Here is a 72089-nt window from a genome sequence, read left to right as displayed (position 1 = left end):
CCCAAATAGCCGTGTTTTAGAAACTCAATTTACCGAAACAGTGTTTTCATCATTGTCTCAGTTTAGTACTCACAAAATATATTGCCTAATCAGCAAATCATATAAAAACTAGTATTTGTCTACCACATATCTAGCAGCCTCACAGTATCCTCCATCAACCTAAGTTTATAAACCAAAACTTCCTATATATCATCTGCCCTCACACAACCCAAAGAACATAGACTAAAGCCAAGTGATAACTGAGCCAAAAAATATTTCTACTCTATGACTTTTAGTGAACACTAGTTTTATACACACATGTGCATGTATGTGTACAGATACATAAGAAATCCATATAAACCAAAGACTAAAAGACTAAAGCAAAAACTATTATGTATTCTATGTTATACACAATGATCTAACAAAACACCCCTTCAGCTGCCCAATTATTTACTCAGAGATAATCTGACAATCATTAGGGAAATTTTTCACTCTATGTATAGGTTTTTACAAAAGACGCACAAATAGTTCCTATGCTTTAAAAAATAGTATCTATTATATACACATAATACAAAAACATTCCTTTGATCAGCCACTATTTAATGAACTCAGGGCTGATATACCACTGCTAACACCCCCCCCATAAAAATGTATTAATTGCCTATGTCAACTAGAAAAAAGTATTTTAAAACAATTCATCAGTTTCATTAAAAGCTAACTTCCACTGGCAAATGAAAAATTTTCTAACACATGCTATTTTACCGCATGTAGAGATTTCTCTAAGTTACCCAAAAAGCTGCATTCTATTTGCATAAATTCACGTGAAAACCATAAACAAAGGCAGCTCAGTGGTGTTTCCACCATGATGAATCCTGTCACAAAATGACGATATATTTATCTTAGATACTATACAATATATTTCTCAAAATCTAAAAATTGAGGCTAATGATCCAATTAACATGCTGAAAGTCCAGATGGAACATCTTTGGCAAACATAAATATCGCTATCCTACTAGGTTGGCATGTACTTACAAGGATGTTTATATATGTAGAAAATTAGAGGTTAAACAAAAAATAGAATGTATAAAAATTTCCACCAGAAATGAGTTAATATTGAGAGGCAACTTAACAGTTCCACTGGAAAAAGAAAAGAATGTCTACCTCTGTTTAACACTAGAATATGTATAAAACATATGTAGATTCCAAACATCTGAGCATGGAGTAAAGCCTGCAGGATGTTCAAAAACTGTCTCTGCATATGCATAGACACACACAACCCTCCAAACTCCCTATTCTTTATCTCCTAAATTCAGCTTTTATTTGCCTAATACGAAGAGGTCCAGAAACTCCTCAGTGACCAACATTATATTCTAATAATTGAAAACTGAAATGCCCAAAATGTCAGTCATCTCTATGCTTGATAGGATGGTGTAACACAGTAGTTTTTCTATTATATAAAAAGCAATTTAAAAAAGCCCATTCAACCCTGAACATGCAAGTGTTCAGAGGTTGGTCTCTTGTGCAAAAATCCCATCATGATAAGGCAATCTCGTACTATACAAATTTTAACATAAAGAAACATTTACAAGATAAGACCTACATCTACCTAGAGCAGCCTAAATTAAAATTTCTTATGACAGCTGTATACAGAACAATCTCCTCCCTTCAAAAAGACCACAGCAATAATCCAATCAAATGATTTCAAATGTACATCATTTTCAGAGGTATTCTCAATTGTTTTCTATAACCATGTATTAAAAATAATTCTTCTACATATTTTAGCAAACTATTTGTTAGCATTTGCCAACACACTAATGTCACAAAGCAATTATATTTGGTTATTTCATACAGTATTCTCAAAATGCATTTAAACAATAACAGTGCCTTCTTTGCCTTTCTTATTGATGTTTTAAACATTCTGTGTCCATCTCTTTTCTGCTATTTGTAGACAATACCGAATTGTGTAAAGTTTACAAAATGTCCTCTGTCCTCAGAATTCCTTTCTAAGTTTCCCAGAAGACAACTTTCCCAAACATATTTTTAGAAACTTCTTTAGGAAATCAGTTCTATTATCACAACACTCATCTTTAACAGTTATCTAAGAATAGTATTTTTAAAAAAATAAACCTAGGCTTCTTTACTTGAGTGGTAGATTCCAAAACATTAAGCAAAGAATACAAAACAATAAAATTATTACATTTTGAATTTCATTCTCTTCATCTCCTAACATCCAATGAGTAGTTCACGCATATTTATCATTCACTGAGTATTTTACATTTACATTTCAGTACCACTACCCAAACACAATTTTCCTATGTATTTAAATAAATGTGTAAGCTACATATGTCCAGTAAATTAGTTAATAGGATTAGATTCTGAGTTGTTTTAAAATGTTCAAGGAAGGATAAAATCTGTTTTATCACATATGCATACAAATACCATACATATAGGGCTTTTACTGGTAAATCTTTTGAAGACCAGTTGATATTCCACAGCAAAGAAATTATTTTTTTCCTCCAAAATTCAAAGATTGCCAATGAAATGTAAACATTTGAAAGTCAAGAAGTTTAGGCCAGTATAAATCTGTATTTTGTCTGTAATTCTGTAGCTGGTGAAGCTTCTAGCTGAATTCAAGATGTGTTTTCCTTCCCTTTCTATCCACACATTCCTGTACGGTTGGGCTCATGTTTACCTGAACTCATCCACACTAGCCCAATACTTCAAGCTTTATCCAGCTGAAGTAATTTTTTCAATTCAGTAGATACCCTTCGCACACTTGCATTTGGGGGAGAAATCTGGAATGAGATGCTGTTGGACCAGGTGTGAATGAATTCTTAGTAAAAGATCTAAAGATTGTCTCTACAGGAGAGCCTTGGCCAAAGACCCATTAAACTGGCATGAAGTGGACACGTCCATGGCAGTCCATTAGCAAAACTGCTCAGGATATTCCAGAAACATCTGTGTATCTATGTTAATAGAAAAAAGGTTTGCAAAACTACCCTAAATCGTCCTGCATTGCTGTCACATTGTATCTTGCTGTGCAAATTTCTTGAGATTCTTACAGATCAAAAGGGTAAAGGAATGTCTGAAATTTATGAATCCACAAGTGCAGTGACTAAATTTCCAATTCTGACAGCAGCAAAAGATGCTCTGAGTATCAACAGTTTGTATCATCTTTGTCCTCTTCTCTGATTATTGCTTATTTCTAACACGTTAACAACACGTCAACTGTAGATTTATGGAGAACGTGATGCTGGTTGGCCATCTTTCCCAAAGACTGCTCTGGTAGACAGATGAATTCGAGACTCTGAAGCTGGAAGTAAGGGGACTGGTTAGATGTTTCATTATGAAAGGTAGATGCACACAGCCATCTAATGGAGTCTGATCAGTATCTTATTGTGTAAAACAGATTTTGCTTCTGGATGAAATACTTGTCCTTGTCCATCTTTCTTAGGCTCCATTCATGTCCATGAATGACAGCCATTTCCTCACCTTCTAGTTGGCATCATGTTTCAAATCTCTAGAAAACTGATAGTCAAATATATATTTATTATACAATGATTTAAAAAGGATGTTTATGAATTAATTTTAAAGATTTTATGCTTACTTGCCATTATCTTCTTTGAATTATCTGTACATGCATTTGTCATTTTAAAGACAATTGTTCAAAATCATTTCTTTTACAATGAATTGTAGAAAGATGTTTATAGTACATTAAAAAAAAACCCAAGTAGTAACTTATGGTGAAAAATATGAAAACAAATATATGTATGATGAAGCTTTATGTTGCACACCAGAAACTGACATACCGTAAACTTACTATACTTCAATAAAATATGTATATACAAAAAAATCCCAAAAGAAAAATAACCAATATATTTTGTCAACCTAAATAGTATCATAGATGCATTTTCATGTGCCCAAAACCCTGTCAGCCATAAACAAGTAAACTCTGTCATATGGGTCTCAATAACCATGCCCTCTGGATTTCTACGAGATTCACTCTTGGAGTAAGTTCAAATACACTTTTTTTTTTTAATATGGAAGATTTATTCTCCAGAGAACTAGAATCAAACAGGTAGAGGCATCCAGGTAAGAACAGACAACCTTAAGGGACACCCATTCTCTTTCCACCAAAGCCTCAGATTGAAATTTGGAACTCTCACTCCCTTAAGTAGCACCCAACTCCATGCACCCACATCGTGGCACAGTAACCTTCCTTGTGTCTTGATTCAAACCCTTACCAAAAAAAATCAGAAAACAGAGGGTTAAACTGGAAGCCAAATTTTGCCTACACTGTAAGGCAAATTTCTTGTACCTTTTATTCATTCACATACTGATTCTACCAGTAACTGTGACAACAATCAAACAGTGTAACAAAAAATTACTCCCTATCCATCAAACATCTAGTAGATGTCAATTTTCATGGTGAGCCTTGGACAGAGAATAGTTAACAGTGACACCAGGGCATCTGGTGAACCATTAACGTTTCATTCCCCTAATAAAGTCTCTCTCTCTCTCTATATATATATATATATATTTATGTGTAACTGAAAAATTGTGCTCTACACTGGAATTTGACACATTGTAAAATGATTATAAATCATTAAAGAATGTTAAAAAAAATTTTAAAAAAAAGTCCATGTATCCTTGTAACCATTTTCCCCAAAATCTGCCACGTTATAATCTTAGACAAACAAAGATATTATTCAGTAACTTAAGGCTCTACAAAAGCTTCTTTATTGTGACTTCAGCAATTTTGGGGGGAGGTATTAATATTCCATTGTTACTTTGACAACACTTAGTGCCATTAATTTACTCAGTCAAGAAAACATCCAGTCTACCTAAAATTCAAAGCCAGTGTCCAGTCAAGTTCACTAGAGAAGGTTGCACAGTATGCAAAAGATAATCAGAAAAATGTAATGCCAGAATCTTCTGACATCCTACAAGAATAAGAAAAATCAGTATCCTTGTTATAACTTATTCTCATAATAATTATGTCACAATTTTTTAAAATACTCTGATTTCTTATTTTATTCAGTTCAAGTCACAGGAAAGAAGTCTCTCTGTTTCAAGTCTGGGTTCAGTCTTCAGTTGCTACAGCATGGGGAGTGATTGTTTTGACTTACATGTTTATATTCTTCAGCACTCACAAAACTGGAGGAATCCCAACTGATGTGATTAATTTTCAGAGTTCATAAGTAAAAGTGGATAGTCCATTATAACACTCACTCTAGAGAACCATCATTAGACAGGACTAGATTTTGATAACCAATACGCCAGAGTATTTATTTACTGCCAAGCTGTAACATATTTGATGGATTTCCCCAGAAAACAGGATTTTCTAAACTTAAAACACCCAAAAATCTGTTTGTATTGCCAGTTTATGACTCACTTAAAATGACCCAGAAGTGGATGCTTAAAAAAAAAACCATATAGGCCAAAATGCAAAGTTATTCAAGTTATGCATAGGTCAGTGACTAAAACAGAACATAAACTGTATAAAACATACCCTGAAAGTAATAGGTAGAAATTACCATGTCTAGGAAATCAACACATTATTCACTAAGATCACATCTAATCTTAAAATCTGTTTAAAACATCTATTTCCTGGGAACTTTTGTTTATTGTTCATTTTTATCCAAAGTTAATGAAAACTTGCATAGTTGATTCATTATTAGGAAAATTATCAAAAATACATGTGTTGCCTCAAAATGAGAAACACAATTTAAATGTATATTGGCAATCTGTTCTTATAAGATATATGAATTCATATTCTCAAAGAATTACAGGCATGCTTCTGTCCCCAACACATTAGATCCCAATGATTACCACTCACTTCTACTTTGTTAAAACCTGGCAAGAAAAAATACAGTATTCTGCAATGATTATTATATAAGATAACCACTTTTTTCAAAATTCCCCGCTCATTTCCGTATTTGTAAACATTCTGTAACATTGTATTTCATCATGTTACCCATATACACTAGCAGTCACATAACAGCACTTTCAGAAAATGAGTATTTTCATTTTCGACAAAACCCAACCATCCTCTATGTGTGGTGCCTAAACCAGCAGCTTCTGCCAACTTCTCAGACACAGACCTACTAAATCAGAAACACTGACTCGTACTCCAGGAGATCCTGACGTGTACCTAAGTTTGAGAGAGTTTATTTAAGTTACTTAGAAATATATAACTCTCTACCCATTCCAATAACCACAGCAGGAACAGACAGCTGATCAGTACATCTTGCCAGTCACAATAATCTCAAGACAATATGGCCTAAATAGTTGTCTCAGGACAGGGCAAAAAACTCACAATGGCAAACCTGGCTGAGACCCACACACTGAAGTTAAAAGTAGCAGGTAAATGGTAATTCTGACTCCTAACCTACCCGCACTGTTTTAATATTCAAACAGGACAGCTTTCAGATCACGAACAACTGAAACAGTCCAGACAATGTGGTCAATTTACATATCCCCCTTCACACTTCGGCAACACAAGGACATGTTACAATCACTTTATACCCTGTCTTTTTCATTGTATCTTCCTTTCATCCACCACTGCACTCGCCATCTACTGCTAACTAATTCCTTCCACTACTCTTCTCACCAAATTGATCCCATTGTAAGCTCGCTTGGCTGGACCTTGGATTCTGCTCACAGGAATAAAGCTGTCATCAGGTTCAAGAAATAATGAGTCTGATCATCAAGCCAACCCTCCCACCTTCAAAACAAAAACAAAACCCCCAAAACCTGATTGTCTTCCAGGGATTTATATTTACAAGGAATTTTCTTGAGGTCATCTATAAAGAAGCATCACTTCAAGAATAAGGACTATTTGGATGGGGCTGAACCAGTAACTACCCCTGCATCTTTTCACCCTGTAATAACTGACAACGCTCAGTTGCACCAAACATCCAAGGTGAAATGGTCCTCAGTCAGCACTACACCTCAACAGACCCCAAACTCATTCTTTCCCTTTCTCACTCAGCTATGCTTCTAATCTAATTAAGTCTGTAGGAAAGGTAGCTCATTCCTCTCAATTCACACAGCATATTCCATCCCTACAAGCCAGGATCAGGACACCAAGGGAAACCAATCTGAGGTTATAAATCTACTAAAATTTCTGGCAGGGAATCAGGGACTTGATAAGGGAGGAAACTTTAAAGGGACTTGTCTACCTCACTTTAAGAAGAATGTAAATTAATTATTTTGAATCCCAACAGCCTTTCACTACAAACTATTCACCTGCCACAGTGTCAACACCCACATCATTTATTCATACACACATACCCTCAACAAATTAACAAATTAAGATGACTGTTAACAGATAAGATCTTGGTATATTCAACTGTCCACAGTACCTCTTTTGTATAGTTATTTTTTTCTACGTTACTTGTTAAATTACTACTCAACCCGCATTATAGCTACTATAAACAAAGCACATGGACCTAATCACAGATAACGGAAGATTCATTAATCATAAAGTAAATATAAATATCAAAGAATAATGACATTAAAAGTGATTAAATGCATTGTTTAGTAAATCAGCTCCTCTCTAGGGCCCAGCATCAGCAACTGCAAAAGGCCAAGTTCATTTCCTTGAATTACGAGGGTCAGAACTTAGAAATTTCCATCTGTGTCTTTCCAAGATACAGAAAGTGGTAATTTATTGGGAAGAATTGGAATAACTAAACTAAACAAGAGAGGTACTCTCACCCCTATGAACTCAAACAACACTTTTTTATTTTCAGTTTTGACCAATAATGACTAAAATGTGTCCCTATAAATACCTGTAGACCTCATGATAAGGCATTTAGCTTCCCTAAAACAAGCCCTGGTGTACATGAAATAGCTATTCCTACGTAGGGGCCAAGCTCACTACGGTAAAGTATTAAGAGTATGAAATTAAACAGCCTTAGTTCTAATCACAGACATTCCACTAAAAGAAGTAACTGTAAAGTATCTAATATCATTAAAAAAAAAATCAGCAACGCCCTATTTTTTTAACCATCCCCCTGGTATTGCCGTACTTCTTAAACATCACTGTGTGATAGGTTCTATACCCACTGATCAACTGCAGACAACTAAGGAAAAAAATTGTCCTTAAACACCAACAGTGTCTGTGAGGACACTTACCACACTCACTGTGCTTCATAAAGTACGTTCCCATTCTTTCTGGACATCACTCAGACACATACAACTGTGTCACTCAACGTTTGATCCAAGATGTGGCAGTCCCCTTCACACACATCCTTGTTTCCATCTCACCACCTGTGTGCCTTCTGAGATCCAAGCCAGAGCTTCCGTTGTAGGGTTGAACAGTGTGTGTGTGAGTACACACACACACACACACACACACACACACATACACACATATTTATATAGAGAGAAAGAGTAAAACAGAAAGAAAAAAATTAGCTCACAAAATCTATGGAAAAAAACAAAGAAAACTGGAGGAACTGGCAAAGTGTACTACCACACCTGCCATTTCTAACTACTCAGTTTTCACAGATCAAGCCAACATATTCAGTCAAGAATGTTCTCTGAAAAGTATAGTGAGGCACATTGACTGGATTTCAGTGTCATTTCAAGCTCCAACTTTGAAATCAGCATGTTCAGACAAGGTCCCGTGTCATCATAAACCTAGCCAAGGCCTCTGTAATACACTATTATTTTCTTTTTCTTACAAGGTTTTACTTTTACCTTGAGTAGTTTGTTTGTCTTAATTGCAGCTAATACGATTTTCCGCCTCCTGGCAACACTACTGGTAGAATCCACACTGACATTTCAGAAAATCCAGTGATCAAATTCTCTCTTCCTTTCAGAGTCATCAACTATGTGGGCAAAAATGCATTGCGTAAGACTGATAAAATTTCAAGACAGAAAAACAACATGCATCGCTTTACTTAAGAAAATTCAAATACTGAGCATTATTACATGTGTGACCAGTTCCAAGGGAATGAGCAAAACAGAATCTGGTAATGATTTATAAACTGAGTAACATATATCTGAAAATTTCATGATGGATCAGAAACTTGGAACTGACTACTTGCCAAAATCAGTAAAAGATTTTTTTTAAATTTTCAAATTTTTATTTATTTTTAGGAGGAGTAATTAGGTTTTTATTTATTTATTTTTATTGGAGGTACTGGGGATTGAACCCAGGACCTTGTGTATGTTAAGCATGCACTCTACCACTGAGCTATACCCTCCTCCCCAGTAAAATATTTATTTGAAATCAACACAATTGTGTTTTTATTCTCATCTTTGAAACAAGATTTTGAAAACTCTAGACAAGTATTACCATTTTCACATAATTCCATAAATTACTTCTACAAGCAAAGACCCAGAAGAAACAAAACATCAGTTCTGTTTACAAAAGACTGAAGACTTCTGATTTCAGTTTTATGTGGAATCTAAAAAGCCTGAACTCATAGATACAGAACAGAATGGGGGTTGTTGCCAGGGGGGAGGGGGGAGGGTATGGGAAAATGGGGAGATGCTGATTTAAGGGTATAAACTTTCAATTACAAGATTAGTAAGTTCTAAGGATCTAACGTACTATAGTTAACAATATACTGTACACTTAATATCTGCTAAGACAGTAGATTTTTAAATATTTTCACCACATTAAAAAAACAAATGGGGGTGAACGGTATAGCTCAAGTGGTAGAATGCATGCTTAGCATGCATGGGGTACTGGGTTCAATCCCCAGTACTTCCTCCAAATATAATAAATACATCTAATTACCTCCCCCTCATAAAACAAACAAACAAAACAAATGATAACTCCATAAAGTGATGGACACGTCAACTAACCTTATCGTGGTAACCTTTTCACAATACACACACCTGACATCATGTTGTACATCTTAAAATTAAACAATGTTATTTATCACTTACATACCAATGAACATGGAAAAATTACAGGGCTTCTAAAATTTGATGTGATTACATGATTAACCACCAGCGAGTTTATGAGGGCAGGGAGCTACGACATGCTTTTATACCAAGCCCAGTTTACCAATCACATAAACACAGAATACCACAAACAACTCAAAACTGTAAGTGCTTATTTAAGGTAGCACAACTATTAAATCCCAGAATTCTACCTTCAATTAAAAAAACCATAAAGAAAATGTATGCTACTAAGTAATATGGATGTATTTATGGAGTCATAGTTAAGAAGTGTGACCAGGAAACCAGGAAGTTCTTCAACCATGCTTTAGATGAAACACGTATTCATTTGAATACAGGAATGTAGGAAAAATTCTTAGGTAAGTATTTCTATGAATGTCTGAAAACTGACATGTCGGTATGTGTCCCAAATGGAACTCCATAAAAGCTCAGATCTAGCAATCCATAACAAAATAGCCACACATTATCTTACACCCTTCTACACACACCTTATACCTTACATGCCATTATATGAATTATTTGTCCCAAGTTGTCTGTGTTCCACAATTAGAGTTCTCAAAAACTTCAAGGAAGTCCTAGGCAGAGAAAAATAGTATCATCACCAATGAAAAATAGCCATTAGAAAAAAGCATTCTGCAGAATCTTAAAGTTGTTGCCACTCACCTTTAACTTGCAAAGAGGCCATCTTTACTTATGAAAATATTAGAGAACAAGCCTTCTTCAAATATGCTGCATAACCATTCATGACAAATCTGAAGGCCATCCTAACCAGCAGATCGCATTTCCCTCCAAAAGCAGAAGTACCACGAATTATTCTCAGTTGATCCAGATAGCACACTGCTCAGAAAATAAGGCTACTTACATATCCATCTCCGCTTTTAGAGAAAAAGTATCCATTATCTATCAGAGTCAGTTTTACCCTAACAGAATGTCTTTGCCTGTAGACCTCACATAAAGGACTTTCCCTGGGGCTCTGGTAACTACAAAGTTTCATTCACAAACTCTGAACAGAAGTATCACATCAGCATTATAAAAATCTCCCAAACCAAGGAAGCCTTGGCTGCTGCATGTCCCTTACCAGACAGTGGTCGTTAAGCTTAGAAACTACTTTGGCGTAAACCCTGTCAAGTCAGTGCCAGGAACTGTAGTCATTCTGAAGGCCCCTTTGCTTTGGGAGGCTATTACTTGAAAGGTCATGATTTGAAAACTGGACAAAGTGACAGGCACACCTCTGCTGATAAAGTCACAGGAGAAGACACCATCTACCAGCTTTAAGTTATTAAGGAGCTATCACCAGTCCAACTGTGGTACTTTACAAGGTAGCTCCTACAACCAATTTAAGGACTCGGTTACTGTCTAGTTGATGCCTTAGCCATTTAACCTAAAGCCTCCTCCCTCTTCCTTTTAAAAATGATTTCATCCTCCCATAACTAATTGAAACTGGACTTAGACACATGGGCATCCCTTAACTGGGAGAGATTGTCTACTCCTCCGAACACTACCAGTCCATCACTAAGTGATGCTGTTGGACATAATCACAATTTGTATGTAAGAGTGTCAACTATATTTAAGAATGTTGTTATCTTTAAGTAACTCAAATTGTCTCAAATATGCAATTACCCCCATCTCCCAGGACCCAGGCTGTGCCATTCATTCAAAAATGTGTAACACTTACTCATTGGTAGGGGACGATGAGTATTCCAGGGTCGCACCATCTCTGATCACACAGACACAAGGGCACTGTAAAAAGCTGATCAACTGAGGTAACCTTGGAAGGAAAAGGAGCACCCTCCTATTGAAAATGCTTTGATTTAATGAACAAAGTGATTCAGTACCTGTTTCCTTCTATAGGTGGCCTTACAAGGTCATTCATCACAACCCCACTTTCTTTCGAGTATGTGTGGCATAGTAGAGGGGCCACGTGTGAGTCTCAGATCAACCACTCAACCCCCATGACCTGGTCAGAAGTTTCCTGATGTGTAAAGTTTATTAACTGACATGAGTCAGGGCGCAAAGTCAATGTTAGGAAGCTGAAACAAGTATCACAACCATTTATCCTAAGAATTAAAGAGAATTATTAGATGAGCTGCTTAACAGGATTTACTTCATCCACAGTAACTTCAAGACCAGAAAAATCCCAGTCTTAACTCTGACCTCAAAAATATCAGTAGGCAAAAAAAAATGTACAACAGTACCCTCACAGTTTAATTGCTCTATGCATTTATTAGCTAATATTAATGCAGCAAAGAGGGGACAAAAGCTCACGAACACTGCACACATTTCACAAGACGCATTGCAGGAAAAAAGTGACTTAAGAAGGATCAACAGTATCCTAGGGCCTTGGTGGACGCATTCCTGGGGGAGGTGGACCTGGAAAAGAAAAAGCAAAATTCCATAAGGCCATAGAGGGGGAAAAAAAAACATGTAACTATTCAGGGCCTTGGTTAGCACCATTGGGAACACATGTACCCACTCACCTCTAATTCCTGGTGGAGGGGGTCTCATCCCTGGAGGGGGCATGCCTATTGGTGTCCCTCGACTAGGGGGAAGCCCAATTGGTGGGCCCATGGGTGGTCTCATACCAGGTGGAGGAGCCATAATTCCTAGAAAGGTAAATGGCAGAAACAAGGCCTCATAAATCAGCTCAGCTATGATGGTAGCATTAAACATGGTAGTATTTTAAAAAATAAGCCCAGCAGAGAGTTGAAAATCTTCTCCTTGATCACTGACATGTAGGTCATCCTGAACTCAAAAAAAAAAAAAAAAAAGTCCACAGTGTTTCATTAAATCAGTGTCTAAAGTGAAAAACATACTGAGTTCCTAGTTAGACAGTTAGGCTGAGTCTTAATTCATCTTAATTCAATCTTCTTAAGAGTAATTTTAGTCATTACTTCCTATAGATGATGCGATTCCTTCATAGACCCACAACTATATCTAAGATTCAACCCTTTACCTCTAGTTCATCAATCCCTTACCTGGAGGTGGGGTTGCTCGACCAACAGGAGTGGGTGGGGTCCCCCGCCCCGGCGGGTACTGAGTCGGGGCTCCAGCAATGCTGGCCGTAGCAGCAACAGCAGCAGCAGCCACAGTGCCTCTTCCTTGTGGGGTCATCACCTGGGAGGGAAGGGTCAGACCACGGGAGAGGTAAGGCATGCCCTCACCTCCCCAAATACAGAAAGTAAAAGGTGGATCATGGCCTATTAAACACAAAATAATTAAAGCAATTCTGCGCTTCTGCCATTATTCTCATTTAAAAAGAAATTCAGCACTCTTGCATTCCCCTTTAAACGGAATATGCCCCCACCTTTAAACCTAGTAAGCCCCTCTGCGTTTCCTCAACTCTAGTTTTTCCATCCACCTTTCTCTTCACTCACCAGTGGTGGTGAGTTACTCTTACCTTGGTGGCTTTAATCTGTTCCCTTCCTAGTGGACACCTGTCCCTCATGTCCCTCTACAGCATATGCTACTTACACAGAAAAGGATGTACACCCAGGTTTTTAAATCTCCTCAGCCTCAGGCTCTAGGCACTTTCTCCCAACAATACAGAGTCTTCTCCTGGTTCCTCACCTGTTGGGATGGCCCCCCAACCCCTCGGACAGGGCCTGCTAAGCCGGCAGGAGCCTGGGGAATTGGAACACCAGCGGGTACACCTCTGCCAGCTGCCCTGCCAACCCCAGGGCCTCCTGCAGCTCCGGCAAGTGGTACCCGGGCAATGCCAGTCTGAAAGAAGAAAAATTATAGCTTGAAATAAATGATCCAACGTTACCAATAACCCTATTCCTAAAAGTAGATTACCCCTTCCCACCAACTTCCCACATCACCTATCTTGTATTAGTTCTGAATGCCAAAGAATAAAGGGACCAGTGCACCACAGAGGCATCCTGCAAATTAAATGTACATTTGTCAAACAGTGAGTGCGTGTGTCTTCATGACCCTACCAAGAGAAAATAAATCAGCAATCCCTTCCCTCATCTAGGTGTACTCAGAACATGGCATAACCCAACACGAAACCCTTAACCTCTAAGTACAGACAAGCAAGAACTGACACCAAGGGCCGGGCACATCTCACTTGACAAAGGTATACTATCCTGTGCCTCTGGTGCACCCTGATTCAGCAAATCTCTCAAATAACGTGATGTCCTTCCACATCAGTGTTCCGCCCTGTCCTACACCTTCCTTACATCTTTGGGGGGTGGTCCCTCCACAGTCATGGAAACCAAGTTCTCCCCACGCAGCAACACCAGACCCAAAACCCGCTTTTCTTCACGCTCAGGCTGCTTTGCATTCTTTGGCCTATAAATTAGAAAAAAAAAATTAAGCTATGGCTCATTCACTCGCTAGAATATTACAGGACATTAAGTATCAATTAAGACAACAACTGATGCCAAGATGCTCTGTTCACACAGTTAATAGTCGTGACAAAAACAAAACTACATTTAGCTGTTGAAAGGGTGAAAGGCAAAGCTCTTTTCCAATCCTCAATCTGTCAGAACGTTTCCTTAATGTTATACTACAGCAAAACTAACTTCTCTCTGAAACACAGATACAAACAACATTGCTAAGAACTTTTTTTAAAATAGTACTGATTTTAAAGCTTGTATTTTTCCTCCCAGTTGTATTGAGATATAACAGACACACAGCACTATATACATTTTAGGTGGAAAGCATTATGATTTGACTTATATACTCATGATTATCACAATTAAGTTTAGTGGACATCCAACATGGCTTACAGATACAAAAGAAAAAGAAAAAAATGTTTTGCCATATAATGAAAACTCCCATGATTTAGTTTCTTAGCAACTTTTATATATAACATACAGGAGCATTTATCACGTTCATCCTGTTGTACATTACATCCCTAGTACCTTTTTCTCTTTTAACTGGAAGTTCATACCTTTGACCCTTTCATTCAACTCATCTTCCCCCACCTCGTGCCTCTGGAAGCCACAAATCTGATCTCTTTCTGTGAGTTTGTGTCTGAAGTGTAAGTGACCTACAACACTTTTAGTTGTGGGTGTACAATACTGATGCAGTATTTCTATACGTTATAAAATGATCACCACTGACTAAGACTCTGAAGACAGGCAAAACTGAAACCTCAAGTTTTCATGTTAAGATGGGATGTAAATCATTATTTAGGTTAAATTATCCTATTAACTTAGTGAAGAGTGAAGCAGAATTAAATATGCCTAAAGCTCTCATCATATGCCATTAGTATTCATCAACATCCTAAAGTTTTTTTATTCTTTTCAGAAATAGATGATATATACAAAAAAATAAGACTGAAGCATTCATCATCCTAGAATTTCTGAAATGATCCAAACTGGTATGCAGAAAGAAGACTAATAAAGGAAGAGGGAAGGACTATGTTATGAATTCTATTCAGATTTAAGAACAGACTTAAGACCATAGCAGACAGGAGAAGCTGCTTATCATCTTTCTCTTCATATTTGAAATCCCTAAGTGAAGCGTTCAAATTAAACTTCTGAACAGTAAAGCATTAACTGTGGTAAGAGAAGATATCAAGCCAAGAGTCAAGGGTGAAGCCTTGTAAATTCTGCTTCAAGGTAAGAGACTGAAGCAAAATCTTGAACCTCTAGAGAGATTACAAGCACCGATCTAAATACTCTTCTGAATGAAAAGTCATCTGAGTGGGAGCAGAACGCTACTAGGATCCACCAGCTGGTGTGTGCCCTTGCTGTGGGCAGTCCAACAGTGCCCTGCCAAAGGAAGCTCCCCAAAGTCAGGTAGATAGAGGGTGGCCGCATATGGGAAGGCACAACCACATGGGGTTATTCTGGAAGAAGGGCCAAGGGCAAGTCACAGAGAAATAAGCAAGGGAGGTTAGGGACTGATGCCAGATCAACACTGATCATGATGATTCACACACAAAACAAGAGGCATAACAGAGGCTGGCTGAACACATGCTAGACCTGGCCTGGAGAGTTCTATTCACATCCCAACTCCTAGACCATTAAGAGTAACTGTTATTCTTAAGAGTTCTTCAATCTGAAGGAATGTTACAGAAGCCAACCTATCAACATTTCTCAAGTTTTCCAAATAAATATAACTTGGTCTTTTGATCACACTATATACAGTTTTATTCCTAGTTAAGTTCATAACTGTATTTCCGAACATAAAACAGTAGTGTGAATACATAAGGTTGGGTGATCTGTCCTATTCAGAGATGAGGCCAGGTCATTAGACAAGAGGCCAGTCCTGGCTCATTTTCCCTACCTCCTTCAGTTACCCTCTGTAAACCATTACTGGTGGCCAGATGCTCCCTCATATCCTAGTACCCAAACCCAAAGTGGCCTCCTTACTTGATCTTCCTGAACTCATCACAGTCACAGAGGATCAAGTTCATATGCTTGTCAAAAGCCTTAAAGGTGCCGATGAAGATCCGGCCATCTTGCAGGATGCATCTCATCCTATAGTCAATGTGCTGCAGCATCTTGCTGCTCTTTCCCACCGTCTGGAAGGAGTAAGAGAAGACCCAGTCATTAGCCTTCCTGCAGCTACTTTCTAACCCTCTCTGGCTTCCTCACTCCTTTACCAATCCAAACCTTAACAAAAATAGCACGCCTCCCACCTGTTCTCCATCCCTTTAATACACCAGACCAGGACCACTTACAGTCCCCCTGTGGAACCCTCTACTTCTCAGAATCCACCCCCATACAGTTCCCCTAAATATATTTCTTCCCCAGAAGATCCCCAAACCCAGTTCTTCCTTTTAGTACTCCATCATTCTAATTCCTGCCTTTCCCAATTCTAATCCCAAATTCCACCCTCCTACAGAATACTTGACTGTAGACTGTTTCTTCTACCCCTGACATCTAGGCAAATGGTGGGCGATTCCTACTTCCATCCAAAAGTTTGCAACTCCACCAATACAATGCAAATACAGTGCACTATTTTTCAGTTCCCTAAAGGCCTCTGTCCCAGGTTCCACCACACCCCACATTCCGTATCGTTCAAAACTTGGATCAGTGTTTCCCAAACTTTTTCTATTTCATTTTTGTCCCACTAGGCACCCTTTCAAAAGATTTTCATTCTAATTTGCCCAGTCTTCTGACATTGTAACATGCAGAAATACAATATCTCTATTTACAGACACCCTTTGGAATACCACGAACCCATGGTAAGATTCTCCCTAACTTATCAAGAACTAACTTTTGCCCCCTTGGCATATCCTCCCACTGAGAATACACACTCTTGATCAGCTTAAATGTAAATGGAAACAAAAAACTGAGACGATGCCCTCTGTCCCTCACTACAGACTGCTTTCCTTTGTACTGATCAAACCCCAAAGCCCCAAAGCCCTGCATTTTTTAGGTAGATTTTTTGTCTACTAGAACCTGACCTCAGAGTCCCCCATCTACAGGATGGTCCCTTTCTACTCTAATGATGAACAACTCTCTTCTGTATTTCCTCACAAGATCTCTTTCCAAACCACATTCCCACTGCAGCAGGACGACAGACACAACACAGCTCTCCTCCAGTTACTATTTTCCATGCAGTAAGGTATCATTTCCATACATTAATTCTTTATTTCTAACATGAAGAGCCTCCAAACACCCCACATTCTGGCAATCCATTATACTGGGCCCTCACAGTAGCTTCTCATCCCTCTGCCCCAACACGCATCTTACCATGATTGCTGTTCCACCAAGTCCAATGTCCACAGGAAAAGTTTCAGGATCCTTAAGACCTAAGGGAAGGCTACAGATAAAGGTATGACGCAGGTTCTCCTACAAACAATGCAAGCTGGGGCAGAAGCTTCAGATAGCAGATGGAGCCTGCAGAGGAAAGCACGATCTACTAGCTGCACTGCAATCTACCACATTGTAAAACAGGCAGACAATTTTGCACGAAAATCACTGTAACAGATATTCAAAAACAGCCCCCCTCAAGCTCTCATACCCACCAAGTAAACACTAAGTTTCACTATTCCCTCATCTTAACCCCTGCTGTCTACATACCTATGGTTATGAGTTTGATGAATTTTATACAGAAATTATTAAACACGTCAAAAATAAGCTTTATTTTTCATTCCCAAAGTGTAGTATTTTCTCTTTCCATTCCTATTTAACATACATTGTGTTTCATTCTCTAGTCCTAAACTAATACCAAGTCATCTCAACTTCAACACTTTGGTATCCTTAAGTTTCTCCATCTGAATTACTCCTGAGTTAGTCCAAACTTTTGCCCCTTGGCTGAACCACATAAATGTTTTCAACCTCAATGTTCCCTTCCCCAAGCCAAAGTCCCTTCAAAATAATGCTAGGAAACTTTTCCTCGCCAAGAACCAAATACATTTTCATGTACCTGCTTAAGATGTCCTTTGTTAAAAGGGGACTTAAAACTACTGAATGCTTTTATAAATATAAGGTTTACTTTCTTAGTAAACAGTGGAATATGGATTAGAACAGTATTATCATTTTCTTGATGTAATTAAGAAAATGATTCTAACAAGTATATGAGAACCAAATCTAGCCAAGTCTGGCAAAGGGTCTCAAACTTCTAATTATATTCATTAAAAAGGAAACACAAATTATGTTACTTTTGAATGGGAATTTGGATTTACACATAAAAGTAACTCAGTATCATAAACAAAATGTGGTATGATTGCACTTTTAACAATGAAAATATTTCCACTAAGAATGTTCTCCACTATTTTCAGTGGAGAAAATTGCCAACAGTAAAATAAACTGGTCAGGTACATTTAAAATCATCTATTTTAGTATGCGAAAATGAACTCACTTGAATGATGGTTATGAACTAAAGCAAAATCAAAATGATAAAGTAAAAGAAACTACAGTCTTCTACATGGACCTGTAACACTAGATCAAAAGGTAACATAATTGTATAAAATAAACAGTTCAGTTAAGTGGGGGCATCATCTTGTCTAAAGAAATACACTCCTGATCGTTACTGTGAATGTCTTGTCTCCTAAGCTTTGTCTTCCATGTGCAAACTGCCACACATCCTTTGCGCAGTTTTCCATGGAGGACAACCTTCCCCCCATAAATACAGTTTCTAACCCAAACTCACGTGAGAAGTTTAAACCCTGTAATTCAGATGTTCTAAATTCTAACAGGATTCTCTATAAGGCAGAGTCTAAATTCAGGAATACTTGGTGTATGTTTGAATCATTAGTGATTTCCTTTTTTATAATAGTGTATCTAAGATTAAGGATCTTCAGCAATCCATAGCGATAGAAAGTAAATTAAGTGGCTGTCTGAAATAGGGTGGTGGAAATGGGGGATGAATTAAATGGGAATGAGGGAGCTTCCTCAGGTAATGGAAAATCCTAAGAGTACACATAGCAATGGCTGCAAAATTCTGTAAATTTACTAAAAATCACTGGTTTATAACTGGGTGAATTCTATGGTATATAAAGTATACACCAAAATAAAGCTGTTTTTAAAAAGAAAAATGTCAGGACCTTCAAATAATGTTCAAAGTTCATAATATAATTACTTTTTATATGGTCATTGGTGCCCCTCAAAACAAAAAGAAAGCTAAACATTCAACAAGACCCTATTATTGGAGAACGCTCCCTTACCAACAATGGAGACATGCTACCAATGAGCCAAAAAACAGTGATTACTAAGGGAAAAAAAGCAGGGCTGCATGCAGCTTTTCAAAATTTCATGTAAAGGAAAAAAGTGTAATCACAAAAAAAGTTTCCGATATAGATTAGCATAATGAGAACTAGGATTAAATGTGCATTAAAGGTGGGAATTTGTAGTCAGTCACCTCTGCAGTGAAAGTTTAAAATTCAGAGACAAAATTTTTCCTTTCAATTGTCAAAAAAGATTATTTAGGGTACAGAGTTCCCAGTCTGGCCTGTTTCAAATATTTTATTCCACGTGGCATTTCTGAACACATATCTTATCAGCCCTAGTTTAGAGTTTAGCTATTAAGAAACCAACAAGTTCAAACAAGATTTCCTGCTGTGGTGAATTAGAACAAAAAAGGAAGGCCAGTCAGTCCTGTGTCTGTCCATCCAACCTATCTGAGGTCCCAAACCCCTCCCACATCCACAATGTTGCTAATCCAGTTATCAAATATAAAAATGCACCTGGGGATTTGAGTCATGAGCTAAAGACCTGGAGATGTACAGAACTAGGGATATAAACATGTAATGTGTGTGTGTATGTTATGTATATGTGTATGTGTATATGTGTGTGTATATATGTGTATATATGTATGTGTACGTGTATATGTGTGTGTATATATATGTACACATATACACACACACACACACACACACACACATATAATCTAACAGACAATAAATACATTTCACTCAGAATTCAGAACAGGGGTTGACTGAAGAGGTTCGGAAAGGCTTTCCCTTAATGAGATGGATTTGAAATTTAGGAGTAATTATCTCTTCTCTCTAAATTTAGCACACCATCATCATTAACCCTTGTAAGGGAAAGGAGGCATCACTTTGTAGAAAGATCAAATGCATCTCTGCAGCAGAGAACAAAATGCTTGATGAAGAAGATGACAGCAGTAGCACATGTCACCCTGTACTAAGGAATCTCTTACCAAAATGCACATAAACCAATGGATGGCCCAGAGTCCAACTCAAACATCCTGGGATCCCTCACAGGAGGAACAGTTCTCAAACTACTGGAAAATGTAGACTTTCAAATTATTAAACTACATAAATACGCAAAGCATCTTTAAACAAGATACGATGGCCAGACTTGGCCAACGTACATATAAGGCACGAGAAGTCACAGAACGGTAATGTATTGGTGCTCATTCATACCTGATAAAGTACCAACCTTCAGGAAAAAAATGTGCAAAAAAGTTTAACAGGAAAAAACATGAGTAAGTGGAAAATATTTATCCACAAAGCAATGCCAGTTAAAACCAGAGGAAAACAATTTCCCCTTCTTGGAACTGTTTGTCAAAGGAAAAAACAGACCCCAAAAGGCGGTACTAAGAAACTGTCACTCTAGTTATTGTTCTTGAGGACAATCACCACTGCTTATGATGCTGTTAGCAACAGAACAAAACATTTATGAGTCACACTAATATTTGTACCCTGCAGCCCAAACTTGGATCCTTATCCTGATACATTTAAAGTACCAATTACATCTTAAAACTAATAGAACTAATATTCATAACAGCACAGCAAACTAGGGGAAAAAACACAAGTACAAGGGAAAAGTGCATCACGAATGGACCATCATTTATTCATTACAAATGATAACTGTGAGGACTGTGTAATAAAATGAAGAAACATTAACGATACACATTTAAGTTGAATAAAATTAAGTAACTTTAAAAGCATGATTACGACTGACTACATTTTCAAAAGAAAATGAAAGAAAATTCAACCTTATGCTATGATTTAAACATGAGTATCTGAAGTCTTTCATTTACTTTCCAATTTTTCTTGGTTATCACTCACATACTTTAGAGTATTATCATGAAAAAAACACCATTATCAATTGTTAAAGGACTTAGAAGAGTATGTGAACTGCACTGAAGAGCCAAAAAATTCTTGATTAAAAAAAATCAATTGTGTGCCCTTACGCATTTTAAAATGCCCTTAACTCAGGGGAACAGCTGAGGACAATGATCAGATTCCACTGTCTGAAATCAATTCCACTGTCTTGCAATCAATTCCAGGCAATTCCTGGACAATGCAGGGTAAAGGTCAGCAGGGGAGGATTTTTCCTGTTTTAAAATTCAAAATGCTGGCCATAAGCAGGTCTAGTTAATGTGAATTGAGGGTAATATTTCAAAACAGAAATCAAAAAAATCTCGATGAAAACTCATCTATAAACTCCCTTTCTCTCTTAGTTTCTAATAAGTACATATAAAATCCTTTGGATTAAAGTCCTTCTAAAATATAATAAAAGGAAAAATAAATTATTAAATCAAAATCAACTTAATAGCTTTTTCCTTAAAATGCAAGCAACCAACATAAAGACAGACTGTCAATAAATCTATGTCACATTGAAAAATAATGGATAATAGCTTTATTACATTGTCAGAGGATTCAAATACATTGGTAAAAAAGTGAGAAAAAGACAACAAAAAAGGAGTAATTAGTAAATAAGTATGGAGAAATATTAAGCTTCTCATTTGCTAATGGTGTGATGTGTATTTATAATTCAACAGACACAACTGATATGTAATTAAAATAACCAATGCAGATGGAAGTGTATTGTAACTGGCGATATATTTTTTCAAGGTGATAAAGACTGACTAATGTTTTGTAATTAAATTTAAAAAAATTCATATTCCTTGATTCAATTTTTACATTTGCATATCCAAGGAAATTATTCTATCTAATGTCTTATGTAAAGCAATTCACTGAAGCTTTATTTAAACCATCAGCAGAAGAAAATGAAATTTTTCACAATAGGGAATTAGAAAATATATTAGCAGGGTAACTCAACAGCCATTTATAATGAATTATTTTTTCATATATTAGGCTGAAAATTAGTACAAGTTAAGTATGAATAAAACTACCTAGAAAGCAAAGACTACAATGGCTGGAAATACATGACAAGTGTCATCAGGATAAAAGCATTAAGGTCCTGCTTTTACTTTTTTAAACTTTCTGCAATGTGTTTATTTGTATGGAGCCTTTAAGGAAAAAAAAAATCTTTCAACATATCCCAAATAATTACGTGACCTCCAAACACCCTCCTCTTTCACTAGTTCTTTATTCTTGATCATGAATGCATCAGCTCTAACCTGTTATTTCTTTCTGCTTGCAATCAGCTACCTGGCTGCTCCAACACTGGCTTTAACCACCTCTTGGCGTCTCAGCTAAGAATGCCTGTCTCAGCTCCGCCTGGAAGTCCACCACAGGCACTTGCTGGGGCTGCTGCTGCTGTGACCGCCTCGGGTACAGGTGACACCTACGACAAGAGCATGGTACGTAAAACGGAAAGACATTTTGCCCATATAGACAATAATTTATGGAATAAAATGTACAGACTCTTTTGCTTAAGATCGTCATTGAGGGTCAGAGTACACCACTGCCTCATGAAGAAACTACAAAACAAGGAGCCTCTCTGCACACAGGGATGTGCAAGGAACTGGGCCATACTTACCCAAGCTGGGGATACTACCAAGGAATCATTTAAAAAAAAAAAAAAAAAAAAAAAAAAAGCTCTTTTGGCTTAAAATGTCCTGCGAAAGTACCATCAGTACAATATCCATTACTTACTTTCCAATCTGGAAACAATTCTTTAACCCCTAGGGAGGGAGGTGGGCATTTTTAAGGCATTTCCAGTGAGATACTAAGGCTGTGAACCATGCTGTCCTCCCAAGAAATCACTACCTAAAACAAACAACTTCCAGCATACATACACTCAACACTATGTAACTCGACCATCTTTCAGTTAGAAGGGAATTCTGGAGAAAAGCATTCAACACGTCCCTACATGTCAGTCACCTGGCTCTGAATCTGATCCTGAGGATAAGGAAGAGATACAGCAAGTTACACAGGTTACTGGCTAACAAGATAAGTGTGAAAATTCTGCCCTGTATACATACATAAGAATATTCAACAGCAGTTGGATTTTAAAATGGGTCTTTGTTAAGAGGTTTTTCCAGTATTTTCTGTAGTTTCTAAGTAACATTTTTCAACATTCTGTTATATAATAATGAATTATGCTGGACTTTGTCCATGGTTCCTAGGAGGTAACCTCTAGTCCTTTGCATTTAATAAGTGGTAGAAGTGTCTCTGTTTTTCATGGTGGGCCCCCTGGATCACACCAGAGTTAACTCTAACAGGATGTCTCAGGACAGGGGCTGGGCAGGCCTCATGTAGACCAATCACGTGATTAGAGGGGTGGGGCTTTGAGCCTGACCTCCTGGGAAGGATGGGAGCTGGAAACTGAAACTGAGGTCAATTACATGGCATTGATTCATCAACCATGCCTATTTAATGAAATCCTAATCATTAAAATCTAGACACCTAAAGCTGTGGTGTGCTTCCTGGCTGGTGATATACACTGATGTACTGAGACTAAAATATCCTGAGGACATAGAAGCTTCAGGTCTTGTCCTATCGAGTCCCTCCATGTGGCTTAAAGTATAGTGTTTTTGAGTTCAGAGTCATTCTAACAAATTATGGAACTCGAGGGAGTAGTGGAAACCCTCAATCTGTATCCAGCTATTAAGAAACTACAGGTGGCCCACAAATTCTAGAGCGTGCAGCTGGTATCTCGGTAGAGGGTCATCTTATGGAGGGCCTGTGCCCTTACCCTGTCAGAATCTGCACTAATCCAAGGAGTAAGGATCAGAACTACACTGCTCACACCTCTAAGTTTCCCCATTTCAATCACAGAATAATTAAACCTTTATTTGGGCATTCTCAGTTTCAATCCTTTCATTACCAAACAGCAACTAAGTCTTGACCTAACAAGATTCTAACTCATTTTTAAGCCAAAAAGAAAAAAAAAAAAAAACCTTTTTGTTTTTTGCTTCTTGCAACTCCTACTGTAGTGTTCCTCCTGGGTTTAATGTAAGACTAAGGTAAGAAAAAGAAAATAAGATGCAGTACATACAATATGTGCTTCATAAATGCAAAATATAAATTCAGGAATAATGAATTCAGAAGACTCTCTAGCCCCAATCTCTAATTTCTCTCAAACTCACAATACATCAAGAAATAGGGAAGACATGTACCAGCCCCAAAGAACTAGTTGATTTGGTGACGTATCTATTAGAAGACAGAACAACCATCAATTCTAGGAGTGTAAATCAGTGACATTCTATTAATACTTACTGTTGGTTAGTGGGACGGTGTGTGCATCGTGTTTTGGTTTTTATTCAATTTTGTTTTGTATCTGTTGGATGGAATACTAACAATAATCCTTTACTGATCTTTACAATTGGTATCCACACAATTCCTCAGGAATACTGACTCTCAGTACTTGTGGTTTGGGAAAAGGTGGAAGAGATTGATAGATTGTAATTAAAATGAACACTCAGACTACATCAAGTGTCCCAATCTTGAGAGAATCTTGAGTATATGTATCATTAAGCAGAGGTTAGAGTATCAATACTGCTTACCCATTCCTATAATCTACCTACTCTCAAAGAGGAAAAAGGTGGCTGGCGAAATTACACTGTTCCCCTAACTCAAAACTCCCCTCAGATTCTTCCCTTATTGCTGCACCCTATAATATTTATACATAATATATAAAACAGAGGTCCGGAAAATAGTTATTTCTTCTTTGAAAGCTACGAAATGTTTCTATTGATATGGACAAATTAATGACACCTAAAGCAGGTTTTTACAAGATTAGGATATGATCACCTGTTAAACTGGTCCACAATGATGCTGCATAAGATAAACACTCTAATAAAATATAGCAAATATGATAGAACCTTTACCCACTAATAAAGATCCTCCCCTAAAATATGCCCCCCTACCCATACTTCTACCACGTAGATGAAAAATGTTAACAAGTAATGTTTCGAGCCTATAGCCACTGCAGCTGCCCCAAACTGTGCACCCTGTGGGGATCAGGATGGAGAAAAGCAGGATACTGGCCCTAGATAGATAAGGTGCAGATCAAAGAAACGGTTTCACAGTAATGAGTTCAGTGAGCTCAGACACTTGCATCTTCCCATACATAGAAAAGCACTAAATTCATTAACTTGAGATGTCTGGCTTTCTTTAATTAACAGTAATCTTTTGACATTTTGTCTAACTGGTTTTTGTTACAAAACTTCTATGTATCCTGGCTCCTTCCCTACTTCTTTTGAGTAGTCCCTCAAGAGCTACCCGAGAGGCTGTCTTCCCAGCTTAAGTCCTCAGTTTTGTCTACTAAATAAAACATAATTCTCAACCTTTAGGTGGTACGTATTTTTTTCAGTTGACAATCACAATCTGTATACTATCTCAAGATATTTCTAGAGATTCTGGGGGAAAAAATGGCAATTTTGAAAATTCTCAAGTTACAAAAGACTAAAAGGGGAAAAATTATCATATAAAAGAAATTAATAGGCAAATACTTATTATAACAAATTATATAAAATATTCACTCATAAAATTATCCCTTTCAAAGTAATCTCCAAAATAAAAATGTAATAAAGAATAATGAACTCTGAATAAATAGTCTCACTAGTAATTAAAATGTGCAACTACATGGAAATTTTTCCACATATAAAATGAGCAAATAACAAAAATAAGACCCAAAATGCTACCTACTCCTTACAACTTTTTAAAGAAGGGTCTATTTATATATGGATATTTTTCCAGTAAACATATTGGAAACTTTTTTGGAGATTTGTGACAATTTGAAAAAACAACCTGCAGATAAACCAGAGAGACTAGAAATATGGGAAAAAATTAAGTTATATATAAAATATACGTAATATATATGTAATATAAAAATGTGTTAATTGACTATTGGTTATCAGTGAGGCTTCTGGTCAATACTAGGCTGTTTGCAGTTAAGTCTGGGGGCAGTTAAGTTATTAGGCGGTTTTTGCTGTCTGGGGGGTTGGTGCCCCAACACCCTCATTGCTCAAGGGGTAACTGTAATATTAGCTTCCAGACTGACTGCTTTTATCGTCATTGCGTAAGAAATGCAAACAACCTCAATATCCATGAGTAAGCTAATGCTAAGTTATACTGCAGCACCCATACTCTGTAATTTGTAAAATGAGGTAGATTTATAAGCACTGACATGGAAAGATTCCCTACAGCATATTGTTTCAAAATAAATCTCATGTATGTCAATAAACAAATCACAAATATGCCTCCCCTACCCCATATGGGTATACATGTGAATGCACAGGAAAAGGTCTAAAATGATAGCCATCCAAGTGCCTTAGGATTATCTCTGGGGAGGGAAGGGGAATGGACTAGTGGTATCTTAAAGTACATACCTGCTTTTTGAACTCAAAATAACACAAAATTAAATATGTAAATTAACATCCCTTCAATACACAGAACATTTTGCAAGTACAGAAGTGATTTAGCAACAACATAAGAAATAATTGTAATATAAACATTATTTACTTAATTACATATTATATATTATATAATTTATATGTAATTACATGTAATACATTATATTTGTTAAAAGTATGTATAAAAATACATAAAATAATATGAAAAATAAAGTAAAAGTAACTAATTATATGTAACATTTTATATATAGAAAATTCGTATAAATATGTTGAAAGATGTAGAGTTTTATGAAGATAACACCCACCTACATACATATGGAAAAAAAGGAAATACATTTATTAAAATTTTAATAAAAGTTAACTTAGGACATGGTTAAGGATGATTATTTGTTTTTTTTTTTACTTCATCTATAGAATATGCATATGCTTCTTGCATTAATTAAATTCAGGTCAATTCCCTGATCCCAGGATACTTTGCTCTCATCTGAAAATGGATTCTGCCCTAAAATGGTTCTCAACCCAGACTGTACTCACTCCTGGTTGCTCAGTGAGGCTGTCCTTCTGCGTTTGACTTGGACTTCCACCTCTGGTACGTGTTGTTCTGTAGTCCGTCTCAGGTGTAAGCGGTCCCTGAAGCAGAAAGAATATTTGTTTCATAGACTTCAATTTATTAAACAACTACTTATTTAAAGGTTATATTTAGAGCTAGATTTAATATGGAGTTTTTAAAGTGCTCATAATCTAACTAAAATAATGCCAACTATATCTCAATAAATCTGAGAATAAATAGTAGAAGTAAAATGTTAGAAGCTTTTTATCCTGAAGTAGTCAGAATCTATCCTAAAACTACTTTTTCCCTTTAGCATCTCCTTGACATCAGAAAATTTGGGGGGAAATACCAAAAAATTAAGCAAAAATGTGTATGTGTGTGTACTTACACTCAGATACAGATATAAATCTATACACTTACAGAGATGTATTTATACACAAACATATTATCCATATCTACATATCCTTGAAAAAATAGCAATGTTGAGTCTAAAAATAGTTTGAAAAAATCATTATGATAGATCCTTTTGTATAGTGGAATAAAGTATAAAACTTAAATTACGAAATGTCTATACAGGCAACCTCTTGTGCAGATGCTTTCCTAGGATTTGCAAAACAAGAAACAAAAAGAATGTTTAAGAATAATAAAAAAAACAATTACAACCATATTATAATCTTTGGAACAGCTCACAAAATGGCTGCTCAAGGGATGGGAACAGGAAGTCTACTTGGGTCATCAAGATTAGAAATGATAGGAATCACTCACAAAACTGAAAATTTAAAATGTCAAACTAGAAAGGAAAGAAAAAACAATATTCCACGTCATACAATGTAATGTTTCCAGAAGAGGCAGAATTCAAAGGACACATCCCAAAAGATAATTCCCTGAACTCTTGCTATTTTAAAATTCATGTTAGATTATGCAAAGTAACAACCAAAATAGCTTACTGATAACCCTGAATTGTTTTATTGTTTTAAAAACTTTAATGTGACTGGTATACATAAAATAAACAAGTTTATACTGTATAGCACATGGAAATGTATTCAATATCTTGTAGTAGCTAATGGTGAAAAATATGAAAATGCATATATGTATATTCATGTATGACTGAAGCATTATGCTGCACACCAGAAACTGAGACAATATTGTAAACTGACTATAACTCAATAAAATATACAGGAAAAAAACTTTAATGTTCTAATCAAGCAATAGAAAAGACCACTTAAAAATCACACACCAGATTTTTAAATGGTAAAAGTACTGTATATACTTTGCTAATCTCCTTGACCTTTGATTAGGCAATGGTTTCTTAGATATGACACCCAAAGTACCTAATGAGGGAAGAATCCATAAATAGGATTTCATCAAAAGTGAAACAGTCTTTGCTTCAAAAGGTATTAAGTGAAAGACAATTAATTCACAAAATGGGAGAAAACATATGCTAATCATAAAGCTGATAAAAGCCTTGTATACACAGTATCTTAACTCCTACAACTCAGTAATAAATAACAAAACTCAGTAAAATGGGTAAAGGATTTGAATAGATTGCTCTCCAAAGCTACACAATTTCCCCTTAAGCACAAGATGCTAAATAAGAGTCATCAGGAAAACACAAATCAAATCACAAACATACCACTTCACACCACAGGAGTAGGATGTGGAGAGACTGCTAGTAGAAATGTAAAGTGGTACAACCTCTGGCACGTCTTAAAAATGTTAACCACGTTGTTAACATGTGACCCAGTATTTCCACTACTAGCTGGAGTAAAATAAAAACACATGAACTTGAGCGTGAATGTTCTTAGCAACATTAACCCTTAGAATCAAAAAAGCAGAAACGACCTAACGTACAACTGAGGATGGATAAACAAAATATAGCATGGTATGGTATATTGGTACAATGAATGCCATTCAATTATAAAAAGGACTGACATACAGATGTATTAGACGGTGGCTTCACAAATAAATATATTTACTAACATATTAATACAATAAAACAGATTATCATGGACCTGTGCTTTGTCATAGTTCATCCATTATGATGGGTCTAATAGTATAATTCAGCACACCCCATAACCTCCCCCCAAAAATAATCTTCTGTTCCTTTATGTAACCTTCATCAGCTGCTCAGGTCTGATTTCAGCTGAGAAAAAAACCAGCATACAAAGATAATTTTTTCCATTTTTGACATCTTTTTTTAATTACATGCAAAATCTTCTATGAGCATCTTTTAAGTTTGTTCTAAACAAACATGTGCAATTATAATGTCCCTAACTGCATTCCCAAACCATAAACCAGTATTTCAGAAAATTTAAGCATTTAAGGGAAAGTTATTATATGTACACAATATTAACTTTTTGCTCCAAAATCACTTTCATTAAAAAGTAATAATAATCTAGAAATACACTAGAAAGCAAAATGTGATGAGATCACACAGTATTTTTCCTAACTGCCTAATATTCTATCAAATATTTAGGATGCCTTATACTAAATCCCAAAAAAACCTTATTAAAAACTCAATTACACCCACCAGTAAGCAAGGTATTTTCAGTTCCCTATGAAACCATTTATTCTAAATTGTCAAATCTTTCCCCATAGTTCTTTGAGATCATCACTACCCATGTTTTTCAAGCATATTTTTCTGAAAATAAAATGGTTCTGAATTTTAAAAAAAACCTCAATTACTAAGATCACAAGAGTGAAAAATAAAAATAAAAACCACAAAGATAATGTGAGGTAACCCTGTTTGTAATCTTCCCACAAACATAAGAAAATCAGTGTGTCCAAAAACAAAACCTATAGAATCATCAAAGAGAATTCTGAGCCAGCCTGTATTCAGGACCTAGAAAACAAAAGAAATTAACTCCCTTGTCCAATCTTTACTAGCGTGAAGGATGTTGCCTTAACCATCAACAACTCTTATGCAAAGCTCCTGGTCATGGGCCACCAAAGTGGAGGGGACAGACGGGACCAGCAATAAAGTTCTAACTTACAACGAAGAAAGATTACAAACCTCACTGTCCCTGTCATGTGGAGGCAGTACTCACACCGTTCTTACTTCAAGGGTTCTTCCTAAAAGCTAAGTAGCAGAGTGCAGTGTCAAAGAGTTAACTTACAGGCCTTAGCATCTTAAACAAAAAGAAGGGAAAAGGAGGAATAAAGATGTAACATATCCATATACAGGGGAAATACTTAAGCAATGAAACACTGGTCAGACTAGAGAAACCAATATAATAGAAAATAAAACTATGAATAAACGCAAACCTGACAGTACCTTGCCTTAGACAGCAACACAACAGTCCTTTGACTAAGTGCCCTTGCTCTAAACTTCAGGAAGGGCTCCTGTTCCTTCCCCAGTCTCAAAAAGCCTTGGTACTAAGCTAGATATTCATGGGACAGGACAGAGGCCTCCAAACTTGGGAGGTCTTTCCACAGGGCCTGCCACACTGAGATGCTGAGCCTGAGGGAAGGACCACAAAATGGCGACCAGGACGCTGCAGCTCATCTTGCAAAGGGCCAAAGGATCAGAAGTTCATGTTTGAAGCAGTATCTTCCTACAAGCAGGAAAAAATGTACAGATCGTAAGTATCACAAAATACCACACTCCTGCTATTTCTCAAACTACTCGAAAACAAACAATTCCAGAGCAGAGCTTTCCAAGCTCCTGAATTTATATTTTCCTTAATTACATTCCAACTCAGCACACAAGACAGACTGGCTATGACGGATGGGAAAAAGAAAAAAACAGGCAAGCACATCAAAATTCTGCAAAGAAAATACTTAAAAATGCTGCCCCCCATCAAGCTAGTGGAATATAGAATACAGAAATAGTTACTTTGTTAATTATCCTTTCTCACCAAATATTTACAGCAGCTCCAAATTTTTAAATGATAGATCAAAAGCATTAATTTAAAATCTGACTAAGGACAAGAATTCACTAATCCCATGTATACCCACAAATCTGTTTCTCTCCTCTGTTCCTCTCCTTAAACACAACTTATAGCCCTCAGTTTCTAGGAGCCCTAGAGGAGCCCCCAATTCCCCAACTTTAGAGAAATTATCCATAAAGATGGCATCACCAATGGAATATCCAGGGATTAAGAAATACTACACTTAAAGTTGAGATGCAGCTGTGCAGTTACATAATCTGGAAAACGGAAATCAAAGGTTATATGAAGGGAAGCTGTCTAAAGGGTTACTGGGTCCACTTGAACATGGCAAACAATTAAAATTACTCACAATACAACTTAGGGAGAATCTAAGAAATTAAAAAGCTCCAGGACCACTGCCGGAGGCTGTCTTAAGCAGCACAGGGGATCCTTGAATGTCCTCGCCTTCCTGAGCCTCCAGGCCCCCACCTCTCCCTTCTGCGTAAGAAAACCAAGGGCACAGCACAGGTGCCCTGCCATTCCAGGTAGACGGAGTGAACACATTGCCCCCAGTATGAATCTCTGGCCTCACCACCTTCCCCATCCCACTGCGGCACTGCGGGTAGGGGTCGAACGCAAGGCCGAGAGGCTGAGCAAACCCTTGTCCTTCCTCCTCCCTTCCCGCACTGCAGCCCAGCAGGGGAGGGTCAGTAACTGCGCAAACATGTGAAGAGGGTGGCTGGCAGTCCCACACAATGGAGACTGTGCAAACGCCCAGCCTCAGCCCCACTGCAGGTTGGAGGTGGTGTCATCTCTGCAGCACTTGAGCGCCCCAAACCCACACCTTCCTGACTGCGGCACTAGGGCAGGGGCAGCCGCCCACCCAGGCCTGCCTCCTCCCAGCAGCACTGCGCTCTGGGGAGGGAGGTGCCCATACTCCTGCTAGGCAGCAGCCGCAAGGCCGCCCCCTCCCCCACTGCGGCACTGGGGGAGGGGGCGGCCGCCCCCACCCCGCCGCGCCTGCGCAGACCCGCACCTCTGCGGCAGCAGCCATCTTTGTGGAGCTGCACAATGGCTGTGACGCGGCCGCCAGACCCCCGTGCACTCCCGAGCCGGCCTACAAAAATCTAATTACAAATGCAGAGGAAAATCAGTGCCAACAAGGGACGCCCCTAGACGTCGCATCCCAAAATGCGGCAGGTCTCTCACAAGATGCGTTAAGCAGGCTCAGGACATCACATCCCTAATCTTACACCCAAAGCCACAAGTGCGAGGGATTATAAAGAAGTTAAATGCGTAACGACCCTATACTCCTGCAGCCATCCCTTCGGCTGGGAGGTTCGCCACAACATGCAGACTCTAAGACCACTGTTGGTCACGGAATATTGAACGTTCTCCGCTTTCTGCAAAAATAGACGCGCCCCTCCCCCACCTGCCCGTCGCCTCCGCCCCCGCCCCTCCACCTCCCCCCGTCCGCCTCACAGCCACTCCGCCGAGACCCCCACCCCGTTACGGCCCCCTCTACCATCGCGCTATCCGCTCCCGTCACCGTCATCACGTACCACTCAGGCCCCCTGCCAGTCCCCCTGCCGCTCCTGTGAACCACGCCGCTGCGGTCACCACGCCGCTGCGGTCACCACGGTCACCCGCCTCCCCTCCACTCCGCCATAGTGACCCCCCTCCCCTCAACCACCCCTTCCCACCACAGCCACACCCGACCGCCTCCGCGCCTGTCGCCCACCCCACCGCTGCGGACACTCCTTTGACCCACCCAGTCTTCCTTCACCGCCCTACGCACCAGCTACCGTGCTGTCACCGTGCTCATGGCCTCAGATCCCAGGGACAAAGGGCCACCCAAAAAAGGATCTGATGGGGTACACAGGATGGTGCAGACGGACAAATGCGTCACAAAACGCAGACAGGATACCATCCGAGGGGGGTCAGCTAAGCCCCAAGCCTCCAAAAGGTGTCCCATCTGGTCATCCAGACAAAGAACTGGAACCCCCAGACCCCCACCAAATACTACAATACTCCGAGTTCCGCAACCTTCGACTATCAAAACAAGCAGAAATGTTCCCCACGCTGTCTCTGAGTGAAGACACCGCACCGCTGACCTGGCCCGCTCCATTGCGCCGCTGGCCGCTCCTCAGAACAGAACGTCACGCATCTCCAATGGCTGCTCCACTCTGCGCTGGACTCGCCGCGGCGGCACCAACTAATCGCGGCCGCTCGGCCTGCGCACGCGCGGCAATCTACCGCGCCGCCGCGCGCGCCCCCCAACCTGCCTTGGCCGCGCATGCGCATCCCCTTGCCGCAGTGCCGAGGTGATGCCACAATACCCGCGCCCCTCCAGACCTGAAAAACGGGGGGATGGTATCTACCGGACCCGCAGGGGTTAAGGCACCTGGGCTTTGGGATGGGGACTCCAGGGACCACCATCAGCCTGGGGCTAATGGCTCTTAGTATCACACTAAATAGTACTTGGTACTTCCCAGGGTAGTGGAAATTGGGTATTTTTGTTGTTGTTGTTGTTAACTTTAAAAAGTCCTTATTCAGATTTCCTGTTTTTCCCCTCAGTGTCCTTTTCCTCCTGCAAGATTGCACACATATTATATCAGTGATATGTCTCTTTAAAAATCTTGGCTATGGCAACTTAGATTTTTTTTTTTAAATGTTTACCATGTTTATTTTTTTAGTGATCATTAATTTTAGAATTAAAAAAATAAGTATTAAGATAAAATAATTGTACTTAATTCTAAATTCTAATGGACTTGACTGTCAGTTTCTTGACCCATCTTCCACTCTTTTCTAGCCTGCACTTTTTGACAACTCTGTCCACTCTCATAATTTCCTGGCTGCTCCACAGTATTAAAGAAGCTGGCTTTGGATACCGTAGAAGGCATGATTAAGGCTCCTTGAGACTTACAGACAGTCCACAGAGAGCAGCCATTTTGGCACACTAATCTAAAAGAGACAACATTTTAAATCAGTTTATAAGCCTGAATGAGCATATCCTGCAAATGGGAAGTGAATATACAGAAAGGGAGACTTCACCAGGAAACTACGCTGTAGGGACTTTGCTGCTAGAAACTGATATCTCCCAACCATTCCCTTTTTTCCAAAGTCTAGACTTACCCTCAAGTCAAACACTCAAGGGCTTAAAGGGCTTTAAATAAGCTTAAAGGACACCAAATCTGGACTAAAACAATTCTGTGTGTAACTGAAGCTGCAGAATTTGCAAATAAACTGATTTGAACTCCTACATCACACCATATACAAAAATCAACTCAAAATGGATCAAAGATCTACATGTAAGAGTTGAAAATGTAAATCTCTTAGGAGAAAACGTGGATATAAGCCTGTGTGACTTGCCTTAAGCAATACTTTCTTAGTTATGACACTGAATGCACAAGCAACCAAAAAATAAAAGGATAAATTGGACTTCATCACAATTGCTTAAGTTTTTACATCAAATATCACTATTAAGAAAATGAAAAGACAAGCAGCAGAACAGTGAAAAATACTTGTAAATCATATACTATAAAGAAAGTCTTACTTTTCAACAATAAAAAGACAAAAAAATTTAAAAGGGCAGAGGATTTGAATAGACAATTCACCAAAAAATGGCAGACAAATGGCCAATCAGCACATGAAAAGATGCCCAGCATCTTTAGTCATTAAGGAAATGCAAATGAATAGCTCAATGAGATGCCACTTCACACCCACTAATCAAAAAGACAATAACAAGAGTTATGGAGGATATGGAGAAAACGGAGCCTTCCTCCATTGCTTAAAGGAATGCAAAATAGTATAGTGATTTGGGAAAACAGTTTGGGAGTAGCTAAAAATTTAACAGTAAAGTTACCCTACAACCCCCTACAGTTCTGCTTCTAAAAAGTATGTAACACACAATAAATGAAACCATGCATCTATGCAAAGCAGCATTATCGTAACAGTCAAAAAGTGGAAACAACCCAAATGTCTATCAACTGATATGCGGATAAACAAAAATCGTGGTATGACATATCTGTACCATGGAGTAGCATTTAGCCTTAAAAATGAATGAAGTATTGATTCAAGATACAAAATGGACAAACTCTGAAAATATTACGCTACGTGAAAGGCCACATTTTGTATGAGTCCATTTATATGAATTGTTCAAAATAGGCAAATCCATAGAGTCAGAAGCTGATTAGTAATTGTCAGGGAATAGGGGAAAGGCAAATGGAGAGTGACTGCTAATGTGTACAGTGTTTCTTTATAGAATGATGAAATGTTCTGGAATTAGCAGGAATAGTTGTAAAACATTGTGAATATACTAAACAGCACTGATATGTGCAGTTTTTAAAAAGGTAGATTTTTCTGGTATATGCATTGTTAATCAATTTTTTTTAATCCAAATTGAGGGACATCCTATAAAATACCTGACAAATGATCCCCAAAACTGTCAAGTGCATCAAAAACAAAGTGAGCAACTTTCTAAGTCTTGTCACAACCAACAAAAGCCTTGGGACAGGAGTATTAAATGTAATATATTATCCTGAATGAGATCCTGGAACACAAAAGGGACATTATGGGGAAACTGAGGACATCTGAACAAAGTGTACACTTCTGTTAATAATGTACCAGTATTGGTTCATTAATTGTAACAGATGTACCATACTACGTGAGACATTAATAGGGGAATGTATGTACGAGGTATGGGTGGTTGAACCCAGATTCAAGCCCAGCACTCTGCTTCCCATGCCCCTGACCTTAACCAATATTGTATCTTTTGATGACTGTCTAGTATGGGCAATGACACTCTTTATTATAATTTTAATTCCACAGCGTGTGTGTACAAATCCGTATGTATGAGCCACAACCCAAGCAGAAAGCTGTGTGAAAAGACAAAATGGCGGAAAAGTCCCAAAACTGCCCCTGTAGGCTCCTTACTTAAGGCACTGGGTGGCAGTCTTTCACTACATGCACAGTTGGTTCAGAAGAAAGCTGAATAGGGGAGAGAAATCATTGCTGTAGGCTCCCTCCCCCACCCTGGGGCACAGCAGGAGGAAGATTCTCCTATTAGCAGTCTTCCTAGAAAATCCCAGGGCCAACTCAGGAAGAGGCCGAGCAGGGGAAGAAAGTACCCCCCTCCTCTTGAGAATGGTCATACAGGACGGACACAAGCTACAAAAAAGGCACTCCTCCACCCACAGTTTTAGCGCATTCTCTCTATGTTCCCAGGCTTTGGGGCAAGAATAGTCTAGGCTGTCAGACAACTATACCAAATCCCACCTACAGCCTGTGCATTTTTTTAAATGGTTGGGAGGTAATAAAAGGAAAGACTATTTTATGACACAAGAAAATTATATGAAATTAAAATTGCCATATCCATAAATTAAATATACTTAGAAAACAGCTGACTAGAAAAGCCCAGTTTTTCCCAACTGAGTGGGGAAAACTCCAGGTTGCTAACTTTTGTGTTTCTCCTTTAGCTTCACTCAATTACCACATTCATATAAAATACTTCTGACACTTTCGTCACCAAATGCGGGGGGAGGGAGTTCTCTACACCAAGCAATTATCCATGACACCAGCTGGTTGTCTTACAATTTAACTCAGTTCTAACACTATCTACGTGTATACAGCATCAGATACCACAGGTCAAGGGCATATTCCCACAAGACTGCTCCCACCCCACCTCAGATGCCAAATGCAAGTAGTTAAGTCCCCAGGTTACCCACAACTTCTGTGGAGGAAAATGTCGCCTGCCATATCCGTAAACAAAGGAAGTTGAGGCCATCAAACCATCAGCCGCTGCAGCTGCCCCCAGCTATGCACCCTGAGGGGATTCAGGATGGAGAACAGCAATATACTGGCCCTACGTAGAGAAGGTGCATATCAAAGGAATCATTTCAGTGAGCCCAGATTCTTGTATCTTCCCATACAAAGAAAAGTGGTAAATTCATTAACTTGAGATGTCTGGTTTTTATCTTTTGATGTTCTCACTACCTTTTTTTGTTGTTGTTGTTATTTTTTTTTTTTTTTTTGCAAAAACTCTATATATCCTGGCTCCTCCCTTACCTCTGCAAAACAGAGCTGTCTGATAGCCTGCCTTCTGGACTTAAGGTCTCAGAAGATCCACCAAATAAAACAGAATTCTCAACTTTTATATGTGCATTTTTTTTTTCAGTCGACACTGCTGTCTAGTTTGGCTGTAAATTGGAGGTTTCTATGCCCTCCTCCCACTTTGGGTTCATTTTTACTTACATTTCCAGTTTATTAAAGGATATGGCAGAGAATACAGATGAACAGCCTGATGAAGAGATACTTACGGTGAGGTCTAGGAGGGTCCAAAGTGCAGGAACTTTTGTCCCATGAAGCTGGGGTGCATTACCCTCCCAGTGAGTAGATATGTTCACCAACCCAGAAGCTCTCTGAATCCCATACTTTGGGGATTTTTTAATGGAGGCCTCCTCACGTAGGCATGATCAATAATTAACTCTATTTCCAGCCCTTCTCCCCTCTCTAGAGAAGTGAGGGGCAGGGCTGAAAAATTCCAAGCTTCTAAGCAAAGGTTGGTGTTTCTGGTCACCAGGAGCCATCCAGAATCCTACCCAGAGTTGCCTCATTAAAACAAAAGATGCTTCTAGTGTTCTTACCACCAAGAACATTAAGATGGTTTTAGGAACTCTGTGCCAGGAACTGGGAGCAGAGACCAATGTATATTTTTATTATCTCACAACAGCCTTGCACATATCTTTACATACTAACTATGGCTACAACTGCACAGTTGAGTAGTTGGAATTGATGAGATTCAGGGCATACTACCACAAAATATGGCACCCTGGCATATTGAATATTTTAAGGTGAAGGAGATTGAGAAAATGGCACAAACAGGAAGGTCACTTTGATCTTCTCCCAACCCTTCTCTTCTGAAATAAGTCATACAGGCCTCAGGTGAGAGGTGCCCTCCCTATATCCAGAGGGCGGGACCATCCTTATTTCCAAAGACAAAAGGATGCCAAGAAGAATCAGAATAGGTTTTGACAAATTTCCCACAGTTTACTACATGAACCCCTTCCTCTCTGACCTATCATATTCCTACACAACTGCCTATTCTTCATCAAACCTATCATAAAAATACTCAAGGTCTGTTCTGATGGGTCACATAAAACTCACATTATGTGAAATTTGAGTTTCACATGAAGGCTCCCATGTCACATGAAACTCATATTAAAATAAATTTACATGCCTTTGCCAGTTTAATTTTCTGACCCAGCCAGGGGGAGGGTTGAGGAAAGCTTTTTCCTCCACTAAACAGCAGAAAACATTTGGTCCTCAAAGCCAAACGTACTTAATATTGGGCTGTGATGGTAATTTCATGTGTCAAATTGACTAGGTCACAGTACTTAGATATTTGGTCAAATACCACTGGTATGTTGCTGTGAAAATATTCTTTAAGTGGGATTAACATTTAAATCAGTAGATTTAGAATAAAAAGCAGGTCACCTGCCATAATATAGCAGACTGCCTTTGGATTCAAGTTGTAACAGCAACACTTCCCTGTGTCTCCAACCTGCTAGCTTAACCTGCAGGTTTTGGATTTGCCAGCCTCCAGAATCACATGAGTCAATTTCTAAAACTAAAAAAACTGTAATAGTTAAAACATGCCACCAGGGCTTCCTGACAGCTCACAAGATATGGAGCTCCAGCCCTGAAGGTGAGACTCTTACTGCTGGGGAACTGGACATCAGTTATATTGTGACTTATAATAAATACACATTTGGTCTTCATCCCCCTTTCTGGAACAGAGCTCCTAAAACCCTTAGAATGTTCTGTGCTGAGATTGAAAAATGTATCTTTTGTTATGTTAATAAGGTGACTTTGGAAGTCAGGGAAGGATGAGGGCTGATTTGGTTGACAGGATAACCAAGTGATAAGAGGGCTGAAACTTTCAGTCCCATCCCCCAGACCTCTGAGGAGGGCGGAATGGCTGAAAATGGAATCAATCTCCAGTGGCCAAAGATTTAATCAATAATGCCCATATAATGAAGCCTCCATAAAAACCATGAAGCCTCCATAAAAACCCAAAAGGACTTTGGGGCTGGTGAACCAGAACACTACCACATGCCACTGTGTTGGGCTCAAACTCCACAGGGATAGGAGTTCCTTTGTTTGGGTCTTTGCTCTAGATATCTGTTCACATCACCATTGATTCTTAAACTTTAACATCCCTCGTAATAAACTGGTAATCTCATGAGTAAACTGGTTTTCTAAGTCCTGTGAGCCACTCTAGCAAATTAATTGAACCCAAGAGGGAATCATAGGAATGTCTGATTTAGAGTCAGTTGGTCAGAAGCACCAGTGACAACCTGAACTTGCAATTGACATCTGAAGGGGGAGAGGGCATTTTCTGTGGGACTGAGCCCTTAACCCATGGAGTCTGAGCTGTCTGAGTAGATAGTGTCAGAATTGAATTGATTTGCAGGACACCTAGCTGGTGTCAGAGCATTGGTTGCTAGTGTGAGGGAAAACTTCCCACATGTTAGAACTGGGTGCAGAAAACTTAATACCTGAAGTCCAGCCAGGCCTCAAGCACCACTCTTATCCAGCTCCTGTAACATAGCCAGCTCCAGAAACCCACTGGATAGGAGGGGAAGCTGAAGGGGTGGGGAATCAAGGAAACTAATTAACTTGTGGGCCTCCCTTCAGGTACTCCAAACATGTCTTCTTGCCTGAGCTTCTTTATTCTCTAGCAAAGTGACAAGGAAATTGAGGAACAGATAATTTAAAGACTTGCCCAAAGTCCAAGACCTATTCAAAATTATCAAAAGGCTAAGAAAATCACAAGGAGAAGCCAATAAATCAGCAAGATCTAGATGCAGACTGTGCTACAGTTGTGGAAGATGCTACAGATGCTGAAGAACTTACTAAAGAATGTGAAGAAATATGGAATGATCTGGAAGAATGTCAGAGTAAATTATCGCTTGTTGGAACTGAGACATTCACTGATTCAAGTGCTCAGTTATTATTAGTTATGCCAGTGAAATGTTTGACTATTGGAGTTAGTCAATGGCAGAAAGAAACTCCTGAATTAATTCCACTGACTGAAGATGTCCTGGTAACTGTAGAAAAGGAAGAGTTCCAAAATTTGAGACATGATCTTGAATGGTACTGTCTACTATTCAAGAAATTAAAAGTTAAAGGAGGACTTAGACATGTAACAACAATAGTTGGAGGAAAAACAAGAAATACTGAAATCTCTTAATGTACTACACAAACATCATGAAATGACTTTTTCTTTTTTTAAAATTGAGAACCTTTAATAAACTGAAAACAGAAATGCTAAATAAGAAGGAATATAAGAATAAATGCTTAATTAACTTGGGTAATTCCTAGAAGACCATTTTCCTGTACCTGATAGAAATTTGAAAAAGAGTAACATTGTATATTCTTGCCTTTTTATTGTAGATTAATTGATCATGACTGTGTGGGTTTATTTTGGGCTCTCCATTCTGTTCCACTGATCTATGGTTTTGTTTCAGTACCATACTGTTTTGATTACTGTAGCTTGATAGTACAGTCTGACATCAGGAAGTGTGATTCCTCCAGCTCTGTTCTTTCTCAAGATAGTTTTGGCTATGTGGGATCTTTAGTGTTTCCATACAAATTTCTAACTTATTTGTTCTATTTCTGAGATTGTACCTTTCCAAGAATTTATCCATTTCTTCTAGGTTGCTCATTTTAGTGGCATAAGTGGTTCTGGGAAAACTGGACAACTATGTGTAAAAGAATTAAATTAGAACATTCTCTAACACCATATACAAAAATAAACTCAAAATGGATACACAAAAACAAACTCAAAATGGATTAAAGACCTAAATTAAGACATAAATGTAAGACAGGATATTATAAAACTCCTAGAGGAAAACATAGGCAGAACATTGTGACACAATTTATACCAATATATTTTTTTGTCTGTCTCCAAAAGTAAAAGAAATAAAAGCAAAATAAATAAATAGGACCTAACTAAACTTAAAAGTTATTACAGAGTAAAGGAGACCATCAACAAGAAGACAATCTACTGAATGGGAGAAAATATTTGCAAAAGATATGACCAATAAGGGATTAATATCCAACATATATAAATGGCTCATACAATTCAACATAAAAAAAAAACTTGATTAAAAATGTAAAGAAGAATTGAATAAACCTTCTTCCAAAGGGGGGAAATGCAGGTGGCCAAGAGACACATGAAAAGATGCTCAACATTGCTACATCATCAGGGAAATGCAAATCAAAAGCAATAAGATATCACCTCCCACCTACCAGAATGGATATCATCAAACACACACACACACACACACACACATACATAACAAATGTTGGCAAGTATGTGGAGAAAAGGGAACCCTCCTACACTGTTGGTGGGAATGTAATTGGTGCAGTACGGAGGTTTCTCAAAAAAACTAAGGACAGAACAACTGTATGACCCAGCAATTTCACTGTGGGTATATATCCAAAAAAACCAAAAACACTAATTTGAAAAGATACATGTGCCCCAGTGTTCATAGCAGCATTACTTACAATAGCAAAGATGTGGATGCAAACTAAGTGTCTATCAACAGATGAACTGATAAAGAAGATATGGTGTATAGATATATATACACATATATGTACATATACATATATACACGTATATATAGAATAGTACTCAGTCACAAAAATAATGAAATTTTGCCATTTGCAGCAACATGGATGGATTTAGAGGACATTATGCTAAGTGAAGCAAGTCAGGGAAAGACAAATACAGTATGCTATCACTTGCATGGAGGAATCTAAAAAATACAACAAACTTGTGAATATAACAAAAAAGAAGCAGACTTACAAACAGAGAACAAACTAATGGTTACGATTGGGGAGAAGGAAGGGGGAGCAATATGGGGTAGGAGATTAAGAGGTAAAAACTATTAAATATAAAATAAGCTACAAGGACACATTATACAATACAGAAATACAGTCAATATTTTATAATAACGATAAATGGAGTATAACCTTTAAACATTGTGAATTACTAAATTGTACACTTATATAATATTGTACAGCAACTATACTTCAATTAAAATAAAAAACAAAAATAAAAGTATGGAGAAAAAGAAAAACACTTAAAAATCAACTGTATAACTGATAGCACTACATGAAATTTTAGAGATTCATATAAATAGGTTATATGATGTCCTACATGATCTGTATGTCAAAATTAGTGATTACTTTTGATCACCTTATAAAGAGCTGCTGTTACTTAATGGAATTGCCTTGAAATATCCAGAAGATCCAACTCAAATAAGTTTAGAATTCTTCAAAATGGATGGTCTTTTTGCAGGGGAGGGTATAGCTCAAGTGGTAGAGTGCATGCCTCGCATGCATGAGGTCCTGGGCTCAATCCCCAGTACTTCCTTAAAGAATAAGTAAATCTAATTATCTACCCCCAACTAGAAAAAAAAAAAGGATGGTCTTTTTTCCCTACACAGTACTCAAAGAATCCTGTTTGTTAGTCAAGGATCATGGAAATGCTGAGGACTACTTAAAAGAAGAACAGAAAATCAAAGCACATAGTCCATCTTCCTTTCATTCTTAAAAAGGACATATGCTGCAATCTTACTCATTTTAAAATGGTTCTCTCATTCAAATCAGTGCCACAGTGTTTTAAACTATATGAACAAGAATGCAAGTAAAAAAATTCTAGACTTAATCATTACAAAACGTTTAACGTACCTTCATGCAATAGCCCTTAAAAATATTCTTCATTAATTTATGATATTGGCAATGCAATATTTTCCATTCACATTTATGACTATTATATGTCTTTTGGGTTCTATTTGGTGCTTAATTCATTTATTTAGAAATTATAATGGACAGGCCATTTTATTTGAAGATGGTTCTAAAATTGAAGTAGCATCTGATATAGAAGACAGCAAAATTTTAAACTGTTTAGCAAATCCATTTTATGTATACTGTCTTATTTTTAAATTTGTTAAAAATGGAATATAAATAAATTTATATTAACTAAAATTAGCATGAAAACTATTTGAATGAAGTTAACATGAAAACTATTTTAATGTATATTATATACCAAGTGATATTATATATTAAACTACTATTGATTCTGTTAATTATTAACAAAAAATTGTGTTCATAAAATTGTATTGATCGTCTATGACTTTTATGCAAATAAAATTCTTTCATTTAAAAACAAAAGCAGCACAGAGGAAGCAAAACTAATGGTGCAGTTCCTGGTAATCAAAGCCCATGCAATTTTAATTAAAATAAATTAATAAAATTAAATTTAAAAATTAGCTTGTAGCAATGTACTTTCAGTTACAAAACAACTTTTTAAAATTTGCTCAAACTCAGTTTCAATCATGTACAGATAGAACAGGAAATAGATTCATAGATTTCTGGAGACAATGACCATCTTCTATGAATTTAAACTAAGGACATAGGCACAATAAAATAAAATTGTCTATCTATGCATAAATATCTATTCCTCTCTTAAATAAAATAGTTGGCCATTCCACCATGGAAACTTGAAAAACCAATAAATCACCAGTTCAACATTTACATAGAAACCTGCTTACTTGGAGCCCAACCACAGTGAAAGTCCAATTTTAAAGTAGATGGAAACTTTAAAAAAACCAATAAATCACCTGTTTAATATTTACATAGAAACCTACTTACTCAGAGCCCCAACCACAGTGAAAGTCCAATTTTAAAGTAGATGGAAACTTTAAAAAAAAAAAAACAATAAATCACCTGTTTAATATTTACATAGAAACCTACTTACTTGGAGCCCCAACTATAGTGAAAGTTCAATTTTAAAGTAGACAGAAACTTTAAAACGACCAATAAATCACCTGATTAATATTTACAAGAAACCTACTTACTTGGAGCCCCAACTACAGTGAAAGTTCAATTTTAAAGTAGATGGAAACTTTAAAACGACCAATAAATCACCTGATTAATAATTACATAGAAACCTACTTACTCGGAGCCCCAACTACAGTGAAAGTTCAATTTTAAAGTAGATGGAAACTTTAAAACAACCAATAAATCACCTGTTTAATATTTACATAGAAACCTACCTACTCAGAGCCCCTGAGATTGTCAGCCCATTACCTTCTTTCTGGAGCACAGCCTCTGGGTTAAAACTACTGTAAAGACAATGTCAGGGAGAAGTTTGGGGGTTATTTAGCCCAAAAGCAGTAAGGGAGAGAAAGCACAATGCAGAATTTCTTAGAAAGAATCACCAGTTTTACCACTAGGGAAGTTAGTTCATTTCCCACTTTTTCAAATGTTCAATTTTAAAGTAGGTTTTGGATTTTCTTTTTTAGGCAAACTTGTCATCTCCTTCATTCAATATTACTTGAAAAAAATATGATTTTTCTGCTGTTGCAGAGACTGGTGCTGACAGAAAAATCACCACATGGACCCTGACCTCACGCCCACTATCCAACAAGAAATGTTGGACGCAACTTGGAAGACAAATGCCTACCTGCCTTTCATAGGAAATTGTGTGGCAGCCCCACGGAGGCTGGACTCAGCCCAGGGTCCAAGGCTGCGTAGGCCATTCAGCGCTCAGGCAGACAGGCTGCAGGGAGGGAGGTCTAAGGTCCCTGCAGCTTCCCCTGAGCCAAGGTTACTGAGGCCCTGGGTGCCTACAAGTATTCCTCATCCACTTGGATTAAGCCCCTATCACTTTCCAGGAGCATGTTTGCATTTTCTGTGACATTTTTAAAAGTCTGATATTAAATCTGTGATGCCTGCATTGTGCCCCTCTGGTCTGGAAAAGAATGGGAGGGAAGGGGGACAGGTGAGAGGAAAGGGGGAAGAGAGGACAGGAGAGACGACAACACTGGGAAAGAGAGTTGTCAACATGGAAGTGTTAGAGCAGGCAGATTGCTAGATATGAGCAGAGAGCAGATGCAGGCCAAATGGCAGGAATTGGGCAGAAAGGAGGGGCACAGGGCCAAATGCAGGAAACTCTACATTGTGTAAACAACAGGGGTCCTTGGGCACCGAAAGAAAACCAAGAACCTCTGAGATGATAAGAGATCACACATTTTGGGGTGACAAGTGGGGAGGGTGACAAAAAAGGTGGGAAAAGGCAGGAATCTCCAGCGTCTGAATGTAAGCCTTTTGCTCATTATGCCCTCATTACAATAAAATTAGCCTTGCAGATTAGAAGTACCCATCGTGCACCGATGCCATGACACTTCTAATTCAGATTAAATAAGAACAAAAATCCCTCCAGGTGGAGTTGGGATGAAAATCTGAGAATATGACCCCAAACCAGTCCCTCCCCAATGAATATTCTGCCCATTCATTTTTACACTCTGTGTAACCAACTTGCCAAAAAAACCTCAGGGCAGCTGCTCACCTGAGCCTGCCTGCTCTCCCCTTGTGAGCGTACTGTCTATCTCTTAATAAATCCTCACTTCAAGGGGGAAGGGTATAGCTCAAGAGCTAGAGTGCAGGCTTAGCATTCATGAGGTCCTGGGTTCAATACCAAGTACCTCCTCCAAAAATAAATTAAACCTGTTACCTTCCCCCGGCCAAAATAAAAGTTAAATAATACAGTTAAAAAAGACACCAAAAATAAATAGATCTTCACTTTACTTTCTTGATCTTCATGTCTCATCTCTGAATTCTTTCTGCTAAGAGACACGAACCTAGTCACTGGCAACATCAGGTGCTAATACAAACAGGGAATGGAAGGCAAGAAAACAAATCTGTGGGACTGAATTGGAATTGAACACATTACAAATAGATGAAAAAAATCCACACATGCAATTTTATACATCCATATACAGTTACATACAAGTAAATATAGTTATATATACACATAGTTATAGTTTTATACATACTATGTCTATATATCTGAAAGGATCTAAAAGCAGTAATAAATTAGTAGCACTCCGACTGGTTTCTAAATACCTTTCTCCATTATAAGAAATGAGTCGGGGGCGAGATGGCAGGGTAGGTGGAGAAAGGTCCTTTCTTAACAACAGAACGTCAACTACGAAATACTGGAGGAAAGATGTAGTTATAAGGCATCATTCTGGACCAGGATAGTACACAATGTTGTGTCATACTAACCAAAAAGACATCACTGTATTTAATACAGTCTTGAGGATGTTTCAGACAGACCTACAAAGAGGGCATTGTATACAGTAAGTGGCATGTATGCTTCAAAAATAATAACCACATGAAAAGCAAAGAAGACTAAGGAACCATTCCAGATTAAAGACTACTTTAAAAAGGCATAGCAGCATGACAGGGTCTATAGTCCTGAACTAGGAACTAAACTTTAACAGAAAACAAATGCTATAAAGAAAATTATTGGGACAGCTGGAGAAATTCAAATATAGGCTATAGATTAGAAGAACTACATAAAGGTTAAATTTCCTGAATGCATAACTACACTGTGGTTATCTAAATGTATATTCCTGTTCCTAGAAAATACATGTGTAGCATGGTGTCTGCAACCTTCTCTCTAATTGGTCAGAACAAAAAAGTTTACACATAGTGGGAAAGGGGGACATGACAAATCAGATGTGGCAAACTATTTAAAATTAGTGCGTCTGGGTAACAGGTAAATTAGAGTTCTTTTTAATATTATTATAATTTCTATAATTTTAAGTTAGTTTCAAAATAAAAGTTAATTAAAAATAGCATGTTTAAAATACGTAATTAAGCCTAATTACCTCCCCTACCAAAAAAAGGGGGGGGGTCTTAAAAATTTGGTGAGCAAATGACAAAGAAAGTACAATTTTTTTAAAGTTGATATTATTGATAGCAAGAGCACTGAATGCATCAGACAAAACAGAAAACAAAACCACCACCAAGAGCAACAACAACAAAATGTTTAAGATTAAAATTAAAGCCTATTTGATTTAGGTTTTATATAAATTTCAATGTCATTGAGCAAGCTGACTTACAAATAAATGTATCTAACAAAAAAATAGCATGGTTACAGTACACCCATTTATTTAGTACATGTGCTGCCAAAGTGAATACGACACCCATTTGTTTAAAAAATTTTAAGTACACAGAATATGTATTTAGTTACATATGTATTAAAGTATTTTTATTGTGTAAAAAATTATTTTATGATGGGAAAACGTTGGATTCTGAAACAAGCACAGACATTCAGCTTTATACTTTTGGTTTTCTCATAGAACAGAGCTACCTAATTCTTTCAGTAGCTACTTTATATTCCATGGCAAGGATATTCCAATAATTCAGCCAGTTCTTGATGTTTACTATATTTATGAATATTTAAGTGGTTCCTTATCTAATTATGTTATATTTATGTATTTGAATAGTTAATATGTTTACATAGTTAAAAAAAATCAAATGCACAAAATGACATACAGTGAAAAGTCTGCTTTCAACCCCTGATGACCATATATCCCTATTTTTCTGGTAAAGACTGAGTTTACAATGATTGTCTTGGAATGATTACAAATAGCCCCTGCTTTCTCTCAGAATTACGCTAGGTTGAATGATACACTCTACTTAGATCCCTGTTCCCTTACCATGTTGCCACCCTAAGACTTACAGAAGCACCTGTATTATCAGTGTCTGTGTACACTCCTGGAGGAATTTGATGTATATATAAGTTTAAATAATTTTTTTAATTTTTAAACAAATGAATATATTCATGCTATTATTTAACTTTCATTTGAAACAATCCCAACTGCAAGAATATTAAAAACAATTCTCATTTACTCCTTACCTGGATTCACTAATTTTAAATATTTTGCATCATTAGTTGTATCATGGTCCAAGGCACCAGTTTCACCTGGATTACAGCTTCCAGCCCTCATCCTCTGTCAACCCTCCTTCTAAATTATTTGGGAAAATTAATAAGCAAAGGAAGACTCCAGGAGGACGATATTGAAAACTTCACAGGGTACCTCTGCAGAAATGGTGGCACAGGAAAGGGGGTGTGGAGGCAGTGGAGTGTGCAGGTGCATAATTTTGAAAATCAAAGGATCACAAAATCTGCAGGCATATAGTTGCTTTTCCTATGATTTACATAAAACACCTGAAGCCTCCTTTTCCCCAGGAGCCCTTTATAAACGAATAACTAACACATGTACCATATGCTTGGTGGCATATGCGAATAGGAAAAGAAAGGCTGAAATTTTAGCTTTTCCTGCATTAATCTTAAACAATGTCAGCATAAGCCTTCATACACAATTCTCTTTAGGTCAACAAAGAAAATAATCATATGAATTTTGCCCTTATTGTGTTCACAGTCTAATAAAGAGATAGAAGGAACTAACAGAATTTGTATTTAAGTAGCTAGAAAATCCCCACAGCCAATCCATAGGCCCCAATCCCTCAATCTCCACCAAAACCTCCTGCTAGACATGTAGGTATTTACTAACAATTGTCATTTGTCAGTTTTCCCATTGCTAAGTGCAAGAGTCTGGTCTACTCTCTTACATTTAAGTGTCAGGGTCTAAGGATACACATACTTAGACGTTCAAGGCAGCAGTGTTGGTGAAAACTGCAGGCTACACATGACCCAAACCGTCAGGTACAGAAGGGGCACATCCACTGTGGGATGTAGATATAATGCTGTCATTCATACATGCATCTAACATTACTATATATACACAAATAATGTATAAGTGTATACAAGTGTGTATATATATATTTTATATATATACAAATACAGTAGTATTAGATATAGATATGGTGGTGATATAGGTGGATAATGATAGAATACCACCTGGAGATGAAAATGAACAACTGTAGCTACATATAAATGGATAAATACTAAAAACATAATATTAAGTGAAAAGAGACAAAACATACACAGTTAAGAGCAGGCAAAACTATATAAACTGTATTCCTATAGCTTAAATATGTAATCACAAGGGATACATTTGTAAGGAGCAGCATAGAGGATTCATCTCTGTCAGAAGAGGAGGCCCAGATCAGGGAGAGATACCCCGTAGTCTGGGGAGAGACACAGACCTTCTACTTCTTCATTTGAATATGTGCCTGAATAGGGCTTTTAACCACTTTGTATGACATTTTTATCACCCATAAAATGGAATACTCCATGCAAAACAAGGACAACAGTGGCCAATACAAAATGAATACTCAACAGATGCAGGCTGATACTGGTTGCATTCACATATCCTCTGTTATACTCAAGCCCCGACAATCCTAGGTTCTGCTCAAAAATGCAACAGTTTTAACGGGCCAAGGAGGAATACTGTGAGTTGGTATGGACTGCTGTGCCCAACTTCTTTTCAGCCTTGGTTACCTGACCGGAAAATAGAAGCAAGTCCTGAGTCTCAGTTCTGACACAATCACACGCACAGGGCTGAGTATACAGATCATTTACCAGGTCCTAGGCTACTCACTTCCCTTGGAATTCAGCTCACCTCTTTGGCTGGATCCCTTTAACCACAGGCTGACCTGGAAAAACTGACCCTGCATGTTGCCTGGATTTACCGTCAAACCTCATGCTTTCAGATTCTGCATCATTGTTGCTCTTACCTGAATAATCAGTTGGGCTGTCCCTCAACTAGTAGGAGGAAGACTCTTCTTGAGTGCAGCAGACATGATTCCCAGCTTACTCTGCAGTAGTATCCTCCAGGTGGGTCTACAACACCTTCAGGACCTGCGTTTTTGAAGCATATAAAAGCATGCACCTGTTTCTTTACTGACTCCCGAGTAAGCCTCAGGGAAAACTCTGTTCACCTGCTTAATGACCATCTTCTTCAACACCCGGCTTCAGAATACTTCACAAAGCTGAACCTTCAAGTCTAGCTCCAATTCCATTGCCTTTGGGCCAGATCCAGGCATGCATTAAGGTGAATCTGTCAGAAGAGCCTTGGACAGTTGGGATATTGTAACTGTCTTTGGATCTATGCCATTCCCAGAATTTATGAGTATCTCCACCAGGCAAATCATGGGATGTCTCAAACCTGTCAGTTAGAAGTTGTTGAGGGGTAGAAAGGGAAGACAGTATACCTCTAGGGCATGTCCTTTAAACCCCCCACCTACTTGGAGAGGTCCCACACCCGCATAACTCTCCAAAACAAATCTTAACTAGTAGATGACTTAGAACATAACTAAAAAGCATTAGCCACCCAAATGCTCTCTGAGCTGAGCTCTGCTTGAGATTTGGGAGGCAATCTAGTGCTTTCCAAACTATAAAGAACATAGGAATTACTGGAGATCTTGTTATATTTCGATAGTGATTCAGAAGGCCTGGGGTGGGAGCTGAGATTTGCATTTCTAACAAGACCCCAGGTGATGCCAGTGCTACTGGTTCAAGACCTCACTTGAGTAACAAAGGTCTATCATACTGCTTAAGGGCTTACTTGTTAGGGAGGTATATATAGATAGAATCTTAATTTTAACTAAACTGTTGTGGGATCTTGAACAACTCTTTCCCTCCAGAGTTGAGTTTATGTCTCTCCTTCCTCCCCTATTTTCCTTGAGGGAGTTTGAGTATGTAAAGCACACTCAATTTTTTTTCAATAGGAATTCCATAACTTATTCTTTTTTTATATAAAAAGTCATCCAAATGCTAACAAAATGTCTTCTAAGAAGAATTATATTATTTCAGATCATAAATAATCAGCAAAGATACAAATGATTCACAACTAAAGAAAAAACCAACACTAGTGCTTTCCATCAGTGCTGAAAACAGACCTGCTTGGGATGTATTAATAAAACATCACAGTATTCAACCACAACAACTGAAGTAGTTGGTTCTTAGAGGAACCAAAGGAGGGATACTAATGTTCGTGAAGGCAGCCCACCTACACAAAATAAATAAGGTATGAGTATGTGTTGTCAATGAATAGTAATACTGGTAGGTATGTCAAATATGAAGTTTCTTTAAAATACAGGGACAAGCAAAAGGATGGGCTTACACACTGAAGCCCAATATTAAACTGGGCTTCAGCTCTGCAGTCTCAGATGTGGCACACTTCAGTGATTTTCTCCAGCACTGGTTGGGCTGTTACTTCTCTCAAAGTGTAGTGCTGAGCTCAACCCTGACACTTGTTAGAAATACAAATTCTCAGGCCCCAGACCAGACCTAGTGAATTAGAAAACCTTGGGTGGGAGATAGCATTGTTTTAAAAAAGCCCTCAGGTGATGCTCATGCACACTCAAGCAGGGGAATCAACTGCTTTGCCAGAAAGATACAGCAGAAGTCAAGCAAAACCACTAGGGAAAAAAGGGAAATATCCAAAAAAGAGGAAAGGGGTAAATAGTGCAATTAAATTTTAACTGAAAATATGATTGCTTTAGCAATGTGAAAAGTGAAAAAAAGTTTTGTAAGCATGTGTAACAGAGAGGAGGTCGTGGACCAGACAGGGTGTGCATACAGATGGAGGGTAATGAGAGGCTAGAGATCTTTAAGGTTTCTACTTAAATCAGAGAAAGTACCTTCCACGACTAGTAGAAGGAGCAGCAAAACCTCGAGAGGAAGTTCTAAGCTCAGCTTCATATGCTGAGTTGAGAATTACAAAGAGAAAAGATATGTATCAGGTCGTTCAAAATACAAGTGTATGAATCTTAAAGTAATGCGAAAATGTGCTGTGTCCCTTGGAAAGAGGAGCTGGAGAGGGAAGTTTATATTTGATTTCCTCCATTTTCACACACACACACACACACACAAGAAACTGAAACAAACAACTATGTATTGATAGGATGTGCAATACCATATGACCTTTCAAGATAAAGCAGGTGGCACTGTGGCTACTTTAAGAAGCCCTTGTCTCTGCCTTATGCAAGTATGAATACTTCCGCATAAGTGACAGATTGACAGAATCAAACGTAAACTCTGAATACTTCTTTAAATAAAAGGAGTCTTATTAAAACAAAAGAATAAACTACCAAACTTACTGAAAAACTTTTCGGCAAGTACACTAAAAACAGCACAAAATAATATTTTAAAAGGAAGACACAAAAACAAATTTGCTCACAGGTGATTTCTGCAGCAACAGAATCAATGCAAAAATATTTTCATACAGTTCTGTATAAAATCCATAGCTCTCGTTAAACCACATTAGTAAAGCCCGAACCAAAGGAAGAAAGTAAAAGATAAACAGGACAAATCTGACCTTTTAAAATTTGTATTACATAGCATACATTTCTAAGAGTGTAGGGGCGAACTCATGTTTTAAAAAACCAAATCCTAAACAGCATAACAAAAGTAAAAAAAAAAAAAAAAAAAACCCAATTATGAAACCTCTTGGTTTCCCCGCGCATTGGAGACGGAAACGAAAAGGACAGAGACGCCGACTGCAGCGCCGCCGCGCCGCGCAGGCGCAAACGGGCTCCACCGGCGCAGATCGCCCCGCACCTTGCCAGCTACGTCACCTTCCCAGAGTGCCCCGCGGACAAGCCAGCCGCGCCGCACATGCGCAGACAGGATTCATCACCGCAGGCCTCCCCTCACCCTGCCGGCTACGTGACCTTCCCAAGGTGCCCCGCGGGCAACCCAGCCGCGCCGGGTGATGGCGTATTTCCGGCGGGCTGCAGTTCCGGGAGGGCTCGCTGAGACAGGCTCGCGCGGGAAGGGCTTAGTCCGCGCGGAAATTCGAGTGAAACTTTCTGTGATTTTAGTTTTCGAAACCGGCTACCGTGGCCAGAAACAAATGATCGGAATTACCCGTTACTTAAGTTCACTCTGTGAAAATAGTCAAAAAATTTTAAGTTTTAAAGTTAAGACAACACGACCGTAAAGCATATGTCCCTTTAAGAAGTGATTGATTCAGAAGGAATTGAATCATTGACCAAAAGGGGGGAAAAAAAAGGCACCATATATTTCAAAGGAAATTTTCCTTATATTCCTATTTTTCGGAAATGTGCACCTTTCAAACGTTGGTTCATAATTTAAAACCCTAAACTTGGCTTTTACCACATCCTGATCAAATACATGCTGCCGCTGGCTGAATTTGAAAATGTTACCATTATATGATAATATAATTCAAATACACGAATACAATGAAGCATGCTTAGAGACATTCAATGAAGGCGTTTCTTAATTTGAATAGAAATAAAAATGCAGATGCTGAAAGGTGTAACTAAGCAACATAGAAGGCTGATGTGGACTTTAACTCCCTAATTTTTAAATTGGTTATTCTTCAATTTGTAACATCAGCACTTCTTAAAAAATAAAGTCAACATGGCAAGAAAATATATATAGGCATGTCTCTTATTATTTAAAAAAATAGCAAAGACTATAAATATTTGAAGATCATTCCTAAGTCTGACATTAGTAGTTTTATTCCGTTGGAATTGTTTCCTGCCTCCCCCTTAACTTTTCCAATACTCCTAATATTTTCTATGATGACATAAAACATTTTAAAGTCAACTTCCAAATAATTAACAACAAGGAAAAAGGAAATAAGGAATTCATAATTTTGCAGTAGTTTGGAGAATTGATTTATGTTGTGGAATGCAACAGAGAAAAGTTTCTGCCATTGTTTTGTAAAACAAAATGAAGCTGGAAGGAGACCAGCACTGGGGAAATGGATCCATTGGATAAAAATGTTTAGCTGAGGCAGAAAAATGAGCTCCAGAGCAAGCTGGTGAGAGGGAGAAATGGGAGCAGTGATGCATACCGCAGAGGTGAAAATAAAGTTCAGTAGCTACTTTGAAAAGAATCCTGACTTATTTATTTCAGAAGTTTGCAAGGCACACAAAAAGTTGTCAAAGTAAGAACATTTTTAATAGTCAAAATTCACAGCTATTTTTCACATAAATCTTGAAACACAGGTAAAAGTTTGTCCTATCCAAGCAAATACTCTTGAATTAGTTTGACGGGTTTTTTTTTTTTTAAACAAAGGAAAATACCAAAGAATGCAAGAAAAAACCTAAATCTTAACTGTATTAAAATGGCATTCCCAATTAACATTCTGGAGACCAATGAAATTCGACAAAAGAGAAATAAAAACAATATTATAAATAAGTTTATAAGTGGCTTTGTACAGATAATAATTATAAGACAAAAACATGGCAATAAAAATTGCACTTTATTTTTTTTTTCTAAGTAAAGGCTAATTATATGCTAAAATCCTGAATTCACAACACATGGTGGTCTCAGTCTCCGCGGAGCAAGCTGCTGATGGAAATTTCCCCCAAGATTCCCTCAGAAGCCTAGAAGACAGAGGAGGGAGGCAGAGGGAAGTCTCACCTGGCTCACCCCCCAGCTCCGCTTTCGCTCAGGCATCGCCCCAGCCGCCCTCCGGGAGTGTCGCTGGACCTTCTCAGCTGCCCAGCTACCCAGTTTGTAGAACGATGGAGCTTTTCCTTCTTGCGGCAGTGCCAGGTCCAGGCGCTGATGAACCCAGGGCCACAGCTGCTGCCCTTTGTGCTTCGGGACGGTGGCAACATAGTCTCTGGTTTCCCACTCTCCGATATCCTGCAGACCGTTCACAAATAGGAATTTCAAATTAACACAAAATTCAAAATCGAAGTACCATAAATTCGAATCTTCCCAAAAAAGCGTTATGAATTAAAACTCAATATGTACCAACATGCTGAAACCAAATCACGGGTTTCAAGATGGTTTTGTCCTCTTTTAAGTTTTCAAATGCTGTGCAAATTAAGATGGACAGATTTTAATTAAAATCTCAACTAAATCTCTGCATAATAAGCCTATTCAGCTGGTTGAGTGTGTGTGCACGTGCTCGTGTGTGTGTGTGTGTGTGTGTGTGTGTGTGTGTGTAAATACCCAAGACTTATTTCCAAGAGAATAAAATAGCTTAGTTAAATCAAAAGTTATAATTTCAGTACAAAGAATCTTATTTTCATACCCAAGAGTACGTTGTCAAGCATGATAGGAAATCTGATAATTTTGACTCTATAACAAATATTTTGAAAAGCAATAGAGAAAAAGTAGATAAAGAAAAGCCTGGAATAATAAAATGCTAACAAAACTTCAGGTATTAGAATTCTATTCAGAAGAATTCAAATTTGGTAACTAGACCCCTTCAAATGAAATATTAGCAAAATAAGAACATCAATTATGAGAATATAATTCACTTAGAGAAACTGCAACAAGGTGAAAAGAAAGTGATTTTTTTTCTCAGATTGGAATTTTAAAAAAAACAAAACAATTTACCAAGGATTTAGGCTATGAAATTTAATTCCTCTTATGAACTCCTACAACTCATGAGGAAATGACATACATAACACACACACACACACTTACAGAAGGATGAATTTAACACATGACAAACACAGCAGGTTTAATAATAAAATATGAGCTATGTATGTGTATCCATGAAAACACATTCCTGTATGCCCATGTTTGTAAATGAAATCAGTTAGCCTAATATGGTTCACACCGACCTTGTCAACAGTTAACTATAGTAGGTGGCATTATGGTTTGGAGCTAGGCTTCCCTGAATTTTTACCGTAATTTATTCTGAATTGTGTGTTTTCCCCCAGAAGCAGAACATAGGATTGTGTTTCAGTTTTGAAATAAAGATAAAAAAAAAAAAAGATGCTTGCTCAAATGAACACAGTTATTTTTGGTTCTTATACTCATATTTTCCTTGCTCTGACTATTCCTTCTTTCAGCCTTCTGAGACTTTATTCCTCCCATCATAGCTCAGTATTACCCCCAGCAGCTACTGTTAACCTTCTGTGAGCTTTTTAATGAGGCTGCCTTTGGCTTCTCATTTTCTTGATGCTAGATGGCGCTGGTACTCCTACAAACCAAGTGAAGTTCCCATTTCTGAAACAAGCTATGAAGGCACGAAAATAACTTGTACATGGAATATTCACGGACTGATTTGGGATTCCCCCACAAGAAAGTCTAAGTGAATGAAGAGAATGGTGCAAGCTATAAACCATAATCCCTTGTGACCTCTCCTTTGGCCTTTAGGATTTTTTTTTTTCCTCTGCCAAACCCTCTACCCTCTTGCCTGCACAGACTCTTTCTCTAAAACAAAGGATTTGCTTTAACAAATTTTCAGACACCAAAAAACCAACATTTTTCAATTTACAGTCACATCAATGGCATTCCTATTAGGAAGATGTCAAATGTGACTAATGAATGCATAAGAGAAGAACCACAAATAAAACCAAGTAATTGAAGTGTCATTAAATGCCCTCAAAATCCAGTCCCAGCATACATGTTCCTGTTGAATCAGGCAGATGAATATTCTCTACCTATAGTAGCTCAGATATTTTGTCATTTGTTCATAACCGGTTACCTGCCTTGAACAGAAATTCTATTTTTGTCTTCCTTAAGTTTCTACTAATTATCCTTTATGTCTCTAGTCATACTTTACTTCCTTCAAGCAGCCTTTGCTGACCACTTAAATCTAGGCTACATGCTCACACATCCCCTTAAATCCTCCACTGCTTTGCACAATTCAAGCCACAGCATTTCTACTGCAGATAAGAAAAAAAATCTTTTTCTGTTCACCCTTTTATGTTTTTTTGACTGGGGTTCTGTAACAAAAGACAGATTAACAAGAGAAAAGTATACAAATGTATTTAAGCTTTTCATGACACAGGAGTATTCGTAGGGAAATAAGGATGCATAGTTAAACCTGAGTGTTTTTATAGGAGGTTTGATGAAGAGTGTAAAGTCGTGGGAGAATGTGATAGGACAAAGGGTATGAGTTAAGTGTGTAAACTGATGGAAAGTTAGCAAGGCCTATTAATTCAGATTCCTCTTGGCGGCGCACTTTCTTCAGAAATGAGGGTGCCCCCTTCCTCTGAGTACAGAGAGGGCAACTCTCACTTGAGACTTCTTATCACTTCCTTCATGGAAGAATGTCAGAGTCCTTCCAGCACCTTCCCCTTCTCAAATCACTTGAGCTTAAAATACTAAATGTGCCAAGGTACCATCATTTGGGGTAGTGTATTCTGAACCCTGTCATTACCCAAAATTTAGTTGCCTATTCATTTATCTGAATTCCCATGCCATTGATGTCAACTACAGGAGGAAATCTTTATTTTTCATACACTCGTCCATCCGCTACATGTAACAAAGTACATACCGCATGGTTACCATTTAATTTTGTTTGTATATGTGCAGGTATTTCCTTATAGCCATCTTCCCTTTCCCAAAGTAAACACAATTTAGCACTTAAGTAGCACCCCCCTAAAGTTCAAAAATATTATTAGACTTTACCCTACATTAGGATTCCTCAGTTTATCCTAATTGCATAGAGATAAAATGACCTCAGTCCACTCTACTTGTTTGGTCTCATCTCCTCCTCCAAGTCTTCATTGACAACTCTATGAAAAGGGCATTTTGATTTCTTTGTAATTTGTCTATGTGCCATGCTCCTCCTGGTTTCCTTACACTCATTCTTCTGATTGGTTGGTGGTGAGATAATCAGGAGTCAACATCATCAACCTTCTGGTCACAACTAGTTTGGGGTCTATGTGCTTATGGTCAGTGTAGAGTTAACTTCTTCCACCTGATGGGAGTTTCAGTCTCTGTAAAACAGCTCAATGGATGTGGCTCAGAATATTATCTATAGCCCTTGAGGAGGGATGAAAGGTCTATGATTTTGTTTAATGGCTAAACCATTATTATTTGGTCTTACTTGACTATTTTCCTTTGTTTCTGCATTTTCTCACTTCTCTGATAAATTTATTCTTTGGAACCCAGGGAAGACCTAAAAGGCTAAAATATTTCTACAAACAAGAAACAGACAGAGGACATGAGAGTGTCTGCCCTGGGAAGGCCCTCTGGGGTTCTGTTCAGTTCCACTTGCAGCTTCAAGACATAGTCAATTCACAGACTCAGAGTGGTATTAAATACCCCATGAAAGGAACACTTGTTTATAGTATGAGAGCTGAAACAAGAAGGCAAATTGTTGCCTTGTTTGACTGTATCTGACAACATGCTCTCAACTGGAGACTCAAATTTTCCCCTGCTCTTCACTTGTATGTAAATGACCACAGAAATGCTACAGTATTGATTTGGGAGTTACAAATAAATTTTAGTGAGTAGGTGGACTTGCAAATACTGAATCCACAAATAATGAGGATCAACTGCCTTTTAAAACAAGATGAGGTATGAACATCAGTGTCTGAAGTAAGATAATGAGTGAGTTAATTCTTAAAAGGTGAATACAGATTTCAATTGTACAGAACAAGGAAAGGAAGAAGGCTATTATCTTCAAATAGTAAAGTGAAACTACTTCACTGGTAAGAAAGGCTCAGAGTGACTTTATGTTTCCAGATTATTAGTTTCAGCTTAGTCCAAGCAGATATCTCCATTCCAAGTCTCAGGATCTCATTCTTTTTTTTAAATTTTATTTTATTGAGTTATAGTCAGTTTACAATGTTGTGTCTATTTCCAGTGAAGAGCACAATTTTCCAGTTATACATGAATATACATATATTCATCATCACATTCTTTTTCAGTGTGAGCTACCACAAGATCTTGTATATATTTCCCTGTGCTATACAGTATAATCTTGTTTATCTATTCTATATATACCTGTCAGCATCCACAAGTTTTGAACTCCCAGTCTGTCCCTTCCCACCCTCCTCCTCCCCGGCAACCACAAGTTTGTATTCTATGTCTATGAGTCTGTTTCGGTTTTATATTTATGTTCATTTGTCTTTTTCTTTTCTTTTCTTTTCTTTTCTTTTCTTTTCTTTTCTTTTCTTTTCTTTTCTTTTCTTTTCGATTCCACATATAAGCAATCTCATATGATATTTTTCTTTCTCTCTCTGGCTTACTTCCCTTAGAATGACATTCTCCAGGGACATCCATGTTGCTGCAAATGGCATTATGTTGTCTTTTTTTATTGTTGAGTAGTATTCCATTGTATAAATATGCTACATCTTCTTTATCCAGTCAACTGTCAATGGACATATAGGTTGTTTCCATGCCTTTGCTATCGTAAATAGTGCTGCTATGAATAGTGGGGTGCAGGTGTCTTTTTGAAGTAGGGTTTCAAGATCTCATCCTTTATTAATGTTCACATGAAAAAATGTAGTGAAAGTGTGTAATTAAATTGTTTTTGAGCTCATACAGCTCAACATCAAAACAAACAGACAGACAAAAAAACCTGATTAAAAAAAATAAGCAGAACTAAAGAGACATTTTTCCAAAGGGGAAATGCAGATGGCTAAGAGACTCATGAAAAGATGCTCAGCATTGCTAATCATCAAAGAAATGCAAATCCAAACCACAGTGAGATACCACTGCACACCTGCTAGAATGGCTACCACCAAGCAGAATACAAATAACAAATGTTGGTGAGGATGCGGAGAAAAGGGAACCCTCATACACTGTTGGTGGTAATGTAAGTTGGTGCAGTCACTGTCTAAAACAGTAAGGAGTTTTCTCAAAAAACTAAAAATAGAACTACCTTGTGACCCAGCAATTCCAATCCTGGGTGTATATCCAAAAAACAAAAATAAAATAAAAACAGTAATTTGAAAAGATACATGCTCCTCAGTGTTCATAGTGGCATTGTTTACAGTTGCCAAGATACAGAAGCAGCCTAAGTGTCAGTCAACAGATGAATGAATACACACACACACACACACACACCACACTTGGAATGTACCTCAGCCATAAAAAATAACAAATTTTTGCCATTTTCAGCAACATGGATGGACGTGGAGGGTATTATGTTAAATGAAATAATTCAGACAGAAATACACTGTATGATATTACTTATATGTGGAATATAAAAAAATACAACAAACTAGTGAATATAACAAAAAAAAGCAGACTCACAGATACAGAGAGCAAACTAGTGGTTACCAGTGGGGAGAGGGCAGGGGGAAGAGAAATATAGGCATGGGGATTAAGAGGTACAAATTATTAGGTATAAACTAAGCTACAAAGATATATTGTACAACATGGGGAATATAGCCAATATTATATAATGACTATAAATGTAATATAACCCTTAGAAATTGTGAGTCCCTATATTGTACACCTGAAACTTACATAATATTGTACAACTAACTATAATAAAAATATTTGAAATTGATACATGAAAGAATAACTTCAAGAATTACCTGTGGGGAGGTAGCTAGGTATGTGAAAGATAAACAAGGTTAGATGCTAGGATAAGGACAGAGTTTAGTCATAAATACACTATTGTGATAGAGAAAAGAATCCATTGTTGAACTGAACTCAACTTGAATTTGTTCAGAGGTGACTGGATGTTTTAAAGGGAAAATGAGGAAATAAGGAGGGGCATGAGTGGGGGATCAGTAGAATCAGGGAAGTAAAGAATTACAAAAAGCAGGAAGGGGGGTTGGTCCATGTGAAACCCATCTGAGTTTAACCAGCACTCTTTTTAAAAATTTTTATTTATTTTTTAATTTTTAATTTTTTGAAATTTTCTCTTCTATATTTTTTTTTATTGAAGTATAGTCAGTTTACAGTGGTGTACAACATAATGTTTCAGTCATACATATACATATATATATTCATTTTCATATTTTTTCATTATAGGTTATGATAAGATATTGAATATAGTTCCCTGTGCTACACAGAAAAAAACTTGTTGTTTGTCTATTTTATATTATAATAGTATCTGCAAATCTCGAACTCCCAATTTATCCCTTCTTGCCCACTTTACCTCTTGGCAACCATAAGTTTTTAACTAGCACTCTTATCTTCCCATGGAGACTGGGAGGCTGGGACCTTGTCTTCAGGTGTTGGCTGGAACAGACAGTAAATTCTTTTGGTAGACTTGAGGTTTCTCAGGCAGGCACTTTAAGGGGCTTTAGGATCTCACAAGAATGCTGCCTTGACCTGTTAGGAACTATATCTGTAATTTTTCAAGTCTTTGTGGGCCAAGTTCCAGACTTAGTAGAGAAGTGGGTTCAGAGGAACCTGGATAGAGTTTGGTCAGGAGAGAATCTCTGTTAGTAGCTCCTGCTCACTGAGACATTCTTCTTTCTTCTGAATAATATGTCCATTTCTCTTTCATGCACCTTTTGTTTATTAAGGACAAGTTGAACCTTATATTTACACTTTGTAGTAGAGGATGTTTGATGGATGGTATGAGTGGTCAGACACTGAATGAGAGTGTCTATATGAACATGAAAAGGGAAAAAAGATTAATCTTTGGAGCAGATAATAAACCCAGTATTTGAGTCCAGAGGGCATCCAGTTGAGAAGATTTTTAGACACTGATCTCTAAGCATCTTTAGATGGTGCAGTGAGAACAACACTGGCAATCTGATGGATTTCTCAGTTTATAGTTTGAATGTTTGTGATGATGGCATAAACATCAGTGTCACAGTCATGCTTGCTTGTTTTCTGGAACAGAGTATGGAAGACGTAGAAGTTCAAGTGGACTTTGGAGTGGCCCATGTAGCAGCAGCTTTAGGCATAGAGGTTACCAATACATGATTTGTTGTATTGATGAGTTATTTGAAGTTTATATCAAGATGTTCAGCTTCTGCTTGCAGGACTTTTTCACATCCTGGGGGGAAGAAGAGGTGCAGGACCTCCTGAGTCACAAGAAGGATCTTGGCATAAGGTTTTAGTTCTCGGTGATGCTGAGACAGCAAGGAGGTGGAAAAATTGGAAACATAAATTTTGAGAGCTGTAGCCAAATCTTGAGGGAAAATAGAAAGACAGGATTTGGTAACAACTGAAAAAATGTGTAAGATGGAAGAATTCTGTTCTACTTACAGGTAGATAATAAAACCTCAAATGAAATAAATGGAATTAGAATCTAATTATCCACAAGGGTGTGTTATACATTTTTTAATTTAAATGTAAAGAAAGAAAGAAATGCTCTGATTTGCAACAGCATGGATAAAAGTGTAGGACATTATGCTTGAAATAAGCCACACACCAAAAGACAAATATTGTATACTCTCACTTATATGTTGAATCTAAAAAGTTGACTCAGGAACAGAGAGTAGATTGGTAGTTGTCAGAGGCTGTGGGGTGGGGGAATTGGGGAGATGTTGGTCAAAGGATGCAAACTTTCAGTTATAAGATAAATAAGTTCCAGGAATCTAATGTACACCATAGTGACTACAGTCAGCAATATTGTATTGTATTCTTGAAATTTGGTAAGAGAATAGATCCTAAGTGTTCTCACCACAAAAAAATGGTAACTATGAAAAAACTAAGATTTATCTCCATAGTCACCCATTTTGATCAAATATAATCAAAATAAAAATTTTCTTGATTAAAAAATAATTTTAGTTTCATTAAGCTTGGTGTGATTATTTGCATAAGTTCAGTAAGAATGGTTGCCTATAGAGGCCTTTCAAATTTGCTTTGTGGAACTTTTTATAAGGCATCTCAGATTGGACTTTTAAAGGCCTCTCAAAGCTAGGAAGCCAAGCAAATAATTGTCAGTCAGATTTCACCTGCTGTACCTATAAATCTGAGTGAATTTTCTCTTCCTGAGGTCCCCAAAATATCCTAAATTTCCTGGGCCTGTAAAAGTGATCTCCCTAACTCATTTGTAAAGACAGGGACTCTGCATGCCAAGTAGCAAGCCATATATCTCGAGAAGGCTTTGTAGACATTAGCTCCATAAAGTAAAACCTAATTCTTTTTAAACTGTCTGGTCATATCTGATTTTGTGCATCGTTTTAAAACATGACATGTTAGTCAAAGCCTTGGAAATAAAACCATTGTTTCCAACTGTGTCCTATTACAATAGAGTCTTCTTGAACCTATGAAAGTAACTATATGCTATGAAAATAAGAATATTAATAATAGTTTCTGGATTTTGGAGAAATCAGGCAGGGAGAAAGAGATAAATGTTTCAATCTTATTTACAAAAATATAATTTACTAGATTGTTATGAGTCATAGATAGCTTAAGAGAAACGGAAAAGGGCCTTTTTTATACCCAGAAAATAGAACTTTAAAGAGTCGGTGATATTTCAAACCAAGGTCATAACAAATATAATTATATGGAAACAATAAGTAAAACAAAATGACAACCTACAGAATGGGAGAAAATTTTTGCAAATGATGAAACCAACAAAGGGTTGATCTCCAGAATATATAAGCAGCTCATACAACACAATAAGAAAAGAACAAACAACCCAATCCAAAAATGGACAGAAGACCTAAACAAGCAATTCTCCAAGGAAGACATACAAATGATCAATAGGCACATGGAAAAATGCTGAATATCACTAATTATCAGAGAAGTGCAAATCAAAACTACAATGAGGTATCACCTCACACCAGCCAGAATGACCATCATTCAAAAGTCCACAAATGACAAATGCTGGAAAGGCTGTGGAGAAAAGGGAACCCTGCTACACTGCTGGGAGGCATGCAGTTTGGTGTAGCCACTGTGGAAAACAGTATGGAGATTCTTCAAAAGACTAGGAATAGACTTACCATATGACCCAGGAATCCCACTCCTGGGTATATATCCAGAAGGAACCCTACTTCAAAAAGACACCTGCACCCCAATATTCATAGCAGCACTCTTTACAATAGCCAAGACATGGAAATAGCCTAAATGTCCATCCACAGATGACTGGATAAAGTAGAAGTGGTATATTTATACAATGGAATACTATTCAGCCATAAAATGACAATATAACGCCATTTGCAGCAACATGGATGATCCTGGAGGTTGTCATTCTAAGTGAAGTAAGCCAGAAAGAGAAAGAAAAATACTATATGAGATCACTGTTAAGTGGAATCTAAAAAAAAAACAACAAAAAAAACAAAACAACAACAAAAAAGCCCCATAAATATGAAACAGAAACAGACTCATAGACATAGAATACAAACTTGTAGTTGCTAAGGGGGCAGGGGGTGGGAAGGGACAGACTGGGATTTCAAAATTTGTAGATACTGACAGGCATATGCAGAATAGATAAACAAGATTATACTGTATAGCACAGGGAAATATATACAACATCTTGTAGTAGCTCACAGAGAAAAAAATGAATATATGTATGTTCATGTATAATTGAAAAATTGTACTCTTCACTGGAATTTGACACAATATTGTAAAATGACTATAACTCAATAAAGAATATTTTTAAAAAGGACCAGAAAAATATATTTTGTCAATTTATCTAGTCTCATGTAATTAATTTTCTCTCACTTGATCTTAGGTTAGCAGCTTTATGAATCTATGAGCTGTTTTATATTAGAGTTTTGGAAATTCTGACTTAGCCAATTGCTATGATATCAAATTTATTTAAATAATTCTGTCAAAGCCTGTAAACCAGCATACCTGGTATAGTTCTTTTCCTTTGGTTTCTAGGGCTGTTTCTTTTCTTCTTCTTTTTTTTTTTTTTTGGATAATTTCTTTTTTTTTTTTAACATTTTTTATTGACTTATAATCATTTTACAATATTGTGTCAAATTCCAGTGTAGAGCACAATTTTTCAGTTATACATAAACATATATATATTCATTGTCACATTTTTTTCTCTGTGAGCTACCATAAGATCTTGTATATATTTCCCTGTGCTATACAGTATAATCTTGTTTATCTATTTTACAATTTTGAAATCCCAGTCTATCTCTTCCCACCCCATGCCCCTTGGCAACCAGAAGTTTGTATTCTATGTCTGTGAGTCTATTTCTGTTTTGTATTTATGCTTTGTTTGTTTGTTTGTTTGTTTGTTTTAGATTCCACATATGAGTGATCTCATATGGTATTTTTCTTTCTCTTTCTGGCTTACTTCACTTAGAATGACATTCTCCAGGAGCATCCATGTTGCTGCAAATGGCGTTATGTTGTCAGTTTTTATGGCTGAGTAGTATTCCATTGTATAAATATACCACATCTTCTTTATCCAGTCATCTGTTGATGGACATTTAGACTTAATAAGAAAAAAATAAACAACCCAATCCAAAAATGGGCAAAAGACCTAAACAAGCAATCCTCCAAGACATACAAATGATCAATAGGCACATGGAAAAATGCTCAATAACACTACTTATCATAGAAATGCAAATCAAAACTACAATGAGGTATCACCTCACACCATTCAGAATGGCCATCATTCAAAAATACACAAATGACAAATGCTGGAGAGGCTGTGAAAAGGGAACCCTCTTTCACTGCTGGTGGGAATGCAGTTTGGTGCAGCCACTGTGGAAAACAGTATGGAGATTCTTCAAAAGACTAGGAATAGGCTTACCATATGATCCAGGAATCCCGCTCCTGGGCATCTATCCAGAAGGAACCCTACTTCAGGATGACACCTGCACCCCAATGTTCATAGCAGCATTATTTACAATAGCCAAGACATAGGGCAGTTTCTTTTTGTTGAAGTAGTCTAACTTGTAGCTAGGTGACTCTACCAGATGTTGGAAAAGCATCAGATTAGAACAACATACTCTGTGAGAGACAAAAGACTTGAAGTGGCCATAGTTAAAGATCTGATGAGAGTCCATTTTCAAAATAACACAATTGACAAGGAAATTTTATTGTTTTGTGATACATATTTAAATACTTGAAATTATGATTGATAACATTATATGAGGATATATCATAGATAGGACATTGATATATTTATAGGAATTTTATAAAAATTTCAAAAATAGTAACATTTTACCCATATAAATGTAACATAAGAAAGTTTAAGTCTTTCTTTGACACTGCTTCCCATGCAATTTAGTATATCAAATAAATCTAAATAGTTTAATATCTCTCTTATTATAAGATGAGATAACAAACCCTTTGAATTCTTCCACAGGCCCTATAGGAAATCTCAAAGTCAATTAAAGGTAAATAAGACTTTATTTAGAGTTTTATTTTGGAAAGTTGTCTTAAAAATGCCAAAATGTTTGAATATTTAATTAAATAGATTCATAGGTGTGATGTTTAACTTTATGTGTTAATTTGACTGGGCTAAGGAATGCCCAGATAGGTGGTAAAACATTTTTTTCTAAGTAAGTCTGGAGGGTGTTTCTGTAAAAAAATTAGCATTTAGTTAAGTAGTCTGCATAAAGACAACTCCTTTCACCAGTGGGCAGATATCATCCAATGCCTTGAGGGCCCGACTAGAGCAAATGGCTAAGGAAGGGTGGCTATTTTTGAGATGGAACTTCCATATTTTCCTGACTTCATATCAGAGCTCCTGACTATTAGGCCTTCTAACTAGAACTGAATTCAACCACTGACTTTGTTGGTTCTCCATCTTGTCGATGGCAGATTATGGACAACTTGGCCTCCATAACCTCCTGAGACAAACCAAAAATAAATCTCTTTTTTTGGAAATCTCTCTCTCTCTATCTATCTGTGTGTGTGTGTGTGTGTGTGTGTGTGTATATATTTCTCTGGAGGAGCCTTACTAATATAGATTTTGGCATGGAGAGTTTTAGAGGCACATAATTTTAAGGAAGAGTTTTCTAAATTTGTTCTAGGACTCTGGAAGTGACTCTATAATTATGATTAGATTTAAAGACACTAGTAATTGTTTTTAGCAGTTAGCAGAACATTGATATTTCATAGTTTGAACATAGTTTACACAAATATTATCATTGGATAATCCTAATCAGCCACTTATAGAAGCAAGGAGTTAAATATCTCTGTATATGACACTTTTGAACATTTTGGAAATCTAAAGAACATGATGACATTTGTTGATTTCTCCTAATGTCTTTGGATAAAGTGGTCAGATAAAAGGATAAGCTCAGAGATTCAAATTCTAAGCCCAAGTAATGCATATGACTTAATGTTGCCGAGTCCAAACTCATTCTGCTCACCACACAACAGGCCAATGAATCAGGAAATGAGGTGTTGGGGCAAGGAATAGTGACTTTATTCGGAAAGCCTGCAGACCGAGAGGATGGCAGACTAATGTCCTGCTCTAGTAAGAATACAGGCTCCTTTTATACAAAAAACAAAAACAAAAACAAAAACAAGGGAGGGGATTTGGTTGGTTGTTGCAATCTTCTTGCTGCAGGCATTCTTTGTTTCTTGCAGCCATCCCTGTGGGCCAGGTCATGGTGTCCCTGTAAACCTGCAATAAAACAAAGGTTATTCTCTACTACATTAAGAGATTGTCAGTGTGCCCTGTTAGAGACCTTTATTGCTGGCAGGGGTAAAACTGCTAAAAATCAAACTGTAATTGACTGAATTTCAAGACAAGCTGAACTCCCATCCTCTTTGAGTATCTTCTGTTAAAGTGAAGGCATTGACTGGGAAAGGGTGGGATCCTTTAATATGGGATGGGGATGTGTGGAAAGACCCTGAAGAAGCTAGGGACATTAAGCCCCTAAGTTCTGATGAGTTTCCTTTGCCAGTGGAAGCAGTCTCCTCAAACTCAGTGCAGCAGTATGCCAACTCCAAGTGGGTAGCCACATCCCTGTGCAAGAAGAATAGGGCTGTCTACCTCAATTTGAGAGGATTAACCCTGCAAAGCCAGAGAAAATCATAAAGGTCTTCCCTGAGGCAATTGAATTGCCACCAATGACTAAAGTCCCAGAAGCTCCCTAAATGTGAGAAACAAAGTGTAACCCTTGAGAATATGTACTATAATCCAAAGGAACTCCTTGAATTTTCTAATTTTATAAGCAAAAAACTGTGGAGTAAGTGTGGAGATGGTTAACAGTGTAGGATAAAGCTGGGTCAGGTCAGATTTATTGATTTCGGCCAACCAGACAGAGATTCTGCATTTATTGTTGCAGCTCAGGTCATTAGAAAGGGCTCTATCAGTTTGCTGGTATGAATGGCTGAAGCATGGATCAAAAGGTGGCCCACTACGAGTGAAATGTAAATACCACATCTCCTTTGGTTTATGTAGAGAAAAGGATTCAGAGCTTAGGGAGATTAGAATATTAGAGTGGGTTTGTCAATTAAGTTCTACCCATCACTCTGGGAGGGTCCAGAAGACATGCCTTTCACCAATACACTGAGAAATATATTTGTGAGTGGAATGCCAGCATCCTTGAAGAGCTCCATGATTGTTCTTTTCTGTAGGCCAGAACTTACAGTGGGAATTGCAACCACTCACTTGGAAAATCCAAATGTGACAGAAGTAGTCTGATCCAAGGGTAGCAGGGGCCAAGGGCCTTTGCCAAACCATTAAACTCTAGGTAGATATAGTTACTCCATACAAAGTCAAAAGCAAATACAAATTTACTCTGCACAAAGAGCAAAGTCAAAGTAGCAATCAGAATAGCCTGACTTGCACAGATTTATGGTGTTGGAAAGTAAATCATGTTGTCATATTAGGTGAAAAAGATAGCAAGTCTACTGAATTCTTACTTGATTTGTCTAAACAGAAAGCTTCTAAGTCAAATAAATAATGGTGCATTTTGAATCATAAAAATATAAAGCCAGCCCCTTAACCAGAAATCAGACTTGACTCAGTTTACAGACCCAGAATCCCTTGGGTGAAGGGAGGCCAGATCCACTTGAGGAAAGACCCTGAATCTACCAAAAGTTATACTGTTAATCTTACTGCCAGTCTTCCCCCAAAGGACTGATAGCCTTTTACTAGGGTGACTGTGTATTGGGGGAAAGGAAATGATCAGACAGTTCAGGGACTACAGGTCACTGGATCTGAACTGACATCATTTCTGGGAGCCCCAAAATGTGACTGTGGCCCTATACTCAGAGAAGGGGCTTTTGAGAGTCAAGTTATCAATAGAGCTTTAGCTCATGTCTGTCTCACATTGTGTTCAGTTGGTCCCCAGACCCATCCTGTGGTTATTTCCATAGTTCTAGAATGTGTAAGTGTAATAGACATACTTAGCAGTTGAGAAAATCACCACACTGGTTCCCTGACCTGAGAATTTGGGGCTAATATGATGAGAAAGGCTAAATAGAAAGAAGCCATTTGATCCATTTTGAGTTTATTTTTGTGTATGGTGTAAGGGAGTGTTCTAGCTTCATTGTTTTACATGCTGCTGTCCAGTTTTCCCAACACCATTTGCTGAAGAGACTGTCTTTATTCCATTGTATATTCTTGCCTCCTTTGTCAAAAATTAGTTGACCAAACATTTGTGGGTTCACTTCTGGGCTCTCTATTCTGTTCCATTGGTCTATATGTCTGTTTTTGTACCAATACCATGCTGTCTTGATGACTGTAGCTCCATAGTATTGTTTGAAGTCTGGGAGAGTTATTCCACCAGCCTCTTTCTTTCTCTTCAGTAATGCTTTGCCAATTGTAGGTCTTTGATGGTTCCATATAAATTTTATTATGATTTATTCTAGTTCTGTGAAATATGTCCTGGGTAATTTGACAGGGATTGCACTGAATCTGTAGATTGCCTTGGGCAGTGTGACCATTTTAAGAATATTGATTGTTCGAGTCCAAGAGCATGGGATATCTTTCCATTTTTTAAAGTCTTCTTTAATTTCCTTCATCAATGGTTTATAGTTTTCTGCGTATAAGTCTTTCACCTCCTTGGTTAGATTTATTCCTAGGTATTTTATTACTTTGGGTGCTATTTTAAAGGGGATTGTTTGTTTATTTTCTATTTCTGTTGATTAATCATTAGTGTAAAGAAATGCAACTGATTCTTGAACGTTAATCTTGTAACCAGCTACTTTACTGAATTCTTCAATCAGCTCTTGTAGTTTTTATGTGGACCTTTTAGGGTTTTCTATGCATAGTAACATGTCGTTGGCATATAGTGACACTTTTACCTCTTCTTTTCCAATTTGGATCCCTTTTATTTCTCTCTCTTGCCTGATTGCTGTGGCTAGGATTTCCATGACTATATTGAATAGGAGTGGTGATAGTGGGAAGCCTTGTCTTGTCCCGGATTTTAGTGGGAAGCTTTTGCTGGCTGTAGGTTTGTCATATAGAGCTTTTATTATGTTGAGATATGTTCCCTCTATACCCACTTTGGTGAGACTTTTTATCATAAATAGGTGTTGAATTTTATCAAATTCTTTTTCTGCATCTATTGAGATGATCATATGGTTTTGGTCCTTTCTCTTGTTGATGTGATGTATTACATTAATTGATTTGCATATATTGAACAACCCTTATGTCCCTGGGATTAACCCCAGTTGGTTATGATGTATAATCTTTTTATGTGATGTTGGATTCTATTTGCTAATATTTTGGTGAGGATTTTTGCATCCATGTTCATCAGTGATATTGGCCAATAATTCTTTTTTGGTTGTGTCTTTGCCTGGTTTTGGTATCAGGGTGATGGTGGCTTCATAGAATGAGTTTGGGAGTATTCCCTCCTTTTCAATCTTCTGGAAGAGTTTGAGAAGGACTGGTATGAGTTCTTCTTTGTATGTTTGGTAGAATTCCCCAGTGAAGCCATCCAGTCCTGGACTTTTATTTGTAGGGAGGTTTTTTATTGTTATCTCGATTTCATTTCTAGTGATTGGCTTGTTCAAGTTGTCAGTTTCTTCTTGGTTCAGTCTTGGTGGACTGTGTGTTTCCAGAAATTTGTCCATCTCCTCTAGGTTACCCATTTGGTTTCCATATAGTTTTTCATAATATTCTCATATGATATTCTGTATTTCTCTGTTATTTGTTGTAATTTCTCCATTTTCCTGTCTTATCTTGCTTATTTGTGCTCTTTCTCTTTTCTTCTATGTGAGTTTAGCCAGAGGTTTGTCGATTTTATTTACTTTTTCAAAAAACCACCTTTTGGTTTGGTTGATTTTTTCTATGGTTTTTTAAATCTCTATTTTATTTATTTCCTGCTTAATCTTTATAATTTTCTTCCTTCTGCTGCCTTTTGGGTTTTTTTGTTCCTCTTTTTCTAGTTCATTCAGCTGGTGGGTTAAATTGTTTATTTGAGGTTGTTCTTTTTTGAGGAAGGCCTATATTGCTATAAACTTCCCTCTTAGCACTGCCTTTGCTGTGTCCCATTAATTTTGTGTGGTTGTGCTTTCATTGTCATTTATCTCAAGGTATTTTTTAATTTCAGCTTTGATTTCCTCATTGACCCATTGTTTTTTTTAATAACATATTGTTTAATCTCCATGGTTTCCTTTTTGCCCCCTTTGTTTCTCTGTTGTTGAATTCTAGTTTCATGGCATTGTGGTCAGTAAAGATGCTTGAGATAATTTCTATCTTCTTAAAATTGTTGAGGTTCTTCTGTGCCCAAGTACATGATGAATCCTGGAAAATGTTCCATATGCACTTGAAAAGAATGTATAACCTATTTTTGGTGGGTGTAATGCTCTGAAAATAGCCACCAAATCTAATTTTTCTACTGTATCATTTAATTTCTCTGTTACCTTATTTATTATCTGTCTATAAGATCTGTCTAGTGATGTTAATGCGGTATTGAAATCTCCAGCTATGATTGTATTCCCATCGATATCCCCCTTTATCTCTGTTAGTAATTGTTTTATGTACTTAGGTGCTCCTATATTGGGTGCATATATATTAACGAGTGTAATATCCTCACCTTGTATCACTCCTTTAATCATTACAAAATGTCCTTTATCTTTCTTTATGGCCTTTGTTTCAAAGTCTATTTTGTCTGAAATCAGTACTGCTACATCTGCTTCTTTGGCTTTTCATTTGCATGGAATATCATTTTCCTTCCTTTCACTCTCAATGTATATGTGTTCTTCTCCCGAAAGTGGGTCTCTTGTATGCAGCATATTGAAGGCTTTTGTTTTATTATCCAGTCTGCCATTCTATGGCTTTTGATTGGAGCATTTAGTCCATTAACATTCACAGTAATTAATGATAGGTGTGTGTTTATTGCCACTTTGAACTTATTTTCGCAGTTGATTTGGTATTTCCCCTGTGTTCATTTTTTTTCTTCTTTTTGTGGCTTGGTAATTTTCCTTTGTATTATCGTGTATTTATTTAGTTTTTGTGAGTCACTTGCAAGTTTTTGGCTTGTGGTTACCCTTTTTTGTAAGTCTTTTAACTCATTACTAAAACTGTTTTTATTAGACTGATAGTAAT

At 37.5% G+C, this 72089-nt stretch overlaps 2 protein-coding genes, 3 non-coding genes and 1 pseudogene across 7 annotated transcripts; 2 read left to right on the top strand and 4 right to left on the bottom strand.

Moving 5' to 3' along the window:
• Positions 1 to 6624: 6624 nt before the first annotated feature.
• Positions 6625 to 6694, bottom strand: LOC116660319. Its single transcript, XR_004315773.1, has one exon. It is a non-coding gene; the product is annotated as a small nucleolar RNA SNORD108 (small nucleolar RNA).
• A 1863-nt stretch (positions 6695 to 8557) lies between these two features.
• Positions 8558 to 8629, bottom strand: LOC116660320. Its single transcript, XR_004315774.1, has one exon. It is a non-coding gene; the product is annotated as a small nucleolar RNA SNORD107 (small nucleolar RNA).
• Positions 8630 to 12100: 3471 nt separating this feature from the next.
• On the bottom strand, positions 12101 to 22711 carry SNRPN (small nuclear ribonucleoprotein polypeptide N). Of its 3 annotated transcripts, none has more exons than XM_032469192.1 (8): positions 22642 to 22711; positions 17559 to 17617; positions 16230 to 16381; positions 14085 to 14196; positions 13471 to 13623; positions 12879 to 13017; positions 12381 to 12506; positions 12101 to 12273 (listed from the first exon to the last, which is right to left on the bottom strand). In XM_032469192.1, exons 2-8 carry the CDS (start codon positions 17559 to 17561, stop codon positions 12236 to 12238), a joined length of 723 nt encoding a protein of 240 aa, XP_032325083.1. In that variant the 5' UTR covers positions 17562 to 17617; positions 22642 to 22711; the 3' UTR covers positions 12101 to 12235. The 3 variants fall into 3 exon arrangements, with proteins under 3 accessions (XP_032325083.1, XP_032325082.1, XP_006192446.1); XM_032469191.1 differs by having other exon boundaries at positions 17559 to 17628; positions 22642 to 22706; XM_006192384.3 differs by lacking the exon at positions 22642 to 22711 and having other exon boundaries at positions 17559 to 17699.
• On the bottom strand, positions 22642 to 33510 carry SNURF (SNRPN upstream reading frame). Its single transcript, XM_014565757.2, has 3 exons — positions 33357 to 33510; positions 27358 to 27453; positions 22642 to 22808 (listed from the first exon to the last, which is right to left on the bottom strand). The coding sequence occupies exons 1-3, from the start codon at positions 33368 to 33370 to the stop codon at positions 22694 to 22696; spliced, it is 225 nt and encodes a 74-aa protein (XP_014421243.1). The 5' UTR covers positions 33371 to 33510; the 3' UTR covers positions 22642 to 22693.
• Positions 33511 to 37515: 4005 nt separating this feature from the next.
• On the top strand, positions 37516 to 44792 carry LOC102522955 (annotated as a pseudogene).
• On the top strand, positions 42613 to 42685 carry TRNAA-CGC. Its single transcript has one exon. It is a non-coding gene; the product is annotated as a tRNA-Ala (tRNA).
• Positions 44793 to 72089: the final 27297 nt, after the last annotated feature.

Source organism: Camelus ferus, chromosome 27 (genome assembly GCF_009834535.1).
Source record: "Camelus ferus isolate YT-003-E chromosome 27, BCGSAC_Cfer_1.0, whole genome shotgun sequence".
NCBI classification, from domain to species: Eukaryota; Metazoa; Chordata; class Mammalia; order Artiodactyla; family Camelidae; genus Camelus; species Camelus ferus.
The sequence above is the reverse complement of the archived record's forward strand: the minus strand, read 5'-3'. Positions and strand labels throughout refer to the sequence as shown.

Excerpts from the sequence above, each read along its gene's own strand:
- SNRPN (XM_032469192.1), bottom strand. Across the intron at positions 13,624-14,084 it reads AGGGACCACCCCCCAAAGAT|ACTGGCATTGCCCGGGTACC; the intron begins GTAAGGAAGGTG and ends TTCTTCTTTCAG. Across the intron at positions 12,274-12,380 it reads CCCTCCACCAGGAATTAGAG|GTCCACCTCCCCCAGGAATG; the intron begins GTGAGTGGGTAC and ends TTTCTTTTCCAG.
- SNURF (XM_014565757.2), bottom strand. Across the intron at positions 22,809-27,357 it reads GCCTCACTGAGCAACCAGGA|GTGTCACCTGTACCCGAGGC; the intron begins GTGAGTACAGTC and ends CTCTTGTCGTAG.